This window comes from Nuphar pumila, chromosome 17 (genome assembly GCF_984573655.1).
Source record: "Nuphar pumila chromosome 17, dmNupPumi1.hap1.1, whole genome shotgun sequence".
Lineage (NCBI taxonomy): Eukaryota > Viridiplantae > Streptophyta > Magnoliopsida > Nymphaeales > Nymphaeaceae > Nuphar > Nuphar pumila.
In genome coordinates, this window is record NC_143265.1 from 15988289 (window position 1) to 16049236 (window position 60948).

The window sequence follows — 60948 nt, forward strand, 5'->3', positions numbered from 1 at the left end:
TTTCAGATTAATGTTATGTATGAATGAACTCGGATCCTTTCAAAAAGACCAAACACTGTTACGAGATAACAGAGATGTCTCTGATAAAATACCTGTGTCGGACTCATTTCTAAACGGATTTTGGCATTCTTTAGCTTTATGGAAATCTAAGACGATTTCCTATAACTTTGTAGCTGAACGTTTTTCAAGATTCATTTATTTAAGCCTCTGAATCTGGCTGTCAAGATGTCAGACTGACAGAAGTCTACTATCTCTTTTCTGCTATAGAACTGTTAGAGTTGTATTCGATATTTTTTTTTTATCGGAAGATTCCTTGCATAAAATTTGGATTTTTTTAATTCTATAAAAAGCTAAGATCTAAACCTACATCTTTCATGTTTGGAGATTTTGCTGAATCGTTGTCTTTGTACTCCGAAAATATCAATTTTTGCTACTGTTATTTTGTTTGGAGTTTTTTATTTCATGCTCGTTAACTATTACCATTTTATAACTTTAAAAATTTATAGCGGGTTGTAGGAATCTTATAAAATTGTGATCTTTAGTGTTCTGGAAAGGTCTAGATCTTACCTTTGTTTCGTCAGTTGTGAGTTTTTGCAAAATTCAACATTTGAGGGGTCAAAAATCCCTTTGAACAGTCTATCCCTGGAATCCGATAATTTGTTTTGGACTTATTTAGCAGTCAATGGGAAAGGTCTACCCAGCAAAAGACCTTGGCAAAATCTAGTCAGACTACTAGCCCTCCAGTGCGGGCTTCAGTAGTCCCAAGTGAAAAAGTTGACCCACCCTACCGACACCCCAATGCGAATAACCCGTCTAGGGTTACGAGTCAGAATGCTCTGGTAGGAACCCAAGCTCAAACTTCTAGTTCCAATAACCCTATCAAGTGCTATACTTATGGAAAACCCTATCATAAGTCCATAGAGTGTCGTGGTAAGGCCCTCTTCATCGAATGATTGCCAATTGAGGATGATTCGAGATTTGATCCAGAGTCCAATCATGTTTATGATCAAGAACAAGAAGATTTTGAGGAAGATCTTGAAGAAGAGTATGTGGAAGATTTTGGTCATTGTAAGAACATGATTTCGGTCGAAGCCATGACCAAGTTAGGTTTGAGTTGTAAGACTCATCCTTGTCCATATCAGATGTCTTGGCTCTAAAAGAGCATCGATGTTCATGTCGACCGACAATGCTTGGTCAAGTTTTCTATTAGAAATACCTACTTCGATCAAGTCTGGTCTGATGTGCTCCCTATGGATACGAGCCATCTTATTCTCGGAAGACCTTGGCAATATGACCGAAATATCATACATCATGGTAAGTTCAATGTCTATTCCTTCACTTTTGAGAGTAGAAAGATCAAGTTGCTTCCTTCAAAAGATTTGCCTCCTTTGTCTTTCACTTCGTCATCCGTGGTCCAATCCACCATTCCTGTTATGGTTCCTCCATCTCATGTTGTTACCCCCATTTCGCCTCATGAGTCCCTTAAGATCGCTGCATCTCAAATCAAGGGACCCAGTGTGTTCATCGTCAGGCATGAACCTCAAGATCTATTGAAATCTCATGTTGTCGCAAAGGATTTCCTAGCGGATTGTTCTCCCAAAGTCGGTAGTGATCATATCGTTGAAGTTAATGAGGAATCCATGAATGAACCCTAACTTGTATTTGAGTAAGTTCCGATGAGTGCGTTCATTTTTTATTTAGTCTTTGAAACGATGAATGAAGGACCCATCATTGTTAGCGAGTCTGAAGAATTGTCTGACCTTTCTTCACTTTCTGACATAGGAGATCATGAAGAGTTGTCTCACATCATTTCTGACAACCCTTTATTCATGGAGAATACTGAAGGTTGTCCAAGTTGGTTTGAGGACAACTTCATCTTTGATAATCCACTCTATGACAATGCTGATGAAGACATCAAAGATGAAGAAGCATTTGCGTGTGAGGATGTCATCGATGACTTCACACTTGTCATTAATAATTCCATTTGTGAGGTTGATGTCAAAATTGAAAAGCTCAATCCAAGCCTTGATGAGTTTGTGGACATCCTTGTCAATGAACCCAACATTTTTGAAAACTCTCATGCTGAACCGATGGATGTCACGGTTTACCCCCACATTGCGTCTGACATGATTGTCGACATTGTTCCGACAAGTCTCTTTAGTATATCCATTATCGAGTCAACTGTCAAAAAGGTGGATTTTATTGATAAGAATCAATAAGACATGTGTGTCAATGAGCGCTTAGATGTTGAAACTTCTTCTGTGGAGTTGAATTTAGAGTCTCATTTTAGTCGTGACGCAATAGGTCCAGTTGGCATTAAAGCCCCAAATCTTGTTTATGACCATCAGGGCTTAATAGATGATGTTGATTTTGTCTCTTTGATAAATCTTGATAGTACATTTGGTATATTGTTACTTTGTGTTGCTTGTGACTTATCATGTGATTTTCAAACCAATAGCGCAAAATTTGTAATTTTGAATCACATGCTATATAGTCAATTGATATATGTTTCTGACCTAAATTTTGGTATTATCTGCAGAGCGTTGATACAAGGTAAGGTCATTAAATATAATGTCTTAGATGCTTTTGAGATTCAACTTCATTGTTCTGCTTTGTATTTGTCTGAATTACATTTTATAGAGCATATTGCATTGCATTGCATCAAATATTTTTGCCATTCCAATATTGAATCTCTTGCCCTGTTTACTTCTCTTCTATTTGCCTTGAACAATGTCTACGCTGATTATATTTTGAATGTGTGCAAGAATTATAGAGTTGTGCTTGAGCAGAAATAGGCTCCGAGGATGAAGCCTTTCGACCTAGGGGGGAACGATGCAGAGCATCCTGAAGATTCGAGCTTTGAAAGTGAATTGAATCCAAATCCAATTCCTAAGATCCATTCCAGGATGCAATCTGAGGCAGATCCAATCGTGCAGGACTATCGGGGTCCAATTGGATCTCTACCAATCCAGACCAATTTTGATTATCATGTTTCAATTTCTGAGATATTTTGCATCTTTCTCAAAGATTGTATTTTTATTATTTTGATTTTATTTTGGCATGTAAGAAATCACATTAAACATGTTTTTTATTTTTTTTTTTAAGGAGCCGGATTCTACGGATTCAGATAGTTCTGGTACCCTGTAGGATTTTTTTGTGGTACTAGAGGGTGTATGGGGTCCAAGAGTAGTTTTTTATTTTTCACATTATCGTTTCTCTAATGTGTTGGTGCAGGATTTATTTAACTGCTCGATCCAGATCTGGATCGAGATCTGCTTTCAAGGAGGGGTCCTAGTTGGCGTCACATGAGTGTGGTCCATCTTGGACCTCATTCAAATCTTGTTGACCAGTCCAAAGTCAAGATATGGTTGTTGGACCGTTTAATATCCATTGGCTAATTATAGCCTATTCAAGCTCGTTTTTGGCGCAAAGCTTGGGAAGGCCCATTGCCTCTTTAATGTAGCCCTTCCCAAGCACCAAGGCCTTTAATTAGGGGAGGTCGACCTGGGGGAAGGGGGCTTCTTCTTCATTTTGAAAAAATCATGAGTTTTTGTGTGGCTGAAATTTTTCTTGAGTGTAGATATTTGGTGGAAGATTGCTTGGAGGAGAAGGTGAAACCGTGTATCACCTTGTAAGATGGAGAGTAAGCTTTTGAGAAGTCATTCTCGTGGTGGTTGTGATAACTTGTTCGTGGTGGCTGAAATTCATTCCTATGATTCGTGGTTCATTTGTGGCATCGGTTGCTTTCCAACGGCGGCCATTATTATCTTCAATCCAGATATTATCCTTGGTTTCTTCGTTCTAGTCCTTTGCTACTCTTATTCGTATTTGTTTTGCGACTTTTCTAGATTTATCATTGTTAAGTTGTATTGAATCATTAGAGAATTGTGAATACATGCTTAGAAGTATTTTATGTTATGATTAGTCTCATTTGGTCTCAAGTCCTTTTGGATTAATGTTATGTATGAATGAACTTGGATCCTTTCAAAAAGACCAAACGTTGTTACGAGATAATAGATGCATCCCTGATAAAACACCCATTTTGGACTCATTTCTGAACGAATTTTTGCGTTTTTTAACTTTATGAAAAGCTAAGACAATTTTATATAACTTCGTAGTTGAACATTTTTCAAGATTCATTCATTTGAGCATCTGAATTTTGCTGTCAAGATGTCGGACTAACAGAAGTCCACTGTCTCTTTTCTGTTACAGAACCGTTAGAGTTGTGTTTGGTATTTTCTTATTATCGGAAGATTCCCTACATGAAATTTGGATTTTTTTTATTTTGTGAGAAGCAAAGATCTAAACCTACATCTTTCATGTTTGGAGATTTTGTTGAATCGTTGTCTTTGTGCTCCGAAAATATCAATTTCTGCTACTGTTATTTTGCTTGAAGTTTTTAGTTTCATGCTCATTAACTATTACCATTTTATAACTTCAAAAATTTATAGCGGGTTGTAGAAATTTCAGAAAATTACGATCTTTAATGTTCTGAAAAGGTCTGAATCTGACCTTCGTTTCGTTAGTTGTGAGTTTTTGCAAACTCTAGTTTTTGAGGAGTCTAAAGTCCATTTGAACAGTTTGTCCCTAGAATCTGATAGTCTGTTTTGGACTTGTTTAGCAGTCTCGGTTCCGAGTCCGTGGAACGGACAGTCCTGCTCCGAATCTGATGTTTTTGGATTTGTTGGAAAGTTGTGTGAGTGGCACACGACTTTCATTTGGACCGCCTCTGTCAAATCAGAGTGCACAAGTCTCAAAAATCTATTTTTTAGAATTTTGTTCAAACTCTGCATCGTATAAGCTTCCGCGTGCGCTTAGATCCGTTTGGATCCTGAATCGTGGATTGATATATACCGAGTTCATACCGTACCATTGCATCAGTTACGGCTTCTTTTTCCATCTATTGGATGTCCTGTTTCACATTGTCAAGCATAGTGACAGCACAATTGGAGAGCATCATGAGTAAATCTCTGGCATGATTCTTCATCAAATCATCACATCCACCTTGTAGCATGAGGCAACATTTGCAAACCCAAAGAAAGGAGGATTAGCGATCAAGCATCTGCGTGACCATAACGTGGTATGCCTCCCAAAAATGGGATGGGCAGCCTTGCAAGAGGAGTCAAATCCGTGGATCCAATTAATACATCTCTTTGGTTTCCTAAGCTAATCACTATAGCCATCTCATAGATGGAGGAGCCTCTACACGGTCTACACTCCATTCGCGAAGAAATTAAAAGGGAAGTGGGGAACGGCCAACGTATTTCTTTTCGGTTGGATCCTTGGATTTCTCCAACCCCGTTGATCGATCATCTCAATATGCCTCTCACTAAATCTTTGATTCATTTCCTTCTCCCTCTCCATGTTGCAAATGTTTTTTATTCGGATAGAGTTCGACCCTTGATTTTCCTCTTAATATTCAGCAAACCCTTGATGCTGCAGATGCTGCAGGTTTTTTATCTTCTGACATTCCCCTTCAGGAGGATGTGCAGGGGGAGCTCTAACTCGAAATCGACCAAAGATGTGTGGCAGGTGAGTCGTGTTAAGCATCCCAAGAACACCATTGCTGGTTTGATCTGGTGTAAGCGGCATTATCCCAGGGCACCCACCACTCTCTTGCTTGCGTCTGAAGAAAGGCTGTTATCCCAAGACCGTCTGAAGCATTTAGGGTTTTGTATGGCTAGCCGTTGTTACTTGTGCAGGAAAATGGAGGAGACGGTTTATCACATTTTCATATCATGCCCAACTGTTCAAAAGAGTGTGGAGTCTGATTGACCGTGAGTTTGGACATTGGTGTATCCCCCATGGTTCAATCCAAAGTTCATTGCAAAGATGGAGTCGTCTTAAATTGCCCTCTAAATTTCTGTCAGGCCTGGTTGGTGACCTTTCAAGTAAATGTATGGAAGCTTTGGGGAATCAGGAACCAAATCATTTTTTAACAGTGAAACTTTACCAAGAACCAGATTCAAAGACTGTTTTTTCTGCAGTGAGAGAGCATGTTTTGAGTATCTGCGCAGAGGTGGATCACCCGGTGGTATGGAAATGGCTTCAAGTCAACATCTTCAGCATCTATCGCAATATATGGCAGGTGGGTTACGTGATTCGTGACTCTCTGGGGCGGTACATCAAAGCAGGGCATTTTGTTGATGGTTCAAGTATATCCGAAAGATACTTCAGAAATTGGTTGAAGATCTTTAAGTGATATCCCTACTTCTGCTCGTGTGATTATCGAAGCTTCTCGTAGAGATTCAGTAGTCATGCAGGTTAATAAATGTTTGGAAGTTTGGGGAACAGCTAATGGATCCATGGCGATCCTAATTAGTTCTCTGTACCAGTTTGACAGATTTATTGTTCGGTTTTTTCCCAAGGTTTCTAATGGATTAGCAAGAACTCTAGCGATCTTGGCATCTTCTGAAAAAGCACTGCCAATGGTCCAGCATGAACCTGGAATGTGTGCCTCCCATGTAATTTTGTACAAATCTGAATTCTAATAAACAGGTAGGGTCTGCCTAACCCCAGCTTTCACTGTCGAAAACAAAATAGTAATATATATATATATATATATATATATATATATAGAGAGAGAGAGAGAGAGAGAGGTGGCCAATTTGTTTGAACTGCAGATTCTAAAAATAATAACGTAGATTACATCTCAATCTCAACAGAATCTGATGACAAGCTTTTAGATTGGTGCCATCAGGACCGTTAATTGTAGTTTATGATCACCATTGAGAGCCTCCCATCACATCAACTCTTCGTACCATTGCTGCCTTTTCGTAACCACCACTAAACTAGTGGAAGTGGTCACTACAGCCGGTCGAGGTTGGAATTATAGAAGCTGTCCAATACCAACAAACTCCTAATCCTAAGAAAGCTATTTGAAACATATATATATATATATACTTTTGTATTTATAATTGCATTAGTATATATACTGTAATTCCTCCCCTTAACAATTTTAATAACTGTCTGCAGTTTGCTAGTGCTTTTGATCAGCACCGGCTTCCTTTCTTGCAGTTGAGGGCTCCCGCTGACACTGTGATGGTGCCAACAAGAGACGAAGGCCTTGCGCTCAGACTGTACGCCCTCGCGTAGCTGGAAGACGATGCCCCTGCACCTGATGGAGTGAAGAATGCTCCATTCAACATCAAATCCCCACTGGATTTCCAATTCCAATGAATCCAATCGCTCTCCGGCGCATCCTCGCGTTTGGTTACCTGCCATTATGAATTTACCATTTCAAAGTTGGTGCTGTTGTTACTTCAGATTTAAGACTTACAGCATTTTTTAATGGGGCCTAAATTCTGTTGCTGCGGACCGCATAAACTGCTGTCATTTGATTGGCTAAATGGCACATGAGGGATCACTTGAGATGCCTTTTAAGAAAGTGCAGATCAGGTAATCAATCAAATCACTTTAAGAAAGTGATTTGACATCTTCACCGTCCATTGCTTCATCCCGCAAGGACCTCTACATTGTGGACAGTGAGGATGCCAAATTACTTGATCTGCTCTCCACAGACAAGTAAAAGCACACATAGTAATTGCTTTATAAATCTCACCCTTTTGTCAAATTTGTAATTACTACCAATCTCGCAAATCTCTGAAAGGAAAAATCTTACAATGTTTTGAAAAACTGAGAAAATCCAAAGAAAGCATCAGCATGGATAAAAATACAAAAAAATATATGTAATATAGAAAATGCGATGACAACTCTTTTTATTATGTCAATATCGTGACAAAATTGTTATATTTTAACAATATTGCATTTTTTCTTCTTTCTGTCAGCTTTAAAAACAGAAATAAAAACACCAAAAATCCAATATAGCATGTTTCATTTAGCACCGTACCCATTTTTTAGGTTTATATATATATATATATATATATATATTACTAGTTAATGAATCTCACCTCTTTGTTAAATCTATCATTTGGTGCAAGAAATCTGTTCCCTTGGCTGTTGATAGTAGGGGATGCACTCCCACCAATAGCATACATCTCCCAATGAGTATAGTCATTATTCACAACATGAAAAAAGCCATGCCTACACCTGAAATACATCAGACACAGTTACCATTAGTAATTAAGAAAGAGAAAAGGAAAAGGTTCTATATATGTAGCTAGGTAGAAGATGTAATAATGCTTTAGACATACCTAGGCATTCTTTGGACCAGCCCCTCCCCAAAGTGATTAAAGGCAATAGTGACCTGCATATCTTTATCCTGTGTATACGTGTCACTGTGACCCATGAGCATGACTTTGTTATGATGGGTCATGTAGTTATTGGAGATGGTAATGGCTGTTGAACCGTGTATGGCATCAATGAGTCCATCATGGCAATTAGATAGAGAGCAATGGTCCACCCATACATGGCTGCCTCCAAATATAGAGATACCATCCCCATCCGATATGGTCCTCCAACCATAGTGTTGAGGGGTGTCCCTAACATTGGCATTACCCCCTTGCTTGCAATCATGGATGTTTATTCCATGTATGATGATGTTGGTCACGTATTGGATGGTGATGCATGGCCCATTAGCAATGTGAACGCTAGCACCGCGGCCATCAATGGTCTTGTATGAGTTCATCATGAGCTCTTCCTTGAGTTGTATGACCATGTCACGAGCAAAGATGATCCATAGTGGCTCATTTTGGATGACCCCATAGCGAAGTGTGCCTGGTTTGGGGTTGACTGGATCATCATTCCCACTGTCTGTAACAACATATATCTTGCCATTCCTTCCTCCAAGTGCATTCTTGCCGAACCCGTACGCGCAATCTGCGAGCCTCTGCCGGTTCGACTCCCAATTGGGGTCACATCTCCAGCAATCATCGATCGGGTTGCCGGTTCCGCAAGAGAGGTACCCCAACTCCCTCCGCGACCCGTTAATTCCCCTAAGGCAAACCAAGCAAAGATCAATTAGCTTCATTTCCTAATGATATGACATTCACTCATAATTCAAACCAAACTCGCTAAATTGAAATTAGGGGAGGCAATAACTACATCTAATACAGAAAGGTGATTTTAGATTATAAATCACTCATCCTAATCATGAGTTCTGTGGGCACAAGGTTAATGCCATTAGCTGCTTTTAAGAAGGGAACATGTGTCCGCTTTTCGAGGCGGCGATCGCATTGGAAGGTGATCTCTCCGATTACCGGATCGATCCCAGAGACAGGCTCAACATGAGCCTGTACTCGAACCAAACATCCCAAAAACAAGAAAGTACAAAGTGCAACTGTCTAAAGACATTTCCTAAAATTATTTAAAACCAAATGTATAGATGTACTAAGTTGGCAATAATGGAATGCTCAAGCTTACCTCTCTAGCTCTTGCACAACTTGATCTGGGTCTTGTGGTGGAGCTCTAGAGGAAATGCTGGTGACCACAAAGAGAGAGAGAAGAATGAAGAGAATGAGGAAGGGATTTGCCATCTATAGAGTAATGGGGGGGGAAGGGGAGAAAGGTCTAATATGGGAAGTTGGAAGCTGAAGATGCATTTAAAGAGAAATATGAAGGTGGGCCATGGCTTTGTGACTATATACCAAACAAATGGGGTCATCGTGATTTCTGGTTTGGGAGATTGCCCATGTGAGGATTTTCCGCCGCTAAATGTGGGGGGAGAAGATTCTTTTCGGCACATTTATTATCAATTACTCCTTGTAACAAAATGATGGGGAGATAGCTTTTTGAAGACCAAGTATGAATGGTTGAGTAAAATTCGAAGACTAAGACACCACTCACGGCTGTCGGTTTGATTTTTAATCCTTTACCTTCCGTGGATTACGATTGATTCTTCCTTTTGTTTGACACTTTGGAAGGCAAGGTGAATCAAATGGTGAGGCTTATCTTGATCTTTCTTCACAATTGCTTGGTGATTTTCTGTTTTTCTTGGGAGGGAAATAAGGTCAGAAAACCCAAGTTTATCGGCGTAAATACCAAGTTTTTCCTTGTCTATCGAGGAGTACAATCAGCTTCGGCCTCGCGGCAACTGTCTAATACCCGTGAGTTTTGAACTGGTGACGTCCTGTCAACTTGGTCACATGAGTTACCAGATGAGTCGACCCCTTGTGGGCCAATTTGTTGTGATATAGAAAATGTTTTAAAAAATGACCACGAAATAAGAGTTGTTATATCTTCGCATGTCTGGCTGGATCAGTGAGTGCACGCCACCTTGTGTTGGAACGTTGCAAGTTCGAACTCCAAATGGTAGTAGGAGTCTGTCTAACCCCAGCTTTCTCTCTAAAAAACAAAGAAAAGAATTGTTATAATTGTCTGGTAGGAGCAATTAGTGCAAAAAAAAAAAAAAAGACAAAAATGTCATTTTACACATTGCTCCTGGTGTTTAAAGTTCATCCAAATGAAACTGGTGATTGAACATAAGAACTAAAACGCACTAGGTGGCTTTTTGGTAAATGTGGCAATGTCACAAGGCTATATATATTATTTATTTATTTATTTATTTATATGTGTGCGTGGCAATGTCACACTCAACGCTTGAGTTTCAAAGTTTTTTTTGAAAAATAAGACAAAAAGATACGAAAATTTTAAATTTTCAATCAACAAAAACTACTTTTTGATATTTTTAATATCTAAATATATATATTTATCAAAATACCGTAAGGGGCAAAGCTTGAGTAAAAAAACGTCAGTGTGAGAGCTCCTTTGAATGCCGTTGATCATATCAAGATGAACGGCATCCAAACCTGTACGGATGAACAGCGTCTGAATGGTTTAAAAATGAACGGCTCACAATGAGCCTTATTCCCTGTTTGATGGATGTCGTTCATTTCCAAGATGAACGGCATCTAGTGACCTGATCCTACTCTGGGAGTCCAATTCTGGTGACCGTGGTTCCACGATGCACGTCCGTCATCTTATCCGCTGACGTGGGCTTCCGTCAACTCTGCCGTTGTGCGCAACGTGGCATAACCGACGTTCGTTAAGGGTGACGGGGACGTGGACGTGGACCGCGCACGTTCCCCCCATGTGACTTGCTTCCCTCTCTCCCTCCCCATGGAGAGCAACTCCTCACACGTGTGACGCAAGCATGACCGTTGATCTGTACGGATGTCTGCCCCAAATCCATCCATTTGGTGAATCGCTTATGCACTAGGTGACCCCATGAGAGACCAAAACAGGTTGGTCCCTGGTGGTCCAGATCCGAAACCACGTATTAGTGCTTTAACTCTGTCCTCATACAGTGCAGATCCTGCTGGACCCAAAATCGTCTGATATGACCCACCAATTCAGCCAAAAAATGAAGTCCTTTTCTTAGCGTACATGCTAATGGCTTCATTCTAGCCTATGGACCTGGACAAGTTAGATCCGGGTTCGTATTGGCTTGGCATTGTAGAAAAACCAACCTATCGAGTCTGTCTTCACAAGCCAATTGATTTAGACATGCGTACTGTATTAAGGGCTTAAGAACAATATGATTTGTGCTTAGTTCTAAAACCTTAACACATTCATCTCTCCTTGAGTGCCTAAGAGTGGTCATCTCAAGTGACAATTAAGGATGTAACGTGTACTGCTTCAAAAAATCTTAACTGGAAATTTTTAAGAAAATTTTGAATTTTCTTTTATTTTAAACAACGAAAAATGATATTTTCATGCAGGTTTGAAAAACTCTAAAACGGGTTATAAGTAAGAATCGACAGCATAAACTCAGATAAATAATCATTCATGAATAAAAATTAAAATGATTTATATATCTAAAAGTATTCATTTACAAAATACATTAAGATGAATAAAACAGACAAAGTAACAATTATACAAACACTTAGGATCAAAATAAAATCTTAAGTCTAGTTCTGAATCCACAGACATTTTGGTTCTCGATGCTACTCCTGCATCTCGTCATCCACTGTCCAGCATGTCAATCACCTAAAATCCCTTTAAAGGGTCAGACTCTGTATACATAAATTTCAAGTAATTATATAATATTAAAATATTTATTTCTATATAAGATGTCACAGTTCATCAAGACATGATTCAATTCTAAGATAGTTTATCAAGACATCTAATAGTTGACAGAAAATAATATGACATTTTACAAAGTTAATAATTGTACATGAATATTTTCATTTCAAAACTATGTGAATAAAAATATTGTTTATCTTGATTATAGTTTCCTCAGATACGCACGAAGAACGATCACCTTAAATAGTCGAGACATTTCGTAGGTATGTTATTCATGAGTTGTACTTTTACCCTAGTGCTGAACTGAGCATGACCCAAAGCAAGTGGTCCATAACCGAGAGAAAACCCGTTATGACGTATACACAATATAAAATGCATCATAAACTAACTGTAGTAGATAAAAATCTATCACTTATAATATGTTGATAGCTATGTTATCCTAACCTTTGAGTAACTGAAGACCTTTGAGATGCCTTGCTCCTATAAAACAATATTGTCACTCAAGGCTTGTACCTCTTACCACTCTAGGTAGATCATGAATCTGAGTTCTTATTATGAGATCTCAGCATTTCATGTGTCTCATATCATTAAGTGATTCAGGCAGGACTGAGTAACCCAATATCCTTTTAAGGTAATCATGATTCATTCGTAGGTATCCAACAAATTCAAATATATCTCAAGCGCTTTTAGCCCATGTGAGCACTTCACCTGTGAAGGCGATCACAACATTATATGTGTATGTGTGTATTCATGTAACTCTCATGGTACGATGCCTTTTTCACAATTCACAAGTTTGTATCAAGTCAAGCTCTTGTATGAGCCAATATAAGTATGGGTACACCCATATTATATAACATGTCATACACACCATATGTCCACTAACACTGTACAAGTTCTTTGAATCCCTAGCTCCAATATGAGCCAACATATGTACAAATAATGTGTCATTTCATGTGTAAAAAAGAGAAGATATAAAATTATGTTTCATGTCCTAACGGGTTCTATGAACCCTGAGCTCCATCAAGAGCCATGCATACATCATGTACAATAGTCATTTAATATTTTAACATACGAATATAGAGTTCGCAAAATCTATGAAAGCTCGTACTCCTGCGAAAGCTCATAAATACTTTAAAAGTTCATAAAAGCTCGTAAATATTTTTAAAGCTTATAAATATTTTAAAAGCTTGTAAATATTTCTTAAGCTTATAATTATTTTAAAAGCTCGTAAACATTTTAAAAAGCTTGTAACCATTTTAAAAGTTCGTAAACACTTTCAAAAGCTCGTAAATGTTTTAAAAGCTTATAAATACTTTTAAAACCTCGTAAAAGCTTGTAAATATTTTAAAAGTTTGTAAATACTTTTAAAAGCTCATAAATATTTTAAAAGTCTGTAGATACTTTCAAAAGCTCGTAAACATTTCAAAAATTCATAAATGTTTCAAAAGCTTGTAATAGCTCATAACTTATTCAAAAGGCTCGTAATTGATACTTCTTGCATTTTCCACATGATTATATATATATAATCATGTGCATATGAAAATGAGCATATTTATATATATATATATATATATATATATATATATATATATATATTATATAATTATCTAAAAATAACAATGTAAGGACTCTACCTCACGTTCATGTGGGACTTCAGCGAGTGAAAATGGTCGCAACCAAAGTAGAAATGGTGGTGGCTCGATTCTCAGTGAAGCGACGGATCCAGTGGCAGTTTGTGGCTACCTAATGTTTTTTTTGTTTCCTTCTTTCTCTTCTTGGCAGCCTTGCATCAACATCCGGTGGGGTTTGTTTTTTTTAGTTGAAACCTTAGGTTTGAAATAAAGGTTAGGTTTGGTTTTGGGTTTGGTCCTATTTATGTGTCTTTCAATTTGGATTAGATTTTTGGATTTGGTGAGACCCATTTGGGTATCATCAAATCCAATCTGATGTATATATAGATGCGGATATGGTTTTATATTTTGGCCACTGGAATCCGTTTACATTTGAAAAAGTGAATCAGGTGTGAACTTTTCAGCATTTGAATATGAATCTGTTTAGGCAGCATCCAATTAATCAAATATGGTACTGGTCACATTCAATCCGAATCATGGGATCCAATTAATCAAATATGTACTGGTCATATATGTATATATATTACTCTACCGAAATTGGATTCAGTTGGAACCTAAATGGACCCAAATTCATGGGATCTGTTTGGGGCTCGAACGTATCCATTCTCTTATTTCTTTAGTAGGATCCATTTGAATTTTCTAAATGGGTCCAAACCTTATTTTGCTTAGTGGGATCCATTTGGGTCTCCAAATGGATCCAATAATGTATCCCTCTTTGTGGGATCCATTTGGCTTTTCAAATAGATCCAAATTACCTTTTTTATTTTGTGGGATCCATTTGGGTTTTCAAATGAATCCAAATTGACTTTTGTTTCGTGGGATCCATTTGGAAACCCAAATGGATCCAACACACTCTTTATTTAAAAGGATTCATTTGGGTTTTCAAATGGATTCGAAAATACCTTTTATTTTGTGGGATCCATTTGAGTTTTCAAATGGATCTAAAATATTCTTTTATTAGTGAGATCCATTTGGATCTTTCAAATGGATCAAAATCTCTCCTAATTCTGGTTTAAACCCCGATATGGGTCTAAACCATACCTGAATCCAATTGTGTTGACCTGACTCATTCGGAGATCCAAATAATATGGATCAAAATCTTGTAAGCCAATACGAATATGTTTGAGTTCAAATCTTCTTCCTAGATCCAAAATATGTTTTAAGATCTAGTATTTTTCAAGTGGATATCCTGAACTTGGTTCAACTATGTGTTGTTTTCCCTGGATCCCTTATTAAGATCCAAACTCAAATACAAATTTGAAAAGGAATCCAGATTGTTAAATAATAACAATAATCATAAATTATGTAATTATTTGAAATCCATAAGCGAATATCCATATTTGGTAGGTAAATCTCTCAAGTTTATATATTTAAATCATCACAAAAAATCTCAAATATTACACAATGAATCAAATTTTATCTGATTTCTGATCGAATTCGGTTCTGTTTAGTTAAATTTGGTAAGCCAAAACCATATCCCATTATAATTGGATGTGGATATGGTTTTAAATTTTTGCCACTTAATCCGTTTACATGTGAAAAAGCGAATCCGGTGTGAACTTTTCACCATTTGAATCTGAATTTGATTAGGCAGCATTCAACAACAACAACAACTACGCCTTCATCCCAAAACAATTGGGGTCGGCGATATAAACCAACAAAGAAAATCATTCTGGGTCTTCCACATGAATCCTTCTCCTCCATTCATTTCTATCCAATGCCATGTCCTCGGTGAGGTTCAAAGCATTCATATCCTTTCCTATCACCTCCATCCATGTCTTCCTAGGCCTACCCCGACCTCTTTTAACTAATATGTTTTCCCATATGGTACTGGTCACATCGAATCCGAATCCGAATCCGAATCCGAACCGTTTACATCGCTGATGACAGCCCACAACCGGCCTTAACCAGGAAGGTGTGCCCCTCGTGGATTGAGAATAATATGATTGTACACTAAGATTTGTACTTGGTTCTAGATTCAACGAATTAAGAAGGGGTTCAATGTGGTGTGGATTCAACCTAGGTCATTTTGCCAGTGGGCCTAAGATAATAGGAGATTGGACCCATTTGCTCATGCCTGGTTACCGGAATGTGGGCCAACAAAATCTATCTATTTATGGCATCATCAGCTCATGAGCCCCTGTAATTGACAAGCTAACTAACTTATTGGAGAGGGGGCAGCGCAGTTTGAACGAGTGGCTCGGCTGTTAGACGGGTAGTTGGGGTTCATTCCTCTTGAGTAAGCCGTAGCTGGTGGCTGGGTGCATCTGGGTTTACACCCCTCTGGACTCTGGAGTGGTTTTTTTTGTATACTAAAGAGTACATCCAGTACTCGGACTAGTACCTTACTCAGTGTGTGGATGCTGCACGTTCACCCTCCCCTTTGATTGGAAGTGTGGCATCTAGTGATTGGACCGAGTACCTTTCACTGGATTTTCTCTTATTTTACAAGTGATTTTTTCTTTTTGTCTTTTTTGAAAAAATTACAAAAACACGTCTTGCTTTTTACCTATTTTTAGATATGTGCCTAAATTTTGAAATATTGAAAATACCGCCTAACTTCAGAGAATTACTTTTCTAACTAGGCACTTAAATGTAATAAGTTTGTTGGAGGCTTGTGGTATTCAACATTTTACTAGAAATTTGTTTAATTTGATAGGTAATAAATGTCCAAAATGAGAGCAAATAGGCTGTCATGCGATTTAATCACGTTCAAATAGTACAAAAAAAAGTCGGAAATCTTGTTCTCAAGAAAATCTCGGAGGGAATGTAAGGCGATATGTTGAATTTCTTCTCAAGAAAATATGTGGCATATAAACATATAAAAGTACATGAAAATATATAAAATAGAATTACAAATATTATGAAGAGTACCATAAAATTGTTTTTTATAGCATCAATACCACAATAAAAACAAATTATTTTTCAAATAGGCAATTCATTCTAAAATTGGCTATATTTGTCACTCCGGTAGGGATGGCAGTGGACCGGGGCGGATAAGGGGGACAAGGTCTCCACCCCCGCCCCATCTCAAAATTTTGCCTTTAATCCTCGTCTTCATACTTACACGGGTTTTGATTTTAACCTTCATCCCCACCTCCATCGTGACATCCATCTCGGGTTCAAACGGGGCGAGGCAGAGTAGGACCCTGTTTCACCCTGGTACACTACTATCCCTAAAGAAGAAGGTCGAACTGTCGAAGAGTATTTTAATTATTTTACTAACGAGGATTGGGGATTGGGGATGAGGTGGGAGAATGATTAAGTTCATCCTCGCACCAGTTTTGATTTTAACCTCCATCCCCGCCTCCATCTCCATTTCATGTTCAAACGGGATGAGGCAGGCTAGGGCCCAATCCACTGCCATCCCTACACTCGAGTTCAAAAGTGTCTTTCTTTAAGAAAACAAAAAAGTAATATTCAAATGAGATCCTTGTCCATGTAAATTGCCATTTATTGTGCTTTGAGTAGCAGCATTAAAAATAATACCTTAATGAGCAGAAAATGTGAGCATCTTAAAGCAAGAAAATGGAAGCAAAGAAGCTAAAAATCCAATGCCTGTTACCTGTTTGTGTGGTTGCAAGTGATGGGGAAGGGTGTTTCATCACTAGGGAAGGGCCAGTCATCTCAACATTAGTTTTGTAGGGCTGGACACAGGCAGCTCATCTCACAATCCCATGGAAGCAGTACATGTGTGTGCAGGAGGCACATGGTAGACATCTTTCCCACCTTTATCCTTTTCCCATTGAATGCTACACTATTTTAACATCTTTAGCCCTCATAAAGATGAGACTAGTGGTTTTGATAATCTTATAGCATGTGCTATGTTGGGAGTAGTATCAATCATCCATGCATTTAATCTTTCGAGATTGTCTTTGTGACTATGATGGGCTGGCCGCACTTTGTGTATGAAGTCAAGAAAAGTACATCTTGTCCATGCATGTGGGGTGGTTCACCTTGCACATAGGGCACTAGAAAAGCAAAGTGAAGCACATGGTAGGTCCCACCTCGTGTGATGCTAAGTAGAGAGCCTTTAATTAATTAAAGATGTATAGCCATGATGTGTTACGTTGGGTGATTCCCACTTTAGTGTCATCATGCAGATGGATGTGGAAAAAATAGCCCTAGATTTAAGGTCACTGTAGTCTCCCTCCTAAGAAAGTGACTTTGAGAAAAACTTTTTAGTAAGAAAACAAAGTCGGTATGAAACAATAAAGGTTAATTGGCTGTAGCCTAGTTGAAGTCTACTCCCGATAGTACCATACTTTCTTGTAGAAACAGCTATTTTTTAATGGGTTAATATTTGGTGCTATTGAAGGCACCAAGTTAAAATATGAAACTATTGAGATGGAAATCATAGTTTCAAGGCTTATCAACTCAATCTAACCACATAGAAGGTTTGTTTGCCAAGGATCAAACCTTGGATCAGTTATTTCTATCTAAAAAATATTATGTTTTGAGACAAGTGGATGGTTAATTTTTGAAGCCCTTAGGAAACCTGCTTATAATCATATCATTTAAAACTCATTTCTCACTAAACAAACATTGTAAATGACATCCATAGAATTTAATTTACAAAAAAAACTAAAACCTATGATTTTCAGCTCAATAGTTTCATATAATTTGGTACCTTCAATATCACCAACTATTAACCCTTTTTTAATAATTTTGATTTTTTTTAGAAATTTTTTATTCATACAAAAGAAAAATTTTCAAGAAAATTCTTATGCAAAATTATAAAAATATCCACAGGAGAAAAACGCCAAGAAAAGGGTCTCATCGTAATACCATCACGTCATCATACCATCGTTCATCGTACTGACCTAATCATCACCTATACCCATGAGACAGGTCAGATTAGGTGCATAAGTATAACAATTTAGCACAAAACTAACAAATGCTTTATTTTATACAAGATTTATAATTTAACATAAGTAAAAATAAGCATATTAATCTTGTTTCTATATCGTTCCAATGTTATCAGATGTCTTCGAAGAGTGAGCAAAAAGAACATAATGAGCATAATTCTGAACCCAAACTAATATATATGTTGTTCCTTTCGCAGTGTGCAAATCAAAATAAGTAAAATGAACATGATAACTTTGTTTCGATATTCACTATCCTTAGGGTACGCACAAGAGCAAAACGTAGAAACAACTGAGACTTTTTGGAAGTTTGTTATGCTATATATTTTTTATACCTCGAATAGCTATTTGAGTCTATTCCTAAGAGGACGATCAGTAACCGAGAGAGAATTCTCTAGAGGCATTCGTAGTAAAAGATGCATCCAACTTCTGCAGAAGTTAGTGTGATCTACCACCTAGGATAATTTGTTGTAGTCTCGTCCCTTAACTCCGATGATTGAGGACACCGAGTCATTTGCCCGAGGGGTGGTTGTTAACAATTTGTCCATCAAAGTTTTTGTACCATCCCATCTTCTCTCTTGATGGAAACAAAGAAATGAATGGGTATGTCAGGTTTTATTTTAATTGACAACCCATTCTACATGCTCTGGTCTTTCAAACCAAATCGAGCATCTTACCTCTGAAGGCGATGATCACTATTTATGTGATTTCAACAATGTGCATTTTGCATGCTTCAAGGTTATCATAAAACTCTCATTTAATCATCGTAGTACTAACATATCATGCATGTCTAATAGTATCGCTATGATGAGAGGGGTATAGGTTTTTCAGAAAGAAACTCCAACTTTATTGTATTGTGAAAGAAATGATGTAACTATTTTAGTTTAATTTGACATGCATTATAATTCAAACCACTTTTATATATCATTGTGTAATTTGCACTTTACGAGATCACCACGAATCTCTCATCCAATTACCGTAATATCAATATGTTGTGTATGTCTCACGATATTGCTTACGATAAAAGGGGTATGAGCTTCTTAAAAGAAACCCCGTCCAATCACATTTCCATGCTCCTAAACAGAGATATCTGAGTCATATCAGATATTAAACTGAAGTTTATAAACACTTCTTCCTATTGTGACAGTTTGGGAAAAACTTAGTGGCAATTAGGCAACTCTTAAGTATTCGAATTTGCTTTTCCAAACTACGCATATTTGAATGATGGATTCACGAAAGAAAAAAAATTTCTTTCAAGTTTTAGCACACGTGCAAATTCATGTCTTTTGTAAAAGCACAAGTATGCTACAGGGTACAAAAGAGTACGCAATTGCGTACCTTATGAGGTTGGATATCTGTACCAATAATACATATATTATATCATGCAGGCCTGTACATATTTCAACACGACGATAATGTATAATGCAAGGCTCGATATGCCAAACCGCATATCGAGCTAAATAAATGTGTAAGCAATGCACAATGTATGAAACTGTTCTTCGGCTAAATAAATGTGTAAGCAGTGCATAGGGTATAAAATCGTACATCTGCTAAATAAATGTATAAACAGTGCATGATGTACGAAACCGTACCTTGACTAAATAAATGCGTAAGCAGTGCATGAGATACGAAACTGTACCTCTGCCAAATAAATTACGTAAGCAGTAGCCTGTGCACATAAAATTATGGCAGCAAAGTAAATGACATAAAGCAAGGCTCGATGTGTGAAACCACACATTGAGCTAAATAAATGCGTAAGCAAAAGTCTGTGCACATAAAAGCACGGCGATAAAGTAAATGACATAAAAGAGAAGGAAGGACAAGGATCACAAAATTGCATCCTTGAGTTCAAAGCGTACATGTAACACCCTAATTTTTATAACCCAAAAAAATAATAGAATTTTTTTTTTGAAATACTTAACAAATACAACAAAAAATTCATCGGGTCTAAAACTTGGCATGCTACTTTTCACAATCATTTGTATCATACAATTGCAGAATTAAAATAAATTCAAACATACATACGAAAATAAAAATGAAATATCTGCAACTGTCATAATCAATTACATTTGTCCTTTGAATTAAAATTAAAAATAATCAGAGTCTAAAATCTTCAGAGGTATAGGAAAGATAGCTTTGGTCCCCGTCACAACCTCCTGCCTTCGCGTGTAAGCATCTACTCATTTCCTAAAAAATATAAAATCACATGGGGTTAGACTTAATATGTCTCAGTAGGGTGAAATATACTAAACTCATAAAACAGAATATGAAACAAGAATTTCATCTAATTTTTCATGAGATAATAATGAAAAACTAAAGAATTAAGCATACATTCTAATTAAATAAATAAGCATATTAACATCAAATGAAACAAATACACATGAATAATTAAAATGCATGTACTTACCATATGCAGAAGCCCTTCAATGTATGAATCAATTCTTATCTTTAATTATATTTTTTTCTTAAATAAAGCATGTCATGCTTAACTAATGCACATACATATTAAGTTTTACTTCTTATCCCTGTTGGTACGATACAGGCTTGAAAACTGGATCAGGGCCATGGTGCAGGGGTATTTTCATACATAAGAGTGGCTTTGACCTGGCCAGGCACCTTTCACCAGGAACAAGGTGAGGGATGATAATTTGAGAGAGATTTTTAGCACCTTTAATCCTAATGAATCAGATTTTTACTCATGAGTATCTTATCCTCTACGTTGCAGTCTATTGTAGTGATTTTTTCATAAAATCGTAAGAGGGGAAGAGCAACCTTTCATTATTGAAATATAACTTATCCCACGAAGTTTTGTACCACTTGCGACTCTCCCAACAAATATCTTTTACTTGTGATGTATTATTTTACTTGATTACTTAATATCTTACATGAAATCATAATTGAATGAATCCAAAAGATTCAGCCTCTTATAGGGCAATGGATGCACTTATAAAATATTGGCATTGAAACAATCATTCATTTATACTTTTTAAACAGAAATGTGTGCATATGCATAAATATGAATCTTATTCATTTCTTAGGATTCATCCATGCATACATGACAACATCATCATCATCATCATTATCATCGTCATCATAATCATATGGATTTTCATATTATTTTAGCAGGAATTTCATTAACATTAATAAACACATTACGTAATTTAGACTGTTCAGTCTTTTGGGCAAAAATACTTTTCATTGAACATACATGCATGCCTTATCATAAGCACATTATACCCTGCATAAACTTAAACATTCTCATGCATATACATTCTGTACATTGATTAAAATAAGTGAATTTATGAAACACATAAGTAACTACAAAAGTATTGAGGTTCGGTCCTTAGACCGGTTCTGATTTGCGAAAATCTCAATTCTGTCTGACTGTTACAGAGTTAACATAAAAAAATTTAGTCTGTGAACAAAGCTAATATTTTCAAAGATTGTAAAAAATTTTGTCAGCTTTCCGTAGCCACAAACCGTTCATAAAAATTCATATGTATGAGGAAGTTACAGATGTTTTACTACTGACATATACTTTTATGTTCTAACTATCACATAATTGTGCTCATTTCATGAACAAACTCCAAAATTATACAGTAGATAGGAAATTTGTGTAACTTTCCAACGCAATAAATCGCTCATCAAAACTCCTCTAGATGACGGAGTTATAAGCATTTTACTGGTTGGATGTCTGTCTAAAAAACTGTCACACCGGGTCTATGCATTTAGGTGGGGTCAAACCGGGTCACCCGAATCTGTACACCCATATTTTTTTAACATAAATTAATTTAAAAACATAAATAAAATCACACATCTAAGGTTAATATATTCTAAGTTAGACAAATCATATTTTTCCTTAACTGTTTGGCCGAAAAAGTAGATTCGTCTTGATCGTGACTTCCTCAGAATTTATTTCGGTAAAATACCCAATTAAACAAATAAATCATGAAATTTGTATAAAATTAAAAATCTAAAAAAATCATAGAATATCCATATGAACATAATTTACCAACTATAATTAAATATTGCAAGGATCTAACTATGAAATTCATGGGTTTTACTAAATTTACCAATTTCTTTTCTGAAAACCCCGATATGACTAAAATTATAAAATCTAAAGATTTTGACCATGAAAATTCATAAAAAATTTATAGGTTGTCTATAATATCATACACTACTGATAAAAATAAAAAATTGCATAAAATTATAGCCTAATTTATGTATTTTTTAAATTTATGTTTTTATTTTTTGAGAAACTAATTTTTGGAAAAAAATTATGTTTTCAAGATGATTTTCTCTCAAAAAACTATTTTTTTTCATCTTTTAATAGCTTTGAGCCAAACCTTTGTATGTGAGGGTTTGTTTAGGGTCTATGCTTATGAAAAATTAATGAAATCTGTGCTATGAATTCTATTTCGCAAGAGAAGTATAGATCCCCTACCTTTTGGCAAAAAAATCGGTTTATATATGTGTAGCTTGATCCTTTCGCACATGTCGGCCGGTCTACACGTACCATAACCTCAAATACACCTTCCTACCATTACCTTGAACTACGTGTAGATCCCTCTTGAAGCTCTAAGGGTGAAAACACCAAAGACTTGGTGTAGGAAAATTTGAGAAAAAGGGAGGGATTTGAGAGAAGAGGAAAAGACTTCGAAAAATTCTAAGGGAGCAAATAGCATGAGCCCCTCCCTTGCTTAAATAAGAAGTAGGGGAGGTCAAGGGCTAGAGTAAATCCTAGCCCTTGATTTAGATCAAGCTTGGTTTCCTTTTCTCAAATGTCTTTTACCTTTCTTTTCTTCTTTTTCTTATTTACTCTCTTTTTTTGTATTTTATTTTAGCTAGCTTAGGTTATTTATTTTTATTTCATATATATGATATAGTATATGTATTATATGATATAAATAGAGAGTTATTCTCATGGGTTGGTCAATCTATATGGTCCAAGACCCTTTCTAAGTTGAAAATGTCAACTTGCTTGCTTGGCAAGCAAGTTGACTAATTAATGTTTATTATAATTTTTTTATCTTTCCTTTTTCCTTTCTTTCCTCTTCATTTCCTTGGTCCAGCCCTTGCTTGACCCTTCTAGAGTCCTCTAGGGTTGGTCCCCCTCTTATGGGGCTTAATTTTTGAAATATAGAAATTTTTTACTTTTTCAACCCTTTGCCTTGTTTTTTAGTAAATTTGATTTTTACTTTTTTTTGTTTTACCAATTTAAACATTAAATTAAGATGCCACATAGGATGGGATGGCCCACCTATGGACTCCTACCATTTTATAAACTTTAGTTAATTTTATAAATCCATTCAATGAAATTCAAGTTAAATTTATTTTAAATTAAATTAAAATATTTCATAAATTAATTAATAATTCACACGTAATGCTAATACATGAAATTTAATTAAATTTATGCTTAATTAAATTTCATAAATAATTTTTCAAAGTCTTAAACATTTAAATCATTTATTTTAATTTATTCCTTTAAGGTTAAATTTAAAATTTACCAAAATATGATTCAAAATTCTAAAAACTCTAGGCGTGTAAGGTTATATACATTTTTTTTTACTTTTTTAAAATTTTCAACTAACCCTATAAATTCCTTTAGTACATTTATAACTAAAATTTAGAATTTATAATTTATCACATAATAATTCAAATGCCAAGATTCAAGAAAAACCTCGAAAGATTTTGGGTATTACCTCCAAATTCATATTTATGTTTAATAAAGATCCAAATTCAAATTTGTGTGAAATAAAATCTAAATTAAATCCAAACTTCAAAATTTAACTTCAATTAAACTCAAATTCACTTGAGATTAAATTTTTGACTCTTCATAACATGCAAATGAAATCTTGATTTAGTTTTAATTAAAATTCTACATTTTACCCAAATCTAAAACATTATTTATTTATTTATTAATTATTAGATATTATAAATTCGGTTCTAATTTTAAATTAATTTATCATTCAAACTTCAATTGACATTCAACTAAATCTTAATTTAGATTTGAACCAAACCCAAATCCAACTATAATGTTCACGATAGTGATTAAATCCAAATCTAAATTCAAATTTGATCCGAAGTTGAATTTCCGAATCGAATTTTGGATTGATAAAACTTTAGAAATTGGAATCAAAATTCAATAAAACCTCAAATTAAAATATATACTTAGATCGAATCCTCACTGATATTAAAACTCAAATTAAGATCCGGTTAAGTTCAGCTTAAATCTAATTTAATCCGATTAAAAATAAAACCCCTGTTTCAGAATAAATTCTCAACTTGAAATTTATTATGAACTCTCGTTAATACTTGAATTATGATTTAATTTATAGTTTAATTTTAAATAATATTTTAGCCTTAATTTACTATTATTTCTCGAAAAATATCAAAATTTGTTGGTTTTACAGTACATATATATACATTTAATTATATTCATTTACAAGTTTTAGCATTGCCCTTTTTTTGTTCTTCGTGCAACTTTTTCCTACCTCAGAGAATGCCGATTTTGCTAATGGTTTTGGGAGTAGGTGATAAGTGGTGTGTGCCTCGGTACAGACATGGAGTTCGTTGCACTGATGGAGTGCGCTAAATGATTTGTTGTGTTGCGAAAAAAGAAAAGGAGGAATCACACACGGGCGTTGCGTTTAGGTCACAAAGGACAATATCCGACCCAGGCTCGGGTTGCCTGACTGTACCGGGTTTCGAAACAGAGTGAGCTGAGCTGGGATCAGTGAGGACCGAGCTCACTCGGGTGAGTGAGCCGCTTAGGCCCCAACGGAGCTGGAGTCGGTTGGACCCCCAACCGACCAAAACAGGAAACATTGGAAGGGGGGTGGGCTCGGCTGCCAGGCCGAGCCTGGCCCCATCCTTGGTTGGACTGAGCTTGGGCTCAGTCCCCTCGAGACCATCGACTGAGCTGGGCTCGATCAGGCTATCAGGATTGGCCCAATCAACTCCAGCCGGAAAAGAGAGGGAAGGGGGCAAGGGCTCCGCCCTTGCCCACCGGCCTGATAGAGAAAGGGAGGGCAGGGGCCGCGCCCCTGCTCATCGACCGGAAAAAATGGTGGCGGTAGGGGCGTCACCCCCCATCTGTAGACCAGAAAAGAGGAGGTGGCAGGGGCATCGTCCCCTGCCCATTGGCCAAAAAAGGAAAAGGCAGGGGCGTCACGCCCCGTCTGCATGCTGGCCGAAAGAAGGGAGAGCAGGGAGGGAGGAAGGAGGGTTGGCGCCCTCCTGCCGGCACAAAACAGAGAGGCAGGAGGACCGACACCCTTCTACCGATGACAAATAGAGAGAAGAGAGAGGGGGCAGGAGAAAGAGAGAGTACTTCCAGTGAGAGAGAGGCGACGACAGGTGGTTCTGGTGGTGACAGTCGGGAGGGAGAGAAAGAGAGTGGTCGATGAGTGTGCGTGGTTGATCATGCATATGTTTTTGCATTTTATTCATATTAGTTTATGCATGATCAATAGAAAAATCACATTAAAAGTCATTTTTATTGTTAGTTTCGAGAAATCGCATTGAAATAGAAATTATAAAAAAATTTGTCAATTTCAAAGCTTGCTCTGCATTTTTTAGTGTTTTAGTTAATTTAGGAGTTTTTAATCTATAGTTTAATTAGATTAGGAGAGTAGTTACTAATTTTAATTAGTTTAGGAAAACCCTCTTTTGAAAAATATGTTTTTGAGGAAGACTTGTTTTAGAATTTCTGAAAAATTTTCAGACTTCCATAGAAATCGTGTTTTTGCCTCTTGAAAAAAACATTTCCAACAGCATCCATTGTTTTTGCCTCTTGAAAAAAAAACACAGCTTCTTCTCCCCTCTCTCTTCTCTTCCTCTTCGTTCTCAATCCCAACCGGTTCTCCCTCATCCTCTTCTTTTTCCTCTCGAATTCGTCTTGCTTATAATGTATCTTTGTCACTGATTCTTCTTGCCTTACTCGACAGAGGCGCACGCTGCTCAAAGGAAAAGCCATCTTCTTCTTCTCAACCCCTCCATCGGATGTGGATCGTTAGGTTTGCGTCTTCTACCACATCTCTATAGATTTTAGAAACAATGCATGCATCATATTTAATTTTTTTTTTGCATCTTCGTTACATATATCAGTCTATTTTTTATGTACTTCGTCTTTGCATATTTAGAATCATTTATGTGTATCGTATTAGCATGTTTCAATTTAGTTTTCTTAGTATCGGTTTGATTGTTCTTGATAGTCGATTAGAAAAAATAAAAATAAATAAATCTTTTAGTTGATGTTGCTGATTTTCTTTCCATAGTCAGTGTCAATCACACACGTGTGCTTCAAGTTATATCTGTTGGCCATCGATTAAAGATGCGCAGGCCAGTCGTAAACGGATGCAGTGTTTTATGGTGTACCTGTGATTAACGTCCATCAGACGAAGACGTTGTACAAAAAAAAAATCTTTGGCTACAGCGTCAATCACGGTATCTACCGTGAAAGATGCTGTGTGCAATCAGGTATTGCGTGAAGCAATACCGTGTGTGTGATTTAATTGAGTATATGCAGGATAGTTTTAATTGTTAGTGAGTAGGTTAGTTTATATTTTATAGATTAAGTTAGCAATTAACGTTTGTTGTAGTTTAGTTATTGGTTGATTTAAATGTTATAGGGTAGGTAGTAACTAACGTTGATTCATAAGGTAGAAACTTAAAAATAGAGTGTTATCATTTTAATTGTTTAATAGTATCATGGTTGCCTTGTATCAATCGTTTTATTAGTGTAGCTTATGGTTACTTAATCCAAATGTTTTGAATTACCTTAGTTTATTAACCTTAGTTGCAATTTAATTTTGCTACAGACGGTTTTAATGCCACGTATTAATTTCTTTAAGCTGAAGTTAGGGTGAAGTAATATTTAGAGTGTTTAGCTTAGGTTTAATTTTTTTTTAAAATTTTGCTGGTAGTTATATGTTGGTTTCATGTCTTTTGTTTTTTTTACTTTGAAGTCGAGTTTCTTGTGTAGTTTAGTTAGAGTATATTTTGAACAATAATTTCCTTTAGTTCATAGTTGTTTCTATTCAGTTAGTTTGTTCATAAATCGTTGATAGTTTGTGCCCTGTTTGTTTGTTAGTTACGTTATTTCGTCTTCTAGTGTAGCTAGTGGTTTAGTGTAGTTTGATTCTTTTTGCTGATTTTTTTAGTTCATTAACTATTAGATTTTTGTTTAGTTTTTTTTTTTTGCTGCTGCATTTTTTTTTTTGCTTGCAGGGAAGAGTTCAGATGTGCGGTGAGGCTTTTTTTATACCCTCGAAGAGCCCTCTGAGGCCCTTAAAAGGTCTCCTCAAAAGGCCCTTCAAGCTCTCATAAAGCCCTTAATAAAATGCATACAAAAGTGAACAAAGAATCAAAAAAGGGACAAAGGACTCGAAGCACTGAAGACCTTTTCTTTATTTTTAGATTAGGGTTTATTTTATTTTATTCAATTAATTTGGGTTTGTAATAAAGCTGATATTTTATTGTTTAAAGTCTTCCGTAGAGGGTTGCACTCTCTCCCTTATTTACTCAATTAATTGATTTTTATTTTTGGCAATAAAGAGTAGTTAGTTGTGTGCTTGAATACAAAGTATTTCTCGTTCCCTGAGATCGACCTGGACTCCACCACTCGTGCAAGCCATTTTTTATATATTTTAGTGTATGGCTTTCACACTTGTTTTTATTGAAAATATTATTTTAAAAATTATTTTCCAAAACTCACACCAGTGGCCAGCTATCCGATGAGTTGAGGAGGGCAGGGAGACGGGAGGTCGCAGGGCAAAGAGGTGGGAGGGTGGCTGGCGCAATGAGGGCTTCGATGAGGGTCCGACTAGAGGTCACCTACAAAGGCGGAGGGGAGAGGAGGAGCTCAGGGTTAGGGAGAGAGAAACGCATGGGAAAGCGGGGGTGGTCAGGGGGAAATCAGGTTGCAATCAGGAGAAAAAAGGGGGTTTACGCTCTCTTTAAAAGAAAACCCTCTCAGGGGTTTAAGTAAGAACACAGGGGGGGGGGGGTCTGAGTGAAACAGGATCTGGGTTGGATCTAGTCAGATCTAACCTGGATTCGATATCATTTTTTTTTATTTTGGGGTTTTATATCCTACTTGCCTTAAAATAAGTTCGTCCTCGAAATATCTTTCAAAGATTATCAATAGAGATCGTAGTCTAAGTTAATCGGGGTTGACGAGGATGCACAATATTGTGTGTACCCAAACATATAAGCTTTTAAAGTGATCAAGACAAGTCATAATTAATTTTTGAGAGAAGTTTTAAGCTATAAGTCGGTTTGAACAAAATCTATACGTGATTTCATTAATGAACTTTGGCTAAGCAAAGTTCATACTGAAACACAAAAAGTCTTAACATGCGACTATTAGAGTGTCTATTTACTATCTTCTACTTGTTTTGTCACGATGAAATAGACACGACCTACCACTTCTCCTTGTGGTTACTGGTGATATTGTTCTTGTTATTACTACTAACTTTCACTCGCAGTTTGTTTCTGCCAATCTACTGCCTTCTTGTGATAAATTCAGACAAAATGCCCCATCTTTCCATAATATAGACAGCCTCGAGTGTCTCGAGGGCATGACTGTCTACGATGAACATAGTTGCACCTTGAGCATATCCAATTTTACGGTTGCTGTGACTTGTTTCCTCTACCTTGTTTTTGTTTTTTAAATGGGGGTCTCTGCATTTTATCATTATCAGATCATCGTTTGTTGCCATCACTATTTCTAAATGACTTTTTGTTCTAAATAACCTTAACTTGCTCACATTTTTCAAGGCCTTGTGTGACCAAATGCCGTATGTCGTGACTTGGTTTAAGGTGGTATTCTTCTATAAAATGACTCACCTTTCCACAGAAGATAAAGTCATCAGTGTCTCAGGGGCAGATTTGACCCAAGAAAGCTTGATGGTTATCACATCGCCCTAGGTTGGTACTTTCGCAAGCCAACCCATCCACCTTATAATCTAAGTTTTTGACCATTGATTGGAGCTATTCAATTGATCTAGTTAATGCATATATTTACTCAATCATTTTATTGTATGACATCTAAATTGAGACATTTATTTAATCAAAATAGATGCGAAACAATTTAATCAATAATACTTATAGTGCGATACACATATCAGATAATCAAGAATCACTATTTTTCATGTGGCTTTGATACCAAGTTGTAATGCCCCCAAAATCCTAGACTTGTAGCTTTTTAGAAAAATTTTGAAAGCCTTGTAATCATTCTTTTATCAGAGTTTTAAATAATAATTCAGCGAGAAATAGTATTTTTGAAATAACAAGTCAATGAACCTTCAGCTTATTACTTGTGAAACCTTTCCTTTACACAACAGATTTGAAACTTCGTACATTCAAAACTAAATAGATTAAAAATAAAATACACTTTTAATAATTTAGAGTTTATATAAAAGAGAAATTTTTAAGAAAATCCTTATATAAAATTACAAAAATATCCTCAGGAGTGAAACGTCAGGGAAATAGTCTCATCTTGATATCATCATGTCATCGTGTCATCGTTTGTCATACTGACCAAATCATCACCTGTACCCATAAGACGGGTCAGATTCATGAAAAATTGTTAGGTGCACAAGTATAACAATTTAGAACAAAACTAACACATATTTTATTTCATACATGATTTACAATTTAACATAAGTAAAAATAAGCATGTTAATTTTGTTTCTATATCGTTCCAATATTATCAGATGTCTCTAAAGAGAGCAAAATTCTTAACTCAAACTAATATGTATATTTTTCCTTTCGTGGTGTGCAAGTCAAAATAAGTAAAATGAACATGATAACTTTGTTTCGATATTCGCTATTATGAGGGTACGCGCAAGAACGAAACGTAGAAACAACTGAGATTGTTCAGAGGTTTGTTATGCTATATATTTTTTATACCCCAAATAGCTAGCTGAGTCCGCTCCTAAGGGGACGGTCAGTGACCGAAAGAGAATTTTCTAGAGGCTTTCGTAGCAAAGGATGCATCCAACTTCTGCAGAAGTTAGTGGGATCTACCACCTAGGATAATTTTTGGTAGTCCTGTCTCTTAACTCCGATGACTGGGGACACCGAGTCATTTTCCCGAGGAGTGGTTGTTAACAACCTATCCATCAGAGTTTTTGTATCATCCCATCCTCTCTCTTTATGGAAACAAAGAAATAAATAGGTATGTCAGGTTCTATTTTAATTGACAACACATTCTACATGCTCTGGTCTTTCGAACCAAATCGAGTATCTTACCTATGAAGGCGATGATCATCATTTATGTAATTTTAGCAATGTGCATCTTACACACTTCAAGGTTACTATAAAACTCTCATCCAATCATTGAAGTACTAACATGTCTGATAGTACCGCTATGATGAGCGTGGTATAGGTTTTTCAGAAAGAAACCCCAACTTTATTGTGTTGTGAAAGAAACGATGTAACAATTTTAGTTTAATTTGACATGCATTGTAATTCAAACCACTTTTATATATCATTATGCAATTTGCACATTGCGAGATCGCCTCGAATCTCTCATCCAATTTTCATAGTATCAACATGTTATGCATGTCTCGCAATATTGCTTACGATAAACAGGGTATGGACTTTTAAGAAAAAAACCCATCTTCTTCCTATTGTGCTGGTTTGGGAAGAACTTAGTTGCAATTAGGCAACCCACAAGTGTTCGAATTTGCATTTTAAAACTACACAGATTTGAATGATAGATTCATGCAAGAAATCTCTCTTCTTTCAAGTTTTAGTGCACATGCGCAAATTCGTGTCTTTTATAAAAGTGCAAGCATGCTACAAGGTAGGAAAGAGTACACAACTACGTACCTTACGAGGTTGGATATATGTACCAATAATACATATATTATATTATGCAAGACTGTGCATATTTCAGCTCGATGGCAATATATAAAGCAATGCTCGATTTGTGAAACTGTACATTGAACTAAATAAATGCATAAGCAATGCATGAGGTACGAAACTGTTCCTCGGCTAAATAAATGTGTAAGCATGGATTTCATCAAGAAATTACCAATATCCCAAAGGAAGGAAGTCCTTTTGGTAGTAGTGAATCGACTTTCAAAAGAAGCTCACTTCATAGCTCTACCAAGTGCTTACACGGTTCAAATGGTGGTAAAGATGTTCATTCAAAATGTAGCCAAGCTCTATGGAATGCCAAGAACCATCACTTGTGATAGAGATTCAGTTTTTCTTAGCCGATTTTTGAAAGAGTATTTTTCATTGATGGGAACATAAATGTCTTTTAGTACTGCTGGTCATCCTCAAACCGATGGCCAAACTGAGTTAGTTAATCGAACTCTTGAGACATACTTGAGGTGCTTCACCAGTGAGAAGCAGGATGAGTGGGTTGAATATTTACCTTGGGCCGAATGATGCTATAACACTTCATTCCATAATACCATGGGTATGACTCCTTATGAAGCAATTTATGGGAAACTTCCTCCTTATACTCTTCTTTATAAAGAAGGTACAACAAACATGGTTGTGGTGGATCACCAACTACGTGAAAGAGATGAGATTCTAAGAATTCTAAAAAGAAACATCAAGAGAGCCCAAAACCGAATGAAGCAAGTGTACAACAAGCACAAGAAAGACAGGGAATTTCAAGAAGGGGATTGGGTTTGGCTAGAGCGAATACGTCATGGTCAGTTTTCTTTAAGCAAGAATAACCAAATTGTCTCCAAAATATTTCGGGCCATATCAAGTGATGACCCACATCAGAGAGGTGGCTTACAAGTTGAAATTGCCTAAGGATGTTCTCATTCATCCGATCTTTCATGTCTCCCGTCTCAAACCATATCATGGAGTGATACCTCGGACCGAAGTACAAGACAAAGTGACAAGGCACCCAACTAGAGTACTCAATTCCAAGTTGGTTCACCGAGGGATATGAAGGATTAGAAAGTACTTGGTAGAATGGGATGGCGAGGGTGAAGCTACAACAACTTGGGAATGGTACTATAACATGAAGAATTGTTATCCTGAATTTAATCCTAGAGGACTAGGATCATTTCAAGAAGGGGTGATTGATACGGGTCCAGCTAAACCTCTAGCGTAGAAACAGGTCAAGGCAGTTAGTGAGCAGCGGGCGTGAGATGAAAAGGTGGTTAAAACCAATTGGAAAGGTAGTTGGGCAGTAGCGACAGCGGGCACGTGGTTTGCAACAGCCACTTAGAGTCATCTCCAATAGGATTTGAAGTGTGGGTCGCCTAGTGAGCTGGCGCACACTTAGGCACAACTTATAAGAACAAGTTTGACTTCTGTAATGAACATTGATCATTTTGTAATCTGAAGTTTGCTTTATCAATAAAGTTGAAATTCTTTTGGCTCCACCTGTGGAAAGGCCTCAAGTGAGGATTGGCCTTTTTGACTCATCCATAAGTCAAGAAGGAAATTCAGTCAAATCGCATAATCCGGTCTGCTTCTAGACTCTAGTTGTTGCAGAGCTTCCACTCTTCCTGTAGATCAACCTCTTAATGATCGGTTGATCCTGCAAGAGGAATGAAACCTTCAGCTTCTGATGATATTAGAGAATCACTCTGATTCATCGATCTACTCAAATCAGAAAAGTGCATAACCTCGATTCGTCTAACAAATAAGGTTTTTCACCACCTTTAACAAAAGTGCATAACCTAGATTCTCTGATCTTGGAGGTGGTTTCTCTGTGTAAATATATATATAAAAAAAAAATCTCCGCTTGAGATCGAGCTCGAACTTGGTTCATGTAAACTAATCCGAGTTTGGAAAAGTCTAAGCTCTACTCGAGCCCTAATGTGCAGCTCTCTGGGCATGTTTGCTTGCATTTTTCAATGTAAAATCGAGCCATGATTTGAAATCACAGGGCCGTCGACCCCATGGTTTCTAATCTCACAAGATGCGAGTTGATTCATTTACTAACCTTTCTATTTTCTCATGTTTGCTTTGACATGAGAAAACAGAGAAAATTTGAATCATTCTCTCATAGTTGTGAGAGAACAACTCTCATTTGGGCTTGAGTAGAGATTGCTCACATGGCCTAGGACAAAACGTGCTCCTAGTTAGTTTTCTACCAAAAATTTGTGCATAATATGACCCCAAGAGATTTCTCACATGGCCTCAAACTTGTGGAGAGAGCTTTCCCTCTATCCGAAGTTCGACTCCCCCATATATATGAGCACTAGGATTGCAAACAGGTCGGATATGATTGGATATCTGATTCGTGTCCGGCATATTTTTGGATATGGATCCTTTAAGTAAAATCTGAACGCGGATTTGAAACTGTTCCATCGGATCACTTTCGGATTTGGATCAGCATTTTGAGTCGGATCTGGAGTTGTTCTGAAACAAAATCTTACCAAATGCATTTTTTTACAAGTAAATAGCTTGATTTCTTATATTTTTTTCTGGATCCAGTATTACCACAAATTCAGATACGGATCTAACAGGACACCCATAAGGTTTTTCACCACCTTTAACAAATATTATCTGAACTTTTTCTGCGCCACTGAAAGTTGGATCAGTTCCAATCTGAAACAGCCAAATCCTCTTCCTGGATCCGACCCATTTCCAACCCTAAATGGAATGGGTCCAAGCATAGCTGACAAAGACTTAGCGCTGGTTGCAGGTAAATATTTTTATTGAAAGGGCAAATATGTCACGAAAATTGAAAGGGAAGGACTAAGTTTTAGACTATAGTCACAAATCTCGTTATCGGGATTTTGATGGCAAAGAAAAAACTCGCAATAAATTTATGGGAAAATACAGGAAGATATGGTATAATTAAAATTTACAAATATGCAAGAAAATTATAAGGAAGAACATTAAAATTTTAAAATATATAAAATAGAAATATCGCTTTTAATAACGTGATAATCATGTTACAAATGTGATATAATGTGACGATATCATCTTAAAAACGTGATATTTAAAATAACGCCGTATAAAATGGGGAGACTTGGAAAAAAAAGACGTTGGAGACTTCGAAGGCCAGTGTTGAAACGATAAAAAGATAACACGATGGTGCTGCCCAGGCTCGAACTGGGGACCTTCAGTGTGTAAGACTGACGTGATAACCGACTACACCACAGCACCTTTGTTGGACATTCCAACCATTAAAATTTTTAAACTCATGATTTTAGTGGCTCTATGACTATGACATCCCTGCATATTTCTATCAGGTGCAATCGCATTGTACAAAAAATGTGCTTCTGATCTGACCAGAAGACGGCTGTCCCGTGCAGTCTGTTGGCCCCAACTATCCGACGATTCGTGCATGCTCCATGGGGCCAACTAAAACATGGTTGTGGGCAATGTTGTCAGTATCGTCTCGGACCCTGAATCAATTTTCAAATCGATTCAGGACCGGGCGATTGCGATTCAGGGCTGATTCGGTGTGAATCGGCCAACTTTTAATCACAGAAAGACACGTGTCAAAAAATATTAATAAATATGCTAAAGTGTTTTTACGATTTATTTGAAAATTATCCAGTTCGGGTCAGTTTTGTATCGATTTTCTGCCTATATGATAAGAATCGGCCAATTCGCAAGGATACTAACAACATTGGTTGTGGAGTCTGAGTGCAGCAGCACGTTCCTTTTGTCAAACGTGATTGCACCTGATCAGGACTCCACTCGGAGGTGTTAACCTCATACCCACCCATCTGAAAGATGAATGGCACCGGAAGCGAAATGGGGCCCACCTACATGATGGGCATCTTGTAAATGGGGTTTTGGATGCCGTTGGTCTCAAGATGAATGGAGGGCACTCTAGTCTGTCCTGTCCCAATCTGCTCTCATGGAAAGACTAGGGATGTCAATAGGTCGGATACGGCCAGATCCTGACCCATACCCGATCCAGTCAAAGTAAGAGTTTGATTAACTATCTGGGTCAGACCCATGAGGTCCGATTAGCATAAGGGGCTGGGTATGGTTTACGAAATTTCATACCAGACCCTTGTCCAACCTGAGTTCCAAATTAAGATTCACAATTTTTCAATGTAAAGAAACATAAAAAATATTATTTTACCAAGTATAGACCAGGTCTGGTTTATTTAATCCTGAACCAGAATTGTTTTTTCTATGGTAGATTAGTTGGACCTGGGTCCAGACTCGATACAGTATCTTAGTGTCAGATCAAAGTATAGACCCACCAGGGTCAGGTGAAGGTCTGGCCCGTTGACACCACCTAGCAAGACTGACGGAATGACTGATTATGGATGCAAACGGATCTGATATGGGCCAGATCATGGTAGATCCAAATTTGAATCTGATGCATACAAGGGAACCAAACGAGATCCTATGAGGTATAGCTGAATCCAAATCCTAAATATATGTGGCAATACTGTCCGGTACAAAAGGACTAAAAACAAGCTTTTTACATCAAGAAAATGTAAATGGATCAGATTCAATCAGAATCCAAATGTAGATCGAACACAAACTTGATCTGAATCCAATCCAGATCTGAAAATAATTTGACTAAGAAGATCACAATCCAATCTGAATAAAAAATTGGATATTAGTCTAAGGATTCATATCTGGATATGATGTGTCAGATTCGGATGGATATCACCCCTAAACTGGATCCATTTGCACCCCAATTGCAGACCACATCACACCGCCTATTTGAGATCCAATTAAAACTTCGTGAAAAGTAACTTAGTTCAACCCTGAACCACAAAAACCGAATGGCAACACATAAAATAGGACCCATATACAAGATGGGCATGTTGTTTATGGATTTTGGATGCCATTCATCTTGAGATGAATGGTATCCGGGGCACCACATTAGTCCGGTCCAATCCACACAATTAAAAAACGCTTACAATCGTCAACTCTAATCAGTGATTCTAGACTTAGGGATGCAAACAGGCCAGATATGGGTAGAATCAAGCTTGTCCTAATATTGGATCCAAATTTCAAAAAGTAAGTCCGATTCCCGATCCAGTTTAAAATTTTAATCATAGTAGAATCCCAAAACTGGATGTGATCTGAGACTATATGGTATTGGATCGGGTGAAAATGGGTCAAGCAAATTGTTTTTTCATGTAGAACAGGTAAAACAAGCCAAGTTTAGACCCCACCTGCTCCTGAACCACAACATATTCATTTACCCGGTTCTCACCTGAACCTGACTAAATCCAACCACATTTGCTTGGAATCTAACTTGGATTCAGATATGTATTGCGAAACTCACGATATGTATCAAATCCAGTTTACAAATGAGTCACAGCTCCAACCCATTTGCATCCCTGGTGCTAGCTCATTTAGCGCAAGATAGACTCATGCTAGATCTGCATTCAAACCCAAATTGAATACAATAGATCTCAATGAGAGTCCAGATCCTAATGAAATAGGATTAGATATTGCTGCATCCAGATCTGCTTATATATAGCAGGCACTGCGGGTGCAAACAAATCAGCTACAGGCCGGATAATGATAGATTTGAATCTGAATCTGAAATGCATACAAGGGATCTGAATGAGATCTGATGAGGCATAGCTGAATCCAGATCCAAAATATAATGGCAATGCTGAATCCAGTTAAGAAGGAACTAAAAACAGTCCCACAGGGTTTGTCGTCGTGAGATGAGCCGCTAAGCGGGCACTCTAGGTCCAAAATCCCATGGGTGTCACCCTCTGCGCAAGCCAAAACTTGGCAACTCCCTGGGGGTGAGTGGTAAGCCCAAAGAGTTTTATGCTGCCAGGACAGCAACCAGCGTGACTAGGTCTCTGATCCTGGGGGTGGTTTATCCATGTAACAAATCCAAAAAGAAGGAACCAAAAAACAAGCCTTCTACATTGAGAAAAATTTGCAAGTCAAATCGGATCTGATCTGAATCCAATTCAAATCTGAAAATAATTTGAATGCACATTCAGATCTTAGCCTAAGGATCCATATCTGGTTATAATGTCAGACTGTGATGGATAGCAGCCTAAACTAGATCCATTTGCACCCCCCCTGGATTTAGCTTCGTACATGTAAAAAAAAAAGCAGATCAGATGTGATCCGAATCTGAATGTAAGTCCAAGACAGAACATTGATTCAACCTTGAAATAAATTGATTAAGCACATCCAAATCCAACCTGACTTCACATTATGATCTTAATCCAAGGATTCATTCAGAATATACTGTTGGATTCAGATTGGATATCCATCTAAATCCGAATATAATCTTCTAGTTCTTCCTATTGGTCTATAAAAGGATGTGCCATATGCATTTCGAATTCAATGAACTTTCCAAAACCAAGACTGGCATCTACAAGGTTTGCCCATGGTGCATCTCCAAGAGGTGTGCAAACAGATCAAAGATGATTAGGTAAAGTGGTTGAATTTGGATAAAAAATTTATATGATAATTCTGGACAACAAAAGAAAACCACTGAAAACGGGCTTTCTACACAAGTAAAAACGGATCAGATTTTGTTCAAACTCAAACATAAATATGATGACAATTATTGATTCGAATGCAATTACCGACTAAAACATCTGATTAAGCAAATATAAATCTGATCGGAATACAAATTTGAATCTTATTTCAAAGATTTGCATCGTTAGCCCCGACCACAACCATAACCAGACCCAAAGGGGTAAATGACTCTGGTAACATACAAAGATTAATGCTGACATGGTAATGCAAAAGACCAAGATCAGACTGCAACACTACTCACAAGAACGCATTGACTCAACTTGCGGTTGAATGAGATAGCTAGATGGTTAGGTCTCACTATCACAACCGAGGGGTATCGGGTTAGAAAGCGATGGGGTTATCCCCCAACTAGATTATCCCAAAAAAAAAGAAAAAGGTATCGACTCATGCATTCTTGGAACAGTGATAAAGTTCCACGGCCAACATGACTGAATCAGAATCACATATGCATCCCACATAAACAATCAAAGCATCATAAAATTTACTCGGATTCTGATTCCACCACTTCTACATCCATTACATCTTTGAGCATCCTTATTTCCCTAATAAAGATAGTCGAACATAAGGGAAAAAAAAAAGGACCATTATAAGAGATAATATATAATATATACCCCGTGCCTATTTTAAACCAAAGTTATCGACCACAACAGACATTCAGAGAAGCCACCAATATAGAAATCATAACACTCATTTGCACAAGCACACAACAACCAGGCAATCCTTTTATGAAATGACGCAGACACTAAGAGGAAATGATTTAACAGCGGACTGGTGTCATGCAAGCAAACAATCAAAGCAGCAACCAAATATGAAGCAAATGATAGGCTGCATGCCCTTACAATGATCATGAGTTTGTCATTGAGTACACATCATCAGCAGATTCCAGAAACAAATGACTGAGAATCCTTATGGATAAAAAGGATGAATTATAGGAAGGGAATGTAGGTAAAAATGAAAACAGACAGAGAAATAATTTTTATTCTAGTAGAAAGCTACATAACCGTCAATTACAAAGTTATTCTATACAATCTATCCAAAAATAAAAAAAGGTTATTCAACACATTATTTTGTTGCAGGTTATTCTATAATACAGAACACTCGTTTACAAAAGCAACCAAACTTATCATCTGGATCCTCGATATTTCAGCCTTTATACCAATCCAGAGTATAAAATTGTCAGATAGTTTGCAGTAATACAAATCGAAGGTACAAAAAGAATATTTAAACCCAGAACCCAACTACAAAGCGATCCAAGCCTCTACCTTGATTGGAGATCCATGAACATGTACAAGTTGGTTTTCCAACCACGGCTCAAAGTACTTAACTGACTGCTGTATCTCCAGATAAGTGGTAATACCGGCAACTCCGACAAGACACGACATCATCCCACCGATTAAACTTACAATAGTTCCCAATAACCTTACAAACAAGAAAATGATACAACTCCCACCCAGGTGCAGCACGTACAAATGGGTGATTGGTCAGCTACATATACAACTCACGGTCACAGATCCTGGATTCAATTTATAGGACAGCCCAAAAAGCTCATCTCAAAGTACATGAATGACTATTGTATCTCCAAATTAGTGGTAATACCAGAAACCATGGCTCAAAGTACATGAATGGCTGCTGTATCTCCAGATAAGTGGTAATATGGGCAACTCAAACAAGACAACATCCCCCATTAAACTTACAAGATTCCCAACAACCTTAACAAACAAGAATAGAAAATGATGCAACGTCTACCCAGAAGGTGTTGGTACATACAAATAGGTAACTAGTGAGTTACATAAAAAACTCAGGGTCACAGATCCTGGATTCAATTTACAAGACAGCCCAAATCTCATCTTGAAGTACATGAATGGCCACCGTATCTCCAGAGTAGTGGTAATACCAGCAACCATGGCTCAAAGTACATGAATGGCAGCTGTATCTCCAGATAAGTGATAATACCGGCAACTCAGACAAGACACAACACCATCCCCCCATCCCCCATTAAACTTACAAGATTCCCAACAACCTTGACAAACAAGAACGGAAAATGGTACAACTTCCACCCAGAACGTGTGGTACATACAAATAGGTAACTATGAGTTACATATACAACTCATGGACACAGATCCTGGATCCAATTTACAGGTCAACCCAAATCTCATCTCAAAGTACATGAATGGCCATCGTATCTCCAGATTAGTGGTAATCCCAGCAACCATGGCTCAAAGTACATGAATGGCTGCTCTATCTCCAGATGAGTGGTAATACCGCAACTCAGACAAGACACATCATCCCCCCATTAAACTTACAAGATTCCCAACATCCTTAACAAACAAGAACAGATACAACTTCCACCCAGAAGGTGTGGTACGTACTACATACAAATAGGTAACTAGTGAGTTACATATACAACTCATGGTCACAGATACTGAACTCAATTTACAGGACAGCCCAAAAATCTCTTCTAAAAGAACATGAACAGCCACTGTATCTCCAGATTAGTGGTAATACCAGCAACAATGGCTCAAAGTACATGGATGGCTGCTGTATCTCCAGATAAGTGGTAATACCGGCAACTCAGACAAGACACAACATCAACCCCTCATTAAACTTACAAGATTCCCAATAACCTTAACAAAGAAGAGCGGAAAATGATACAACTGCAACCCAGAAGGTGTGGTTCATACAAATAGGTAATTGGTGAGTTACATAACAACTCATGGCCACAGATCCTGGTTTCAATTTACAGGACAGCCCAGAAATCTCATCTCAAAGTACATGAATGGCCACAGTATCTCCAGATTAGTGGTAATACCAGCAGCTCAAACAAGACACATCATCATCCCTGCGTCAAACTTACAAGATCCCAAACAACCTTAACAAACAAGAACAGAAAATGGAAAAACTCAATCCAGAAGGTGTGCTACATACAAATGGGTAAGGTAATTGGTGATTACATATACAAACCATGGTCACAGATCCTGGATTCGATTTACAAGACAACCCAAACATCTCATCTAGTTGGGAGGAGAGATTACAAATATCATAGAGCCTAACTCTCACATGTCAACTGCTAACAAACAGTACACAAGCTTTGACATAACCAGAGCCCCATATTACTGAGTTTCTGACCACACAAACCCCGAAATACAAAAATCAAGAGAAAGTCCTGAAAGACTTTGACACGTCCAGAGAGCAAATCTAAACACAGCTGGAGAAGCAACCATCCAGATTGACAGAAATGGAGCCACTCAGTAAGGCACTTGTGAGGAGCATGCCAAAAGAAAAACCGAAAATCAGACACTTGAAACTTGAAAGGCAGTTTACATGAAACTGAGAATAGGAATGCAGTAAAATATAAACAAACAAATAGGAGATCATTTCACAGATAAAAAAGATTATGTAACACTGTTAGAATTGTTTTAAAGTAAAAACTAGTTTTCTCATAACGGCACATAACCAGAGCCCCATATTACTGAGTTTCTGACCACACAAACCCCGAGAGGAGAGGGATATGAATGCCATGAAAGTGGTCTTATAATTTCAAATGTTTATGCTTTGGTTGTACAACAGAAAAAGCTTAAAGAGCAGCATGATCTCTAAAACCAACTTCAACCAATGCCAGAAAGACCAATCTTAAAAAATCAGTGTATGGATCAACAGCACTCCTAGAACTCTCACCAAAACAACAGATGATAATAGGACAATCTATGAGTTGTATGATGGACCATCTTTTCTGCACGGCTCATGGCTATCAATTTTTTTTACAATAAGTTATTAAGAGAAGTTGAATGAGAAGGTGGATGGCTAGGTGGCAGTATCATAAAGAGGGTCTTGGTTCAAATCCCACAAACCCCCAGCTTGGCTATATATAGCAGCTGGCCGTTTTGCAACACAACAGGGCATAGCAGCTGGCCATTTATTGGTATGATGAGCACAAACAATTGTGCTCCAATCAAAAGGCTAAAAAAGATACGCCCAGTCACCAAGACAGATAAATTCAGTGAAACTGGACTCATTGATCACGGACTTGGACTGATCAATCTTAGCTAAAAGATCAAGAAAGGTGTGGACTTGGACTGATCAAACCAGCTTGAAATAGCTCATAGTCACCCACTATAAATCACAAGGTCTCGGGTAGTCACAGAAGAACTTACCCTTCTTAGCACAACTGGACTCAAGCTTACATTAGATTACTATTGCAGCTAAAGGTACTGCCATGCCTTGAAAGGCCTAGAGAAAACACCTTGAAGCTTTTCATGAAGTAAATCATACTGCCTAACCTTTTAACAACTAAGCAAATAAAGGTGTACTTATTTTCTGAAGGACAGAAAAATTAGACAAGGTTTGCTACTCATAATTCCCAAGACAAGGAAACTCTGATCCTTCTTGATCCCACCAGAATCCTCATTCCCACCCTCAAAGATAAAACCACACATAGAATTGTGCCAGGACCAACTACACCTATCTGTACACGGATACAATTGCCTGCACACACAACACATGCACAGCCAAGCATGCACATAAGCGTCAAAGTAACTTAGAAGCTCTCATTATGATGGTGTACAAAGAGAAAACTTTAAGTTTCTCTGTTCCAAGAAGCAGCTAATTGCATCTTGCAAGGACAGGATACTTCTGCACGATAATGTTTACCAATTGATAGATTTAGTCACTCAATGAAATCCAACAAATCAGTCAATGTTCTCATTAGCATATAATAACGGTTGAGACCAAAGTTAACGGAAGCTTCTTAGGTAGGTGGAAAGCACGCTTCCTAGAAACTCGCTTCGGAAGCACGATACTCCTCACTTCCGAAACTTCATGGGAATCTTGATTCTTCCATGCTTCTCCTATGCTTCCCACATATTTGGTTCATGCTTCCCTACAAGTTTCCTACGTGCTTTTTGCATTTTTTTCCTTGTTTTTCATGTGCTCCCTCGCACGCTTCAACTCACTTCCCATGTGCTTTCTCTAAATTGGTAACAATCATTGTTAGATTTTAACAAAAATTTAATTCTTACAATAAAAAATTATGAAATATAAGAATAGTCATTTTATTTTAGTTTTTATTTGCTTCCTGTTTGATTTATATTTAGTTCCCATATTGCTTCCTTGTGTATTCCAATTTCGCTCTTAAATTGATTTGTTGCTTCTCGCTTCCTATAAAATTTTAAAATGTATCATATCGCTGACCCCAATTGTTTTGGGATGAAGGCGTAGTTGTTGTTGTTGTTGTTGTTGTTGTATCATTTCTCGTTTGTCGCTTCCGCTTCCCATATTGTTTCCCGCTTCCGCTTCCTAGTCTGGCAACCTTGGTTGAGACTGCTTAGAAAAATGCCAAGTATTTAACAACAAAGTCAAACAAAGTGCAAGGAAGCTGTGGTGGATAGCTTCCTTAATAGAGTTCACAAAGGAGTGGAATATATCTTTAATGAAATTAAATGTAGGACATTTTCAAACACACCTAAAGTTTTGGCGATAATCAAAAACACACCTAAGGGCTCAAGATTGTTAGAAACATACGAAAGTTTACCTCCATTAATCAAAAACTTATTTCTGTCAATTTTACTTGAGTTATTAATATTATCGACTCAAGTTGGGTGAACATGTTAAAATTACTAAATACCCCATTGAAACAGTCTTTTCATTTTGTACTAAGATTCTCATGACTGGAGACTCAACATTGCTATCGCAAGAGTTGCAACAGGCCTAACAAGATAAGCAAGGTTAGGGCTGCACATGAGCCGAGCTTAGGCTGGCTTGGCTTGACTCGTTCCAAAAAAGATTTGTTCAAGCTAAGCTCGAGATCGAGCCAAGCTTGAGCAGCTTTTATCCAAATTTGGTTCGAGTAAAAGTCGAGCTTGGCTCGGCTCAGCTCGATCCGAACATTTTTATTCAAAAAAATGCTTTAACGTATAGTGAGGACAGTGGGATTCGAACTACCCACCTCCTCTACAGATGGCTAGCATTTTACCCGTTTAAGCAAGACCTTGTTGTGTGTCTGTTTTGTCAATATAATTTATTCACACATTAATATAAGTGCCTTACATAATTACACGAACCGAGCTTAATCGGGCTAAACGAACTCCACAGAGCTTGATTGCCTGATCAAGCTCAACTCGTTTATGTGTATCGAGCTCGAGTCCTTGCTCAAGCTCGGCTCATTTATTTACTTAGACGAGTTTGAGCCGAGCTAGCTTGACTCGTTGTTCACCCCTATGTAAGGTTCCTAGGTTCAGCTTGGGAAAGGATCACCTTGTTTCCCACTCACCTATTTGGCTATTCAATTTCTAGAATTGCAGTTGCCTAGCAGGGAAGACTCCATTGCATTTTTTATCTTAAGCCCCGTTTGTAAACTGGTAGTCAGATGGAGATTATGCATTCGAAAAAGTGGCAGCCACCTCTAGGAAGAGGTAGCTATCAATTCCATTCTTTAGTGTAAATATAGAGAAAGGGCCTCACTTCCCATCCCAGCTACCAGTTTCCAAATTTCCACCATCAAGGTAGTTTGACCAAGTTTTTACCAATTTCATTAACTCCCATCCCAGCTACTAGTTTCCAAACAAAGCCTTAATGTGGTTGTACATATCATATACAGGCATGAGACTGAGGACAGACTAAGGATACATATCAGGGACACAGAAAGCCAAAGATGGGACCTTCCCTACAACTTCTTCCACGAGCTGCTGCGAAACTCCTCACAATGGTAAAAGAGGAAGATTTCATGCTCAAAGCCTCTGAATATGGAAAAAACAAAGTAATATTTGGTTTCAGCACCAACCCATTTGGTTTCTCTGTGAGAAGATCAAACGGACACAATTTTCAATTCCACCACAGATGGGAACCACCCCTATGACAACATGGTGGCACCATGATCATACACACCACATTTCAGAGGGTAAATGGTAATTTCAACACACATTTAACGGCAGATTTGGTAGAAGGAAACTCATGGACCTTTTTAATTAACCATGAAAATAGTTAGGTGTATTTCTAACAATATTAAAAACTTTAGTGTGTTTTTTATTATCGCCATAACTTTAGGTGTGTCTTTGACAATTCCCTTAAATTTATAAGAACTAAAAATGCCTGGTGGTGGCAAAATTAACTAGAAGAATTGCCTTTCAAGATAAAAAGATCAGTAGCAAGTAAAAAACCATGGAAGAAGGCAAATGGGCACAGACCAATACAACCTAATGGTGGAAAAAATGACTAAAAGAACACGAATAATCAAGATGGTGAGGTAGGGAAAAATAAATGGAGAAACGAGCAGTGCAAAGGAAGTTCTAAAATAAGAGAACATAAGGAAAGAAGCACAGCATGTAAGGAAGGTCTAAGTTGAGAAACAATATGCCACCCAACATGCAGCAGACAGAAGCCATCATGAGAAGAAAGATGAAAAATTGGTCCAATAAAATAATCAAGGAGAGGTGATGCTAGAGATTGTAGGGGAAAAAGAAAATGAACAGAATATGCCATAAAAACCGTGTCATAAAATGATAAGATTTATCAACATATCTTATGATACCGTAACATACAGATCATTGCATTGTATCTATACATATCATAATACAACACAGTGTGTCATACACTATCGCCGAAAACAGTAGGTTGTTTTAATATCTGGCCATTATAACTTGGGTGTAAGACCAGTTTTTTTTAAAAAAAAAAAAGAATCTTGTTTGGATCCGACCGGATCCGGGTCACAATCACGCCCTGTGTGGTCTATTTAAACCCCCACAGGGGGGGGGGGGGGGTTCTTTTTACGAAACCCCCTCCCGACTTTTCCCTGAGCTATCCCTTGAAGGAGACCCCAAGCCCCCGATGTCTTCCTGAACCACACCAGACCCCGGCATGCTCACCTGAGCCCCAACCCTCCCTCGCCGGAGGCACGCCAGAGCCCCCTTACCTCCGAGCTTCCCCCGACGCCTCCCGCCTCTTTATTTCCCTCTTTTCCCCTCATCTTCTTCTTCTTCTCGCTGCACACCCGGCCCCGACACTCCCTTCCCCCCTCTCTCCCACTATCTCTGTCTCCTCCCTTTTCTTCCTTGTCTGTCGCCTACAGACCGACCCTCGCCATGAGGGAGGGTGTCGAGCACCCTCTCCTCTCCTCCCTATTTGTCGTCCGCAGACCAGAGCCACCACTGCTGGTGGCTCTAGCTCGCCAGGAGGGAGGGTGTCAAGCACCCTTCCCTCTTCTCTTTTATTCTCCTGCCGACCAAGTGGGGCGGCTGAAGCCGCAGCCCACCCCCTGCTATTTTTCTCTTGTCGGCAACCCAACCAATAGAGAGGGTGTCGAGCACCCTCTCCATCCTCCTTTCTGGCTCGCCAGGAAAGAGGATGCCCATCACCCTCTTCCTTCTCGTTTGCAGCATCAGCCATAGGCTGCTGCTGCTGCTGCTTTGTTGGGAGTCGGGACAGCCAACAGGGGGTGGCTGAGGCCACTCCCCTGTTGCCCCTTTTTCCCTACTGCACCTGCTCTCCTTCCTCGTTTGCGTAGGAACCGAGCCTGGCTTGGTTGGGTTCCAACTTAGCTTGCCTCGGCTATAGCCTGGTCAGGCTGTGGGTTGGCCAGAGCCTATTGCAGTAGCCAGCCACATAGGGTAGCGTGCGCTAGCTGCTCCTAAAAGGCTGGCAGGGCTGTCAGTCCCCCTCTCAGCCTTTTCCCTTATTGAAGGACCGAGCAAAGCTCGGTCCTGTCACAAGGTTGGGACCAAGTTGGCTCGGCCAGACCACCGAGGCCAACCCCCGTCCCATTGCCATACTCGAGCAGCAGCAACTACCGCTATTGTTGTCCCGAGTCAGACCATACCGATTTAGCCTGATTCGATCCCACTCCCTTGAGTCGGCTCGGGTGCGCTGAGTTTGACTCGGTTCCTCCAAGCCCGGCTCGATCCGATCAGTTCGACCGTTGCGACGCAACCATCGCTGCTTTTGTCAAAGTCTAAGAACTTAACACAATACAATAAAATTATTTGCAATGTACCACTTCGGCACAACAAACAAGACACATTTACCAAGGCATGAGCCTTTAAGAACCTACGTTCGGAATCGTCAACGAGTTGGACCATCTCCAAGGTAGGGGAAAATTGCATTCGAGGACAAATGATGGAATACTTTATATATATATATATATATATATATATATATATATATATATATATATATATATATATATATATATATATATATATATATATATATATATATATTTTTTTTTTTTTTTGCCGCACCCCCGCACCCAAGGTTTTTGAAAGCGCCGCACCCCCGCACCCGCACCCATGTGACATAGGCTGCAATGTGCACATGCCTATGTTTTACTATATATGTATTCTATATACATATATATAACTTTATAAGGTATGCGGTTTCGCGTACTCCTACCTACTTTAGATTACGCGTGCATGTACTTAAAGACGCAGATTTGTGCATCCTCGACAAGTCTCTAGTTTTAAAAGATTTTCACATGCGAGATTTCAAGCTCGTATTATTCGCTATCTCAAAAAGCAAAACAAGTATTTGGCATTCGCATTTTCGCAACTGAGTTTTTCTCTCAAACCTGCGTAATGAAAAGGCTTCGACTGCGTAGCCCTAGGTGGTACGTACGTCCGGTCCTTCTCTTTGGTATCCAAAATGACATGGATATTCTCCAATCTAAAACTTGGAACATTGAAACTTTTAAATAAATGTTGGGGTTTCTTTCTGAGAAACCCTTATCTTTTTCATCATAATAGTACTATAAGACATGTACGGCATGTTGGTACTACGATAATTGGACTGGAGGTTTATGAAAACCTCATTACATGAAAATGCACAATGATTAAAATACAATCACATAAATGGTGATGATCGCCTTCACAGGCAAGATGCTCGATTTGGTTTAAAAGACCAAAGCACTTGACATACTCATTCGTCTCTTTAGTTACGTCTAGAAAGAGGATGGGATAGTACAAAAACTCCAATGGCCAAGTTGTTAACTACGTTCCTCGAGTAGTAATGACTCGGTGTCCCCAGTCATCGAAGTTAGGGGATGGAGCTACCAAAAGTTATCCTAGGTGGTAGATCTCATTGGCTTCTGCAAAAGTTCTGATGCATCCCTTGCCATGTATGCTTCTGGAGAAATCTCTCTCGAACATTGGCCATCCCCTTAAAAGCGGTCTCAGCTAGTTGTCCGAGGTATCAAAATACATGGAATAATAAACCCTCGGATAATCTCAGTTGTTTCTATGTTTATCCTGTGTATACTCTCAGGTCAGTTAATTATCGAAACAAATATTATCATGCTCATTTTACTTATTTTGAACTGCACATCAAAAAAGAAACAACGCATATGTAAGTCTTGTTCTAAATTTTGATATTTATACACCTACCAGATTTTTATAAGTCTGACCCGTTATATAGGATACAAGTGATGATTAGGTCGATACAACAAGCGATGGCGTGATGACGTGATGATATCGAGATCCCACTTTTTCCTTATTGTTTCGCTCCCGAGCACGTTTTGTAATTTCGCATAAGGGTTTCTTTTGAAATTCTTCTTTTGTATAAACTCTAATTATCAAAAATCTTGTTTTGAATCTAGGTGGTTTCAATGCTTATGGAGATACAAATCTGATGTATAAAGGATAGTTCGTCTGTAATCCGCTCAAGGTCCATTGACTTATTATTTCAAACATCATTTTCCGGTGAACTACCATTTTAAACTCTGAAAAAGGATTGAGTGCAAAGCTTTTAAATTTTTCCTAAAAAGTTTACGGGATTTTTGGGGTGTTACATTGGGTCCATTATAGGGACTAGTAAATTGGAAAAGGAATTGATTCCTAAAAGAATTGATTGTTCCTTAAGACAGTACCAACTTTTCAAAGGACAATGAAGAGAAGATCCCAGCCTAGTGACATCAGAAAAACAAGCATCAGAAGGATTGCCATAAGATAGCATCATAAAAGAAGGTTTTACTGCATGATGGTACCAATAAAGGTGGTTGAATCACAGGCATCACTGACTCAGTCATATAGGTACGAGAACAGATACAAGGTATGACATGAAACTTTTAAAAAGATAGGTACCTGGGCACGTGTAAACACAAACACACACACGCGCACACACATATGATCATATACATGCAAAAATGCATAATTATGTTATATTTTACAAGATACTCCAGATATGACGTTAAATACTATCAATTACAACCTAAAAGTCTAAAGCAAATCAAAGGTATGTTGTTAACTAACAAATAATGATCAACAAATATACAATTTAATAGTAGATGTTTTTTTATGATAAGTGTAAGTTACACACTGATTAGATCATAAGATGGATAACATGGGTCAAGTTATGTTTGAAACTTAGATGGCCAGTACCCAGGATTACCTAGTACTGGTACAGGAACAGGACACTAGTACAAGGGCTTGGTACAAGTACCCATGTTACATAAATCACCAGTTTGACACTAACAACAATGGCCATGAACATATGGTACAACGAAGTGCACTTTCGAAAACAAATTTGACGTATCACTGGTTCATGGACTTGGATTCTTCTTAATATACCAATTACCAAGAAGCAATCTTATCTTGTGTGCATTTATAATTGCTCTGGAATAAATCAGAGACAAACTAAGACCCCATCAGATCTTCCATGCAGAAGGCATTGCATGGCTAACATGAACCACCCACTAGCTTATGTTTTTGCTCAAGCTTAAGTTCCTGATTTAGTGAATATCTATGAGCATATCAACTGCAGCCTAGAAGGATTGGTTTTCTATTGAACTATGTAGTTTGACCAGACTGTCATGTGAATTTTCAGTATTGGAAACATATGCACATAAAAAAATTACTAAAACGATCTAAAGTAAGAAATATGATATAATTTGATATAAATTTGGTGCATGTGATAGCCCAAATTCGTCAAGAAAAAACATAAATTTACCAACTCAAGGCTCAAATAAATACAATTAAGCCCATGCTACAACAAATCCAATCAACAAAACAAGACTCAATAATTTTGTAAAAGAAAAAGATAAAAAGAAACTAGAATTTCTGGACACAGTGTTGACCATGTGTAAACTTTTCTTTTTCTTTTTTGAGAAAAAGTGTGCATATGTTTTAGTCGTTGCATGTCTTTTGGTTGCTGGCAGTATCAGGTCATTTCATGTGAGATGAGAAATATGGGGTCAAGAGGGGTCCAAGTGATACAGTGAGTTGTAGCCCAAAGTGCAAATTGCGAACCTAGTGCTTCACCATGTGAAGAATTAAAAAAATTGGCCTGATCCACATATTTACTTTAAGATAAAAAACACAAGGACATAGTTATAGGCCTCTGGAAATTATTTGCTCTTATTTCTTGTTTTTCTGTTCATTTTCTTCTTGTTGGCCATGGTGGGTAAAAACTTTGCCAGCTCGCTTTCATTTCTTTGCTAGTAGTTCTTTCCTTATGTTGCAAAGAGTCAAAAGAACAAAAAATTGACTTCATTAAAAGAGGACAGAAAAAGGGTGATTACAAGTTGCCACACATAGAGATACAAAAGATTGACAAACAATACAAGTTGGAAGAGTTCAATTTGGCAGAAGAATGTCATGCCATTGTAAAGGGAACAATCAAAGAGGGGTCCACTTTCAGCCACATAATCGTAGCCCAAGTATGGATCACCTTTCAAATATGTCTGCAGAGAACTATGTGGAGATTTTTTAGAGAACTAAGTAAAGATTTGAGTTTTCTTTATAGAACACCACTGTTGTCTTCTACCCGTACTTCCAGCAAAGTGGAAAAGCCAATTAAAAATAAACACATTTTTTTATTAAGCTAAAATGTGACTCAATCACCTATCATCTTAGTATTAGCCATAACAAATTCTCATACTAGAGTTTAAAAAATAGCCGGTGCCAATGATGCGTTTGCACAAGAATGACACACACGCACACATATAGTGTGTGTGCACACAAATCAATGGATGAATACATCAAATAAATTAAAATACTATAAAAATCAAACTTTAGATACTACTGGTTTTGAATTCATTATAATGTACTTCAATATTTTTATTATTTAATTGAAATTTTTCATATTTGGAAAAATAATTGGCGATGATTTTACCTATATCATATGAATGAACTATAAGAACAAAAAAATATTTGATGAATGAACAAATTGCAATGAATATGCCCATAATATATGATGCAAATAAAGGAAGGAAGGTGGTTGGGACCAGGGTTACCGGAAGCGCCTAGCTAAAAGGGGAAGCGTGCTTCCCCGAAGCGAGAAACGTCGGGCTTCCGAAGCGTGGGGGGGAGTGTCCCCCTTTTTTGGGAAGCGCACTTCCCTTTAATGGGGGATGTGTTTCCCTTTAATGGGGGACGCGCTTCCCTTTAATGGGAAGCGCGCTTCCCATCACACTTCCCCCTCGCTTCCCCTTTTTTCAATTTTTTTGTATTTTTTATTTTTATTTTTATTTTTTTCGCTTCCCCCTCGCTTCCGAGACGCTTCCTAGGTCGCTTCCGAGACGCTTCCCGAATCGCTCCTAAGTGGTCCCACGCTTCCCCGCTTCCTAAAATTTTGAAAGTGCCTCGCTTCCCGCTCCCGCTTCCCGTATTGCTTCCCGCTCCCGCTTCCTCAACTGGCAACCATGGTTGGGACAAACAAACAAATGAACAAATTGATAATAAAAATACTTGACAAATGAATAAATGGCAGTGCTTATAGCCACAATAGATGAATGATGAAAATGAAGCACAAGGGAGGGAGAAAGTAGACAAATGGGTAAATGGAAGGAAGTGAGGGAGGGAGGGAGGGAGGGACAAAGACACAGGCAGCTGGATGAAGGAATGGAGTGAGGGACGAAAACAAATGTGAAAACAAACAAATATACAAACAAATTACTAGATGAATGCACTCATTGGGCCTTTAGTAAATATCATCTCCTCATTTAGAAGGTGGACTAAACATTAACTTTGTTGTGAACTCTTGATCACCTCTCACATCAGCTTACCTGGAACTTGGGTTTAATTTGATCCAATCTCCAATATCAAATACTCTGATTGCAAAGTCATATACTAACTACTCCAATCCTAATTATAAGTCACCACAGAATGATAATTAATCCACTAGTTATTAAGTTTGTCATGTTGGGTCAAGTCATGGGGTTTATATGCCAAGTTTCAAGATAGGACACAATCTGTGGCCGAAGTTGGCCCAAAACCATTTCTTCTCTTGGCACATGTGAAATGCACCATTCACAATTCACCAATAGGAAAATCTGAGGACTTCATGACATCATAAAGTCCATGTATGATGATTCAAATTAGCATGAACATGGCAATCATGGATACGATCTTCTCTAGTAGTCCTGACCTAACAAACTTATACATATTTAATTATGCAGACAATAATTAACTAACTTATGTGACATGAAAATCCATTTGACCAATGTACTTTCCATTGGTGGATTTTCAGTCCATTCATATGCCACGAAGCATACAGAAAAGGCTGCACAAAGATAGATTTTCTTTTTAAGAAGCACAAAGAAACTTCTTTTATCGAAAAAGAATAAGGCAGAAGGTAAATGTCCAAACAGAAAAGAAAGAGAGAAAAAACTGAAAATGACAGTTTCTAACTTTTATTACACTGCCATAAGGATAGGTGCTTTAAAAACATAGTAGTAGAAAAACAAGAAACTGACACACTTACACAAAGTAACGCCATATACCCCTGATAAAAAAAATAAAAAGTTCATATTTTTTTAATCCAAAACCTAGCAGTGGTACCAACTATTGTCCCTGATAAATTAAAGTTTGTTATTTATTTTGTGGGTTCTTCGTGGGCCAGAATCTGGGAAATTATATATATATATATATATATATATATATATATATATATATATATATATATATATATATATATATATATATATATTGAAGAGCATATTAAAAGCAAAAAATTACAGTGCTCATTGAGAATCAATATTTCGCAAGAACATAGGTTAAATTCGTTAATTATAAAGCAGGATTTCTAGAAGATAAACAAAAAAACATGTAAATGGGAATAGGAAACATCACATGGCTAGTAGTTCAATTTCTGCATCACTAAGATATATTTCCCTTTGTCTACGCATAGGGCCAAAGTTACAAAGAAATGCACCCTATGAGTAGCCCACAAAATAGTCTTCATGTAGAGTTTAAATAGAAAGAAATCATGGATGCAGCCACAGGCAGCTGAATTTCATACAGCTTTAGACAAGCAACATAAATCCATCATGTATTTACTTCAAATCATAGTCACTATCGGCGATATTTTCAAAATATTACGATATTATCTCTGTATTTTCAGCAAACGATATTATAGGTAAAATGTGTAAAATATCGCCAATTTGATAATAATGCAATATTATCACGAGAATGTCACGATATTCTCATGAAAATATCATGATATTATCAATTATGGTTACTGTTTTTATTTATTTTCTACATCTTAAATGTGTTTTTCTTCTTTATTTTGCATTTTTTACTTATTTCTTTTATTATATATGTATTTTATTATCTAAACATGATATTTTCTTACTTATTTTTGTTATTTTTATATACTTTTTATTCTTTTAAGCCCTGAGTTTTTTCTGAGATTTATCACCAAACCTATAATATCACAAGTCAAATAGCCTCACCGAGATATAGCCAATACCAATATTTGTGACTAAGCTTCAAATAAACATATAGTGAAACATATTTAATTTAACTCCCACAGTAAAAAATAATTAATTTACTCCCATTTGCAATCCACAGAGGAATCATGCTACACACCTTCATTTGCCCATGTTAAAAAATTGAAGGGCAGAAGAGGCCTCAATACATACAACAAACCATCAATAACATGGAAAGATAAAAGGAGAAGCGTATGTTCGTTCATAGATTACATATGCTCAAGTTCCAGTTCATCAACCTGGTAAAGAAACCTAAGTTTCAAACCAGAACCAAACCGTGGACAAATCAAGTAGCATACTGGTTAAGCCAACACTAGTAAAACAAATACACTAATTATTAAAACTACCAAGTACCTTAATCACACAAGTCCATCAGTTCGGATCACCTAGTGTTTTGGATGGAGACAAAAAGAAAGAACTAGAAAAAGAGGGAAACATCCCTCTCTCATCACACAATAGGAAACTTACTGTTTGAGCCCTGATGCAAGAGTTCTGCCAACAGAATTGCAGTCAGATATTAGCAGCAGCAGCATAACATGCAGCAGCAAGTTCATACGGCCATTGAAGAAGATTCAAGAGATGAAAGTCAACCCCATCACTCTGGCAGCAATCCATCAGATGAAAAGCTACGAGCAGTGAGCAAAACAGAACTTATGGGGAACACCAGTACTCCTCTCGCATGATTATGATAGACCAACTTCAGCCCAATATGATTAAAAATTGAAACATTCGTCATTCAGAAGGCATACGACGCCTCTTAATATAATCTACATCCTTAGCTCGAGACCGCTGATCTTCTTCTTGCAACATCCTAGACTTGCTTCTAGACCTTGAAGAAGAAGACCTTCCTCTATCCCAATCTTCCTCATTCTCCCAGTCTCGGTCTCTATGCCTGTGATCAGAATAACCATCCTTGTCATCCCTATACCTATGACGTTCCCAATCTGCATCTCTATCATCACGGTGCCTCCTATCAGAATTCCCTGAGAAATCACGCTCCGAGCCACCTCTCTCCTTCTCCCTCGAGGCATTTCCTGATCTTCCACCTCTGTCATGGCTTTCCCCATATGCATAATCAGATGCGCCATCATCGCCATAGCTAGACTCCCTGGTTCTCCCATGCTCTTCAGATGTCCATCCCACCATTGTTGGATCAGTCCACATTCCAGCAGGATGCCCATCCATTCCAGTACTAACCATCATCCCCATTCCATTAGCAGTCATCCCACGACCAAAGAAGGCGGGGTTGACATGAGGCGCCACACCAGGAAGAGCAACAGCACTGTTGACAGCCGGAAAAGTAGGCATCATTCCTGGAAATGCAGGAGCAGAGAAACCACCATAGATGCCTCCTCTGACCATGTGTGAGCCATATGTTGGATCAAAACCATGACCCATCAGCCCCTGCGGATGCATCAAGGGGCCTGGAGGACCACCCATAGGAGGGGCACCAAAAGCACTAGCCATCATACCTTTCCCACCACCACCACCATTACCACCACCACCACCCATAACTCCTTTAGCCCTGTTTTGCATGCCGTTCCCACCTTGCCCTCTGTTCTGCATCCCCTGCCCACCTCTTCCCCAACCCATCCTGCCGTAGTTCCGGTTATCACCCATCCCTCCTTGGAAATTCATCCCACTGTTTCTACCACCATCATTGTTGTTAGCAATACCTCGCCTTCCCTGCCCCTGAGCTTGAGCCTGTGCTTGTGTCTTGTTGAGATAAGCAGCGCCCATCTGCCTCAGATTCTGCTGTGTCGCAAACACGACGAGGCAGGGGCGTCCATTGAACAGATGGCCGTTCATCCCTTCCTTACAAGCAGTGGCGGCGGCGGCGTCGAAGAACTCAACTTGGCAGTATCCCTTGGACTTGCCACTCGCTCTCTCGTCGAAGAATTTGATCTCCTTCACCTTCCCATACTTGGAGAGCTCGCTCTCGAGATCGGCATCCGTCGTCCACCAATGCAATTCCCCGACGAACAGCATCGTGTTGCCGTTGCTCTCTACCACGGGCGGCATCGGCTGCTGCTGCTGAGGTTGCATCTGCATCTGCTGCTGCTGAGGCTGCATCTGCTGCTGCTGAGGCTGCATCTGCATCTGCTGCTGCTGAGGCTGTTGCTGCATCTGCTGTTGGGGCCGGTTCGCCACCATGCCAGTGGCTCTGTTGACCCCTCCAGGAACTGGCATCGACGTCGCGCATCCGGCCATCTTTCCTCCCTGTTCAGGGACCCCAACACCCATCGCTTTCCCCGCGGGGACGGATCCACGATTCTCCAAGTTTCCAGCCTGCGGATCAAGAGGAATTTCCGATACCCTAGCTTTGGAGGCAGGGTAATCGTTGCTGCCGGAAGAGGGGAAACCAGCAACGCCGGCAGCGGCGGCGGCGTTTGAGCCCTTCCCATCCTGAAATCCGACGCCGGGGATGTTGACTCCCGCCCCCGACGGATCCGAAGCCCTAAAGCCGGGGCCGGAAACAGCGGAGGATGAGGGATCGGCGACAGGAGGAGGTTGAAGACCATTGGGCAAGGGAAGGAGGTGGGAGGGATTAGGGTTAGGGTTGGGAGGAGGCTGGTGATGGTGGATGGAGTTCATGAAACCCTCGCCGACGTTGACGTCGTTGTAGAGATCGTCGTAGTCGTCGTCGTCGCCGAGAAGCTCCTCTTCGGCGAGGGCGGAGATGGCCCCGCCGCCGGGGTACTGGGGCTTCTGAGCTCCACCGGGACCGGCCGCCGCCGCGGAGGTGTAGTCGTCGTCCTCGTAGTCCAATTGCTCCTCGGCCATCGGATCCATCGGGGTTAGAGGGAGAAGGAGGGGAGACAGAGAAGGGAAAGAGAGGAAGGGGGTTTCTGGGTAGAAGTTAGACGATTATGGAAGAGGAAACAGGAAGGCCTCTTACCATTTTCCGTTCTTTTTGTTTTCCGGCGTTTGGATCGAAACTTTTTCCCTCTTCTTATCTGGGAGATGGAGGGGTTGTGACAGGTGAGAAGGGAAGAGGGGGATTGGATAGAGAGAGCGATTATGGGGCCGGCTTGATTATGAGGTGGGTTTGAGGTGAAGAAGAAGACGATCAACACAGTTTCAAGGAAAAGGGGTTTGAGAACTCTCTCTCTCTCTCTCTCTGCAAAAGTCCAAAGCCAGACCAAACAAATTCTCTCTCTTGTTTCCTCCCAAGTCTACACCAATCTCTCTCTTCCACAAGTGCAAACCACACAAATTCTGTCTAAAGGCACGCTACACAGCAACTAAATCTTTATATGCAAGCTTTATTTAATGAAATTAACTCCACAGATCTGTTGAGCATAGTCCATTTATCTGCGGGCACACTTTGAACTAAACTTGTTTGACATAAAATTGTGATTTTGTCAATCATGAAATTTTGGTACATTATGAACTGTTCAAACTTGAAAATTGATTTTTTGTCCTCAAAAATTTAGTTTTTATGATTCAATCAGATGATATAAAGCATGTTTTGACTAAACAAATCACATATATCGTATTCATAGGGCTCGATCTATAAAAAAATCTATAAAATTGTTAAAGAATGAGCTGTTTCTACTTAGAGTTATGGTACACTCGAGGGTAGTCAATATTTTCTCAAGTAAATGACAGATCTTATGGCAGCTCGCCCACAATCTAATATTTTAAATGAAAAATTAGGGTTGCAAATGGGTTGGATTTAGGAAGGTTCAAGGTTGGATCTGACTTCCAATGAGTGGGCTGGGTTCCTATCTACATCTGACTCAGAATACATGGTAAAATTCTGGATCCTAATATGACAAAACTCTCCTTGACATTGGATTTCAGAAAACAGGTTAGGTATATTGGTTTTTTTATAAATACATAAAACCATCTTTTTAAACCTGATTTCTACATAGTTTTGAACATATTTATTTATTTAAGTATGGCATGCATCCTACTAAACCCAAAATTATTTGTTTCAAATCTAACCTATTTATAAAAAAATGGTCTTACTTTTATGGACAGTATCCATCCAAATTAATTTCGATCGGGTAAGAATAAGATAAAGATCTGACCTCCAGTACCTCTTTGGAAAATATACGAATTGATACTTGCTTGCTTCAACAAATAGCACATTGCCTCGTTAATTTTTTAAACTTACTTGGCCGTAAGAGGTCTCTTTGGTCATAAAAATAATATTGTATCTTAAAGCAACAAAATTTGGAAAGGCATCATAGGCCTACGAGGGCCATTAAAAAGAGTGTGAAGATTTAAAAAATTGGTATCCATAAAAAAACACAAAAAAAGAGAACAATAAAAGGATAATCTTGCAAAGAAAAACCTTAAGAAAATAGATGCAACATCGAAGTAAGGAGTATGCCTTCAAATTTAGCAATGAAGAAGAAGCATCGACTTCTTCCCGTCCATATATTAAACTTTTGATACTTTTTTCTCAAATAATGAAAAACTTAGTCTATCAAATAATACTTCTAATGACCAACTGGGGCTTGGCTTGTTTGGTAGGGGCTGTTAGTGCACGTCACCTTGTGTTGGGATGTTGCAAGTTCAAATCCCAATGGTATGATATATAATTGGTGGGAGTCTGCGTAACCCCAGCTTGCCTATCAAAAAAAGTGTGACTTCTCATTATGACTATTTGTAAACCGTATTAATTTCACGTACATATATTTCAACATGCTTTGTGCTTCTTTTAGGTTTTCTTGGCAACTCATGGTAGGAAGGAGTCTATGCATCAGCAGCTGCTAATTTTTTGAATTGAGAGCTATCACAAATCTAGCTGTTAGTGCAAATACAAAAGGTAGATTGTCTAATCTTTTTTAAATACATAAACTACCACTTCAACGTCATGCTCACCAATATTCATTACCTTGACCAAGTTTTCACTAAATTCCTAAACTCTCATCCCAATTAATAATTCTAAAACAAAGCCTAAATTTCATAATGTGCATTAATCCATGTTATAATGCATATGTAGATCTGTGGGTTTTGAACAGATGTGTGGACATAGATTAGACCTGATAATGTATTGTTTGGCATGAAATAGGGTTTTCTTTCTACTTCACATATATTTGCTCTTTCTCTTTTTCTTTATCTTGGGTTTCTTTTATTGTTAAATATTATTCTTTCTCTCACACTTGTTCTAATTTGTGATGTAGTATGGTTATCTTAGTTTATTGGACTCTGCAAAAAAATGACCCAATTTTTTGAGTTTATATATTTTTACTAAATCACATGTAAAAAATTTGAAAAGTGAATAAGAACTTTTTGTATTGTGCTATTTTTCGGATTGTTCTGTGAAGAGACATATTTTGCTTGTTTTACCATTTTCTTTACTTCTTTTTACATGTTTCATTCTACTATGGACCCAAATTCTTATTAATTCGCTGTCTTCCAGTTTTCTCACTTAACTTATTTATGAAAAGTTGAATTACTCTACTTTCTTGATGTGGAAACATTCAAGTATTTTCTTTATCTGCATTTTTCAGAGCATTTGGATGGGACTATCCCAATCTCACCAAAGTTTATTATGTATGAAAACAAAGATGATAAAGGGGTTGTGATATCAGATATCAAATATCAACTATTGTTGTTAGAAATCCTGAATATATGTCTTGGATGAAAAGTGATCAAACATTGATTTTTTATATCGGGTATACTACCTTATCAGAGGTTCTCTTAGGCATTATTGATGACTGTACTACTATGGAGCTTTGGTCCAAATTGGTGCAGACCAATTCTCATTTATCAAAATCAAGGATTATGTTTCTAAAAAAATAACTTAGAAACTTAAGAAGGGAACTTTGCCAATTATGGATTATCTCAACAAGACGAAGTCTGTCATGGACCAACTTTGTAAAACCTTGATTTTTTTTCTTTTCCAAAACTCATTTTTCAAAGTTTTTTTTTGGAAAGGCTAACACAGCAGAAGTGGAAGATTGTTCCTTTTACAAAACCCTTTTTCGAAATACAAGTTCCAAACAAGGACCGCAATTGTTTTTAAATGCATTGCACATCTTTGCAAAATCATCATTTTCTTTGTGTACTATTATGGTGCATGCTATAGTTCAACATAACTATGTTCACACGTACCATTTCGTCCCCGACCTTATGCCAAACCTAATGCATCATTCCAGCATTGGGTCAATACCCAAAACATTTTAAATCTCATACACAAGGTTTGTCACAAAAATACTTTTTATTCATTTCATAATGTATGAGTTTACAAACCACAACATTTGTACATGATGGAGTACAAAAACCAAAACCAACTCTCAAAAGCAGTGACAAGTCTAGTGCTGCAGAAACCATCGAGTCCTCTATGTTATACCATCCTCCCGCGTATAGCACCTGAAAACATCAAAGTAAAGTGGGATGAGATTAAACATGACTCAATGTGATCCAACACTCAACACAAATCATAAGACTAGTATAACAAGCATTTACTGTTGAAAAACCCATCATGGCCAAAACTCAAATCCTAACATCGAAAGAGTCGATCCTTCACTTTCAGAAGTCGACCTTCAGGTCTAAACCATAAATACAACACAGAGGAGTCGACCTTCAAGTCTAAACTATAAATAGGACACAAAAGAGTTAACCCTCCTGACACAAGAGTTGATCCATAGGCTACACAACACATGCTGCAAGTCAACTCTCACACACAGGGGTCCACCCCAAATCCAACCATCTCAATACAAAGAATAAATTTAGGATAATCTCAATATAGATTTTCAAACTCAAGTCATATATAAGTGAGTACAAATCATCTTAATCCAAGGGAAGACAAACCAACAAAGGCTCACTGGTATCTGATAGCACAATCCAATTGTTATAAGCTCACAACTAAAGCATAACATACATGCATGCATCATATCGTCATAGTTAAGGCAACCTGAGCTAATGCTTCATATATCGTACTATTACGGTACCAATATTTTAGCCAAAATGCAACTACCATCACACAAATGACATACAACTAATAGAACATCGTACCCTCTAGATACAAACTCACAATACCCTTTGGTACGAGCTACAAGAACAAAATGTCCAAAGTTCATGTACACTCAAGTATGGACTACAAAGTACCACACCGGTACTTGAGTCTGGGCCAAGATGTGACACACACAATGACACTCAACACAAAGGTAAACTCTAAATACTCGCTCGATACCATGAATCAACATCCAACACAGATCATATATATATATATATATATATATATATATATATATATATATATATATATATATATATATATACGGGTCAACACCCAACAACAGAGTGTCTATTTCTGAATAGTAAGAGTCAGTCTCTGACAACCCTTCATTTGATTTCACACTCTGAAAACCAAACTTTTATAGGGTTTTCTTGTCAATATTGCAAGCAAAACAATACCCTAAATCTGACATTCATGTTCATGTCTATA

General features: G+C 37.9%; 2 protein-coding genes and 1 non-coding gene across 3 annotated transcripts; all 3 read right to left on the bottom strand.

Moving 5' to 3' along the window:
- Positions 1–6585: 6585 nt before the first annotated feature.
- LOC149811711 (putative pectate lyase 18) lies at positions 6586–9461 on the bottom strand. The gene is made up of 4 exons (XM_089993436.1): positions 9322–9461; positions 8154–8894; positions 7911–8049; positions 6586–7217 (listed from the first exon to the last, which is right to left on the bottom strand). Exons 1-4 carry the CDS (start codon positions 9432–9434, stop codon positions 6993–6995), a joined length of 1218 nt encoding a protein of 405 aa, XP_089849562.1. The 5' UTR covers positions 9435–9461; the 3' UTR covers positions 6586–6992.
- A 24987-nt stretch (positions 9462–34448) lies between these two features.
- TRNAV-UAC (transfer RNA valine (anticodon UAC)) lies at positions 34449–34522 on the bottom strand. The gene has a single exon. It is a non-coding gene; the product is annotated as a tRNA-Val (tRNA).
- A 6249-nt stretch (positions 34523–40771) lies between these two features.
- Positions 40772–56480, bottom strand: LOC149811713 (uncharacterized). The gene is made up of 2 exons (XM_089993407.1): positions 54009–56480; positions 40772–41111 (listed from the first exon to the last, which is right to left on the bottom strand). Exon 1 carries the CDS (start codon positions 56331–56333, stop codon positions 54273–54275), a length of 2061 nt encoding a protein of 686 aa, XP_089849533.1. The 5' UTR covers positions 56334–56480; the 3' UTR covers positions 40772–41111; positions 54009–54272.
- Between the last annotated feature and the right edge of the window lie 4468 nt (positions 56481–60948).

Bases quoted from the DNA above. Each gene is read 5' to 3' on its own strand.
- LOC149811711 (XM_089993436.1), bottom strand. From the start codon at position 9,434: ATGGCAAATCCCTTCCTCATTCTCTTCATTCTTCTCTCTCTCTTTGTG. The intron at 8,895-9,321 runs GTAAGCTTGAGC...GGTTTGCCTTAG, and splicing joins GTTGTGCAAGAGCTAGAGAG to GGGAATTAACGGGTCGCGGA. The intron at 7,218-7,910 runs GTGAGATTCATT...TCATAATGGCAG, and splicing joins ATGATAGATTTAACAAAGAG to GTAACCAAACGCGAGGATGC.
- LOC149811713 (XM_089993407.1), bottom strand. From the start codon at position 56,333: ATGGATCCGATGGCCGAGGAGCAATTGGACTACGAGGACGACGACTAC.